We start from the raw sequence: 72,089 nt of genomic DNA, 5'->3' as shown, positions 1-72,089 counted from the left end.
AGGTAATGAACGTGCCAAGGTCACCAGCCAGAGAGAGAACCAGCTCTTCCGCCTTCCAGACGTGGGTTCTGACCCTGGGCCACTGTGTCCCTTACAAGTACATGTCCAGCATGAGGCAGTTTACACAGTGCTTTTGCACCTCAAGATCGTCACCATGCCCCGGGAGGAGGCCGAGTGTGACAGTCACCGCCACGTCCCTGATGAGGAAGCCGAGGCTCCCAGGAGCCCAGCACCAGGCCCAGGTCCACAGCCCGTGTGAGGAAATCGGGCACCCGGCTCCCAGTGCTGTGCCTGCTGTCCCCGTTGGTGCTACACCCTGTGGCCCGGGTTTCAGCCCGAGCCAGGCTTTCCAGAAGCCTGAAGCCTGTAGGAGAGAGTTTACGTTAGGAGACGAGACTCCCATTAAATATACACAACGGAGCACAAATGTATGAGACGGAAAATGGGGGAAAACAACAGCAACCGTTGACGTGGGTCAGGCACGGGGCCAAACGTCTCACATGAATTCTCTCATTAAGTCTGTACAGCTACTCCCATGAGATAGCTACTCTTATTTTGCCGATGAGGAAACTAAGGCACAGAGAGGTGAAGAGGCTCAGCCAAGGTCATACCTAGGGGGTGATAGAGCTGGAATCTGCACCCAAGGGGTCTGGATCCAGAGCCCATGCTGGGGAAATATGGGCCGTAGGTTGGCCCCATCAGAGAAGATACTCCATTAGAATACTCCATTGGGTCTTCCCAGTGGTGGGTCAGCAGGAGAGAATGTTTGGAGGCAGGAATCTGTAAGGCTATTGAAGGGTGGCTCAGCTGGAACAGTGCTCTGAGGCCAGGCTCTTCTATGTCAAGAGGACACTGATGTCCAGAGAGTTTAGGCCCAAAGCCACACAGCACCCTGATGGAAGAACCGGGGCCAGGACCCAAGTATCTGGTCTCCCAGCTGCTTTCCTGCTGTCCCAAGCCTTTCTCACACAGGTCCCTCTGTTTGAATTTCCATTTATGGGACTGCCCCAAGGTGGGCCCCAGAAGTGTTAGAATCCTGCCTGTCTCACCCCTTCATTGCTTCATGACAAACCCTCCTAAACCGTAGTAGCTGAAAGCAACAGTTTAATCATCTCTCTCTCATGTGCCTGTGGATTGACTGGGCTCAGCTGGTGACTCTTCCGCTCCTCAGGATGCTGGCTGGGCTGCTGTCACCCGGGGGCTCACATCACCCGGGGGCTCACGTGCACTGGAATATCCAAGATGGGGTCCCCACCTGGCTGGCAGTTGATGTTGGCAGTGGGCTGGGGCTGAGCTGAGGCTTTGAAATAGAGAGCCTACCTGTCCCTGCAATACACACACACCCCACTCCATGTGAAATGGGCTTCTCACAGTATAGCAGTTGGGTTCTATGATACTGTGATATAAAAGAAATGTATATTTTGATCTTTGCCCCTGGTTCTTGGCCAGAGCTTCTAAAACCCCTGTACTTTCCTAAGAGTAATAGGAACATCTCCTGTTTGATTTTTCACTCCCAGCTCCAGAAACAGTCACTGAAACATCTTTTGTTATTCATAATGAGCCCCTTTCCATAACACCTGAGTTTATGTTACTGAGGTGACTTTTGGAAAGCCCCTAAGGATGGGTGCTGGTTTCCAAGGGAACCAACCATGTGATTAGAAGGTTGGAACTTTAATCACTAATAAGCAATGAATTAATCAAGCCATGTAATGAAGCCTCCATCAAAACCTTGACTGAAGGTGTTTGGAGCGCTTCCAGATTGGTGAATGTGGGGGTGGGGCTGGCAGGGTGGCACACCTGGAGAGGGCATGAGAGCTCCCCATCCCTTCCCCACACCTGGTACCTCTTCCTCTGGCTGTTCATCTGTGTCCTTTGTGATATCCTTTGTGATAAGCCAGCAAATGAAGTAAATGTTTCCCTGAGGCTCTAAGCTGTTGAAGCAAATTATCAAAACTGAGGAGGGAGTTATAGGAACAGGTGACAACCTGGGACTTGAGATTGGAATCTGTAGGGGTGGGGGGGATAGCTTTTAGGGAATGAGTATTTAAAGACCTGTGGGGTCTGTGCCAACTCTGGGAAGTTAGTGCTAGAGTTGAGTGAAACTGTAAGACAACCTAGTTGGGGTCCTCCAAGACTGGAGAATTGGTTGGTGTGGAAAAACACACACATCTGGGGTCAGACATTCTGGGAGCAGAGGAAATAAGAGTTTTTCCTTCAGGCTCCAAGAGAGGGCGTCCCTGGAGTGAGCATTCTGCAACCCAGGTGAAAGCCGCCAGCTTCTGACCCAGCCTCGGATATCACAGGCAGCACTCTGCAGTTCGCTGTTGGTCAAAAACAAGTCACAAGCCAACTCAGGGTCAAGAGGAGGGGACTATACCGGGTGTGAATTTTGGAAGGGCCAATTCACCTTTGGAGATCAGCTGCTGTACAACCATTCCTGACACCCCATCCATTTCTCCCATCCTAGGACTTTCTGGTCCTCAGTTTTCTCTGTTTACCAGTGCCTCGGTCCAGCTCATCCAGGTGCTTTGCAGGATATTAATACCCAGTATAGTGCTGGCATCTAGTAGATGCTTAATAAATATTTGCTGAAGGAAGGAAGGAATGGAGGGAGAAAAGAAGGGAGGGAGAAAAGAAGGGAGGAAGGAAGGAAGGAAGGAAGGAAAGAAGGAAGGAAGGAAGGGAGAAAGGAAGAAAAGAAGGAAAGAAGGGAGGGAGGGAGGGAGAGTTTCTGACAACAGCCAGAGTCGTAATCTAGCCTTCTCTCCCTGAACTTCCAACATACCAAGCCCCTGCCCATTTTAGGTCTTTACACTTGCTGTTCTCTTTGCCTGGAATCTTCTTCTACCTGAGCTTTCCATGACCAGGTTCATCTTGTTGTTCAGGTTGCAGCTCAAAAGTCACCTCCTCAGAGAGGCCCCCTTGGGTTACCCAATGTCACAACCACCACTGGCCACTCTCTTATCACCCTAAATTATTTGCTTCCAAGCACTTATCACCACCTGAGATGATCTTGCTTATTTATGTGTTTATTATCTGTGTCCCTGTCCCCCTCCCTCTAGACCAGGGTTTCTCAACCTTGGCACAATTCACATTTTGGGTTGGATGACTCTTTGTTGGGGATGGATCCTGTGTATCATAGGGGGTTTAGCAGCATCCCTAGTCTCTATCTGCTATGTCCCAACAGCTCCTCCTGCACATTGTGATAACCAAAAATATCTCTAGACATTGCCAAACATCTTGGGCAGGTGCGTGTGTGTGTGTGTACAAAATCATGCCTGGGTGAGAACCATTATTCTAAATGATTGGCTCTCACACTTTATCCTGCATCAGAATCACCTGGAAGACTTGATGCATGGCTGGGTCCCACTCCAGAGTTTCTGCTTCAGCGGGTCTGGGGTGAGGCCAAGAACTCGCTTTTCTCACGAGTTCCAGGTGATCTGACACTGCTGGTCCAGGGACCCCACTTCGAGAACTGCTGCTCTCAAAGGAGGCAGCCCATCTGTCCCGCAGCCTACGTGCCCATAGCAGCGGCTGCCCAGAGTTGGCGCTCATAAATATTTCTTGCATAAACCATCTTAACATCTCAGCAGTAAGGAGACAACTCCTGCGGGTTTACAGTGAAAAATTATCTGGCAGGAGAAGAGGGAAATTTATGTGTTTGGGGAGGCAGTGTGAGAGAGAGTACTTGAAATTGGTCGGCTGGCTTTGACCTGGGTGGGCTTTCTGGCCATTCATCTTGGGTTTCTCCGTATCCTCGGGGGATTATTCGCTGCGGGAGCAGCTGGCAGTGGGTTCCTGGGGCAAATGCTCCCGCCTTCTGGGTCCCTGGCCTCTCTGAGCCCTGGTGGCGTCTCACAGCTGAAGGACTGAAGAGGGAATGGGTCCACCGAGGGCGGGAGGATGCCTCGTGCAGCTATAATAATATTAATAACAACGACCAGCGGTGACATTTATGGGGGCTCACTGTGGGCCAGGCAGAGGGAAGGCACCTGCATGCGGGACTTCATGTGCCCCTCACCAAGGCTCTGTGAAGTAGATGCATGTTATTACCCCGGTTTTACAGATGATGAAATTGAGACTCCGAGTGGCAACAGTCGTCTAAGTCGAAGAGATGAAGCTGGGATAAAAACTTAGGTCTGTCTGACTAAAGCCTTGTGTGCAGCCTCTACAAACTGCCGTGGTAGATGCTAAACTGTGTTCTGTTTGGGGGGGCTGCTCCTAGATCTCACCAGGCATGCTGGGCCCACGGGCTTTGCACATGTGGTTCCCTCTGCCTGGATGCTCTTCCCGCAGCTACCTGCATGGTGCTCTTCCTCGCCTCCTGTAGGTCTCAGATCAAATATCACCTTCGTATGTAATTAAGCCTCCCTCACCTCCATACTTATAATTGCAACTCCCCCCGCCCCACTCCAGCGCTCCCCTTCCTTGCCTGCTTTATTCTCCTGCATAGCACTGACCTCCATCTGACATGCTCTATGTTTTACTTATTACACAGACAGGGTGGTGCAGATGCAGGTTTACAGTGGTTCGTATGAAAAAATAATACACTAATGAATAAATAATACAAGAATAAATTCTGTTTTGCATACTCACAACTGTAAACCTACTTTTGCCAACCCTGTATTGTCTGTCTCCTCCTTCTGGAATGTCAGCCCCAGGGGAGGCAAGGAACCTTGGTTTGTTTTGTTCACTGCTGTGTCCCCAGAACTTGGGATGGTCCCTAGTGTATATTAGGACCTCACTGAGCATTTTTTAGAGGAAGAATGAGAGGGACAAAGGAAGGAAGGTAGGAAGGAAGGAAGGAAGGAAGGAAGGAAGGAAGGAAGGAAGGAAGGAAGGAAGGAAGGAAGGAAGGAAAGAAGGAAGGAAGGAAGGAAATAATCATGGAAATTCTGTTAAAAGTCAACAAATGTTTCTTACTGCAAGACTTCTCAGAGCCTTCATCACACTAATGTATATGCTGTAAGTTTAAAGAAAGATATAATTGGGACTTCTCAAACTTACTTGATGACTGAGCACACTTTCAGTAGAGCTGCAGTTAACCTTGATTGCCCCCAGGTATAGACTTCAGCCCCACCTCCTCCTGAGCTCTCTGTTCTCACCCTGCCCCCCTCCTGCACTAAGGGCACACTCAGATGTCCGGCTCACGGACACCTCCCCGCACACTTGTTTGCCGGCTCTAGCGAGCTCTGCCTGCGCGACAGACAGCATTGGCTTGCCTGTGGACATGCATGCCATCTTTGAATGGGATGATTGTCCAAGGCCAGGAAAGGCCAGCTCACCTTAGAAAAAGATCACTCAGCAGGCAAAAACAAGGAGGCCTGAACTTGGGACAACAAAACAAGGCAGACAATGAATCCATTAGAAGCAGTCGAGAGCTGCAGGGGTTGTGAGAACTTGGCTTTCCTGCGTGAGAAGGACAACCAGGGCCAGGTCACGCTGGGACAGTAGTTTCCATGTCTTTGTATCTGCAATCAGAGCCAGCAGCCCCGGGGGCCGGGGGCCGGGCCGTGGCCGAAGGACTCGCCATCCAATCTCTGAATTCCTGCTACGCAGGGGGACCGTCGCGGCAGCCAGACCTAATCTTGGAGCCCTTGCACTTTTCTGTACCTGCAAAGCCACCTTTCTGTGGGACTTCATCGTTTCAAGAGAAAAGGTGTCAACAGCATACACTTTGGAATCAACAAGTCTTGGCTCAAATCCCAGCTCAGGCAACCACAGTTGAGTGACTTCAGGCAAGTCACTTCATCTCTCAGAGCCTCAATTTCCTGTTCTATGAAATGCAGCAACCTGGATTTACTTTCTCCTTGTCTCCCTTATAGTCAGTGGGATTCCTTCCTTCCTTCCTTCCTTCCTTCCTTCCTTCCTTCCTTCCTTCCTTCCTTCTTTCCTTCCTTCCTCCCCTTGTCCATTCTAGACCCACTATTCTGGGGTCTTCTGACCCCCCAATGATCATCTTGGGCTCTGGCATCCCTCAGCATCCATGCTCCCACATGTGGTCCAGAGGAAGGAGCATGAATCTGGACACATGTGGGGTCGGGTTCCCATGCAGGTGCTTCTGTGTTGCAAGGGACCTGCTGTGTCAGACACTGTGGTGCTCGGGTGACATTTCCTTTTCTGTTCACATAACCTTTGGTTTCCCCTGATTTCCAAAGAAATAAAAAGTTCTCCAGAGAGGCACCTCTAATATTTTGTGTATATCCTGCCAGTATGTGTGTGTGTGTGTGTAAAACATATGTTATATATTACATTTATATTTCTCAACTTACAATGGGGCTATATCCCAATAAACTCATTATAAGTTGAATATATCTTAAGTTGAAAATATCATAAGTCGAAAATGCACTTAATACCCTTAACCAACCGTAGCTTAGCCTGGCCTATCTTTAATGCCCTCAGAACACAATACCCAAAACATGCTGGCAACACTGCACTGCACAGTATTGTTCACTTACCCTCGTGATCACGGGGCCGACGGGCAGCTGTGGCTCCCAGCCACCGCCCGCATCACGAGAGAGTACTGGACCTCCTATCTCTAGCCCAGGAAAAGAAAAATCAAAGTTCAAAATGTGAAATACGGTTTCTACTGAATGTGTATCACTTTTGCACCATCATAAAGTTAAAAAAAAAAAACCATCAGACTGTATATATATATATATATATATATATATGTTATAATTTCCCAAATGCTTGTGATGTGCCAGGCTTTGCACTAAGCAAATTAAATCCATCACACTCTTTAATCCTTCTGATTACCTCATGATGTATGTATATGACCATGCCCCTTTTTCTAGATGGGGAAGCCATGACTCAGAGAGATTAAGAGCTTGCTTGAGGTCACACAGCTGCTAAATGGTAAAGCCCCCCACCCCCACCCCCAGCCAAGCAGGGGCAAGTAGGGCAGAGCTACCTGGGTGGGCAGAGAAGGCAGAAAAGGTTGCATAGACCAGGGCCCGGAGTCTATTTAAAGCATGTAGCAAGGTGGGTGAGTGAGCACTGTCTTATATAAGTGATGCATGCTCACAGTACAAAATGAAGAAAAGCAGAGAAACACCAAGAAGGGACTAAAAACAAACTCCACACCTGCCCATCATCCAGAAATAATCAGTTAAAATCCTGTGGGGTTTTTCCTTTTTACTGCACTTCCATTGAATTCTAAAATCCCCGCCTCTCATCTCCATGCTACTGCACCTGTTCTGGAAGAGCTTTAGTACAGGCTTCTTCGACTTAATAAGACGCCATGGTCATTTCCACATGCAATTAAGTATTCTCTGGGGGAAAATGATTTATCAAAAATTTCATGGTATCCTGACTGTGGGGTAATCTATCCCCAATAGAGAGATTTATCCAAAAATCTGCATATTTAAGTTGTACCTATATTTTACCTATAATAGGTGACACTTAGGATGAATATTCTTGTAGATAAATCTTTTCACTGATCTTTAATGATTTCCCAAAAAATTCTCAAGGGAGGAATTGTTCTTACTAGTTTGCACAAAGGGTGGGCAAAGTACTAATCATCTGACATCCGCTTGCCAGGATAGGACAGTTTTTCGTTCAGGCATCCAAATCTCTCCACTTCCGCCCGCTTTGTTGGGAGTGGCAGCCCACTATTCACGGTAACCACTGAGGTCCAGGAGCATTTGGCTCCTGCCACGGTCCTGAGGTCTTTTGTCTTCCAACTCCAGCAGGATGTAGGTAGTTTGTCAATAGTACAGAATTCATTGTAAGAGCAAAAGGAGAGACGTATGGCATTAATAGAGTAAAGAACCTCAGAGCAGACACCCTCCACCACTTGCTAAGAGCTGTGGTAAATCAGCTGAAATCCTGCCCAGGTCGGAGACCTGAGTTCTGATCTGCGTGGACTCTCTGTGGGAGCTGGTAAAAGTCATTTCTCCTCTGTCTCCTCTCTTTTCTTAGAGAGGAATTTGGACGAGACTATGGAGGAAGCATCCAGATCTAGAATGCTCTGGTTTCCTCCTCCCCTTGACCTGCAGAAGCTTACTTATTCAGTTCATTGGCATGACTACATTTTAAAATTCTAGAACTTGAGGTCCAGCATGGAAAGTATTTGTCCTAAGGTCACGCCACAAATTCACAGCAGCAGCAGGGACGGAACCCACGTGTTATGCCCCCCGGGCCCTTGCAGTTTGCCCTCTGCCTCTTCTGACAAGCATGTGCACACATCTTCCTGGAGGGGTGTGTTTGTGTGTGTGCATATGTCTGTGTGTGTACACTTAGCTGCAGGCATGCACATCTATGTGTCCACAGTTCTATGCATGCACTCATGTCTTTGTGTGCATGTATGTGTTTGGATAAGTGTGTGTCTACATTTTCTGCATGTATACAATCTGTGTGCACACATTTCCTATGTGTACACATGTCTGTGTATACACATATCTCCATGTGTGTGTATGTCTGTGAGTGTGTGTCTCGGTGGACACGTGCCTTTGTGAGAGCTGTGTGCATAGTAGGACCCTGACAGCAAGGCAGAGCTCTGGGTTTGGCTGTCACCTCTGTCTGGGGATCATCTGACTGCCTGGGGTGGCAAGAAGGAGTGGTGGGAAGTGATTCCTTAAAGCACATGGGGTATCAGGCCATCCTTCAGCAGCAGCTGAGTCAGAGGTTTTTGTTTGGACAGGGTGTTGCCCACTCTGGGGATGCTGCTTGGGCAGCCTTCAGTAAAGAATGGGGACTCTCATCTGGGGCTGGCCTGGGAGCCACCCATTCTCTCCTCCTTCAGCTAGGAAGTCACTCTGCAAGGCACTTCTCAGGCACACATGGATGCTTACCATGGGCCAAGCCTTGGGGGTGCTGGAGAGACAGAGCAGGTGAGGCAGGCCTGGGGGAGAGGACGCCTTCGCTGGAGGCCTCAGTGCAATGCCAGAGGGAAAGGCAGTCCTAAGACATCAGGGGGCTGTGACGGAGGAGAGAACGTAGGTTGTGCAGAGCCCACAGGTGGGTGGAGACACGCAGGGCCGAGCTACCTGTGTGGGCAGGGAGAGTAGGAAAGGTTGCCCTAGGTCAGGTGATTAGGGCTTGGAGACTTTTTAAAGCAGGTAGCAAGGTAGGTAGGTAAGAGCCACCTTACATTAGTGGTGCTTGGTCATTGTTCAAAACAAGGAAAAGCAGAGAAACAGAAGGAAGTGAATAAAAATGAACCCCCAAACCCACCCACTATCCAGAAATAAACAGAGAAAAAATGTTGGTGACTTTTGTGTGTGTGCATGTAGATGTGTAGTTTTGATAATCTAATTGGGATCACACCATTTATATTATTTGGCAACCTGCTTTGATGTTCACGTAATACTATGTTCATGGACATTTTCCACATCATAAGCATAGCTTAGTGATTGTGAGCATGAGCAATGAAGACCAAAACCTGGCCTGCCACTCTGGGCCTCACTTTCTGCATCTGTACAAAGAGAAAAAGTAGGGCCTCCCTCACAGGGTAATTTTGAGGATTAAACAGGGTAATATATATAGATACAGCACCAGCATAATGCCTGGGTCATCCTGGGAACTTACTCTATAGGAGTGCTCTTATGGGCTGCATACTATTCCAATATATAGATTTGCTCCCATTTGTTCAATGCATCCTTATTACTGAGCATTGAAGACATTCCCAACTTTTCACTGCTTTGAAAACACAACTGCTTGCTTTGATCACCGAAGGAAGAGTAAATGTCCTTCATGTAGGTGTAGTAGGGCATTCTAGGCTAAAGGGACAGCAGAAAGCAGCCAGGCCTGATAGGGAAATGGCCAGAAATTCCACTGGGTGGGATTGGGCTGAGGCAAGGCTGAGCTGGAGAGACCGACATGGGTCAGGTCCTGCCTTGGTACTTGGACACTGCCCTCTTGGTCTCTTGGTGACAGTCTGACAGGGAATTAATCATGTAAAATGAAACTGTCACTATTTACAGGCCAGGGGACAGACCAAGAAGTGAAAATTTAATAGGGAGGGACATGTGGGAACATTCAGTGATGAAGAGTAGGGATGGAAGGATGCACCACTGGAAGAGTCTATCCCAGTTCCACAACTTAGTAGCTGTGTGACCCTGGGAAAGTTACTTAACCTCTCTGTGCCTTAGTTTCTTCATTTCTAAGATGGGGCTGCTGTGAGGGATAAGTGAATTAATATGTATTACAGTTCCTGAAACCAAGCCTGACAAACAGTAAGTGCTATATAATATATAGTGATTGTTACATTATTGTTCCATCATTGGAAAAGGCAGAGTAAGAGGGACTCATGCCGAATGACCTGCTGTCACCAGGTTGAGCACATACGAGTTCAGGTGAACTGAATGCCCCAGGAGTGGCAGTTTGCGAGCTGCTTCCCCACTAGACTCCTTGTCCCTGGGCTCTGAGCAGAGCCACAGCACCTGGTCCTGGAGAGCAGCCCTCCTGGGTTCTCTCCCTCCTGACTTCTCTCCCCCCTCTTTTCTTTCCCTTAGATTGTGATCCTGAGTGTGTGTGAGTGGAGCCCCTTCAGGGTGGTCTGAGGTTCCGTGGGAATACTGCAGACAGACAGACAGACAGATGTGGTAGAAAAGTAGCCTCCTGCCATTGCACCTCCTGGACTGCCGCACGCTACAAGAGTGTTTGCTTCCTGCCTTGAGTTCTGTTGACAAGGCTCCTATTATTGCCTGAGCCCCAGGAGACACCAGGCTTCTGGAAGGAACTGACAATGACACCTCCTGTGATAGAGGACTTTCTAGCCACTACGCCACTGATCTCTTCCCCATTCCAGAGCAGAACAATGACCCACTCAGGGTGCCCCCCACCTGTGTGTTCCTCACCCTGTGCCCGAGTCAGACAACTCTGGCTGCCTGGGCTGCAGTCACGGGGCCCAGCCCCATGCAGGTCCCACCGGCTGAGGGGAGCTGAGATAGTGGCAGAGGTGTTGCCCAGAGCTCAGCTGATAGGGCCCAGGGTGAGGTCAGCGCAGGGAGGCCCCATGGAAAAAGTGAGTATTCAGGAGGCATTGGCAAGAGGAGAAAGGAGTTCACTGCTGACACTGGAAGCTGGGGTTGCTGGTGAATGTCCTGAACAGGGAGATGCTACCCTGGATGTGGGAGGCAGGAGGGACCTGTGTGTTGGGACTAGATGGCCACTTATGTGCGGTAACAACAGCATCAGTGACAATGACAACTTGCTGAGTGCCTGCTCACACTGGGCACTGTAGAGAGTCCTCATTCAGTTCCTCCCTTTTCATACAGGCAGGAATTCTTGTCTCTATTCTTCAGATGAGAAACAGGCTCAGAGAGATGAAGTGACTTGCTCAAAGCTGAACAGCTAGGGCCTGGGAGAGCCAGGTTCCCTCCCAGGACTGCTGAACTCCAAACAAACTTCTCACTGCTGGATAGATTCAGAAAAAGCCCCTGGCTCCCTCTGAGGGCTCAATTAGGTCTCTCCTGTTTGGGTTCCAGGATTGAGGGCAAGGGCTTTATCTTCCTTCTCTTTGAGTCCTCCACAGTATCACCTGGCATAATTCTTGAACCATTGACTGGTGCTCAGTATAGTTATTGAACAAGTTCCATGTGCACGTTTAAATATAAGCCCATCTTTTATCAGTCATTAACACTTTAGTGTAAATTGGTGTATGGAAGCACTAATCCAGATAGTCAGGAGGAAGCCCAAGCCAAACTGTTTGGGAAGCTGGCCAGGACTGGGGGGGAAGGGGCCCTAAAGGAGAACATGGAGCTGGAGAAAGGTGTCAGAGCTCAAAGAATCCCTCCAATTCCACAGGTAGAGAAACCGAGGCACAGAGGCAGGAAATGAATTGTATGAGTGGCCGTCAGTTGGTGCAAAAGGCTGCATTTTCTCCTGTGACCACCACACACTTACTGTGTTCCATTGTTACCAAAGTTCCTGCCCATCCAAGCTCACCACCCCCTCACCCGCCCCTGCCGTTCTCCTAGTGATACCGCAGGGCCAGGACTTACGTTCAATGGAGGCTTCTCAACTTCCCACTGCAAACAACTTCTTGAAAGGTGTTAGCAAGCCTCTCACACGTAACACATCCCAAAATCAAACTTTATTTTCTACACCCATCTCTTCTACTCTAATCTTCCCCATCTCGATGGCATCACCCTCCACCCAAGAGCTCCGGCTGAAAACAGAGATGCCGTGGTAGCTCGGGTTCTCTGGAAACAGGGCCCTCGCTGGGAGTCCTTGCGCAGGGACCTTTGGGGAAGAGCTCTCAGGAGGAGGCAGGTGAGGGCAGCTAAGCAATGCTGTGGTCTCGGCTGGAGACCAGCTTTAGCCAGATCCCACCGGAGCTCTGGAGGGTGGATAGTGGCACAGAGTTAGTTATCTCTTGGAAAGTCGAGGAGACCTGCCTTTTGTAACCTCTTGTCAGTGGGTCATTGGCAGGGCGCTTCTCCGGAGAAGGGGGTGGCTGACGCTCATGGGAGCTGGGGGATGGGTGCTCCAGGAACACGGAGATCTGGGTGGGGCACCAAGAGCACCCACTACACGAGTCACCCTTCACTCTACCATCCATCACGTCTCACATCCAGTCCCTCAGCTCAGCTCTACTCCACGGGACATCCCACTAGGACCCGCTTTCACTACCTGCACCCCCTCATCTTAGTCCATATGCCTCACTGCCTACTGCCTGCACCAACCTTCTTCCCAGCTGGTTTCCACTTTTGCCTCCATCAGCTATTCTACATCTAATGACTAAAATGATCTTTTAAAAGCATAAACCACTTTAGCTCATGGTCCTTCGCTAAGCCTCTCCGGAAGCTGCCCATCGCACTTCCGATAGCACTCAAAACCCTGTGCTCAGTCCACAAGGCTCAGGGTGATCTGACCTCTCCCTACCACACTAATCTAATTTCTAACTCTCCTCTGACTCCTCTCCTACCCACAAGCCACCTCACCTCAGTTAATTCCATGTTTATAATATTCCATTGTAGCGGTACTAATTTCCAAATACATCAATAGTTGCTTAGTTCTTGCTAATGACTAGAAACACAGTCCCAGTGAGAGTACACAAAATGGGGAAACCATAGGCTCACATAATGGAGAAAACCGAGGATGGGACAGTGTCAGGCATGGCTGGAGCCAGGGACCAAGTGATGGTACCAAGACCCTGGTACTTGTCTTTCCTGTCCTTCTTGCTATAGTTTTTCAGCTCTACTTCCTTCTGTGTGTTGGCTTAAATCTCAAAGAAGCTTTTCTCCACGGGATGGGAAAGACAGCTCTGCCAAACCCATGTCCACAAAGCTTGGGATCTAAGAGGCTGTTTTCTCTCAGTGTCCATAGAACCGACTTCTGTGTAGAAATCTGATTAGCTGTCTTTGAGTCAACTGCCCACCCCTTGGGCCAATTTCTAAGCCCAGAGGGGTAGATTCTATGATCGGCAAGGTGGTGGGCACAGTAGGAGACACTGTAATTGATATTTCCTCAGGAACCACATAGGATGGAAACCTGGGAAAGACATAGCAAGAAATGTCCCCTGTACCTTTGCCCCCAAAGTCATCCTTGGTTCAAATCAAACAGGAAACAGAAATGACTATAGAAAGTCCCAATCCATAAGCACTATAATTGTTTTCCCATAGGTCACGATGGAGCTCAGGCACAGAAAGGCTCTGAGTCATGGGCAATTTCCAGGGCTGATGCTGTAACTCCATGCCTTTCTCTTTCACTCAAGAAACTATCCGAGAACTTGTATGTACGACCCATGGGCATGAATGGGGGTGGGGGTGGGGGGTTGCTGGGGGAGGGGTGGTGCTGGGCAGAGGGGAGCAAAGGGGAAAAAAATTGGAACTATTGTAACAATATAATCAATAAAATATACTTAAAAAAAAGAAACTGTCCAACAGTGAGTGAGTGAGAATCATGATAATTTTGAATCCCCTCCGCATCCCACTGGCTTTGATATTTACAATAGTTAGTTGAGACGCACTTCCCACCAATCCGCCAAGCACAAGAGCAAACACCGGGAAGTTGTTGTTACAATGAATGAACACAGGAGGTGGGGGGCATAACACAATGATTCCCATAGTATTTTTCACAAGATACAGTTATCATGGAAAGGGAAAACAATTATATGTTCAAATAAATTTAGGCAAAAATGAGATTACACAAAATAAATCCAGTTTCTTTCATGTAGGACTTCTCAGAGCCATTAATATGCTAAAGAATTTGTGGCTTTCCAAGAGGGAGAAATAGTTTGCAACATTTCCCAAAATATTTGCCCCAGAAAGATCTTTTTGGCACACCATCTGGCAGCTCTTACGTCCCCTGGGAAATAATTGGGAAGTGGAAAGATTACAGGATTTGGAGTCAGAACACCGGAGTTTGGAGCCCAGCTCTGCTATTTGTTAACTGTGTGAACTCTCTATTTTGAGCCTCATCTGTAAAATGGGATCATTATAGTCACTGCCCTATTTTTGCCTTGTTATAATGGTTATACGAAGTCATTCAATAAAGTGCCTGGTGCAATAACTTATTCTTCTCTGATCTAAATTCAGTCCTTGCAGCAGAATTATCAAAGGGTCTTAATACTGCCCCTGGTGGTAGCAGCCTGAGAAGTGCCACCCACGTCCTGAAACACCCAGGTGCAAAACTGGTAACCTTGGGAACGCAATGGCTCGCTTGCATCAGACATCTTCAGGCAGTCATCCAGAGAGCTGATGTCTCCCACATCCCTGGAGGCTTCGGAACTGGTAAGTGTCAATGTCAGATGGCTCTAGCCAACAGGTTGGGCTGCGTGTACTGGGAGTGGGAGAGATGTCACGTCAGCCAAGAACAGAAAATTTCAGGGAACTTCTTCGTCCAGTAGCCATTGCTGTCTAATTACCCTGGGCACCAACTGACTTTAAACTTTAGAACCTTTTAAATTACTAAAAGTTTAAGTGTTGCCAGATTTGTAAATGCTACTCTATGGGTGTGCAAAACAAATTTTTTTAAGAATGCTGGATTTGGCTGTTCTGAACTTTTGCATTGCAAACAGGGTTGGCTAAGAGGGCAAATGAGATTACAGAGGGGCTGTACCCAGAATCTGTCCTTTTGGGATCAAGTAGAACTGGGGGGAGGTGATTCAGGATTTGTCAGTGGCCACTGTCCCTGCTGAAACCAGGGAGCCAAGCAGAGATGAGAGATGATGAGTACAGGTGACCCTGATCCCCAAAGCTGGTCCTTCAAAGCTGGGAGCTTCACCTACAAATCAACCATTTCCTTTTCCCTTAAACTGAGTTATGTTTCTGTCTCTCAAGCAAAAGAGGCTTGATCAATAAGTAGTTATTCAACAAATATTTATTGAGTACCTACTATGAGCCAGGCCTGCTATGAGCATGGGGAGTGTAACAAGGGACAAAGCAGACATTCCCTGTTCTTCCAGGCTGTCTGAAGTATCAATTCATTGGATGAATTAATGTAAACATATTGTTTTTATGTGTCTATTATATCTTAACATAAGAAAGAAAAAATATTTTTAGTTCATCATTATAAAACTAATACAAAGTCATTGGAGATAAAAGGAAAAAGGACTCATGGATGTGGACAACAGTGTGGTGATTGTTGGGGAGAGGAGGATATAAAGGGACTAAATGGTAATGGAAAAAAATACAATATAGATTTTTTAAAAGAACTTCTGGCCAAGATGGAGGCCTAGACAGACACGCTGCATCTCCCTCCACAACTAAGAAGGAATACAACTACCTCAAAACTAGAGACAACCAGAAGTTCCAGAAAATCAAGCTGCATGGAAGTCCAACAAACAAAGAAAAAAGAAGAAATACTCACTCAGACAGTCAGGAGGGGTGGAGCCAGGGTGGACAGGACATGGTGTGGAGGTGGCAGCAGTGGCGGCAGGAGCGGCAGCAGCAGTGGGCTGGTGGAAAGCACAATAACACGTTTTAAAAAGTAGGGAGGGACACCTGAGGAGTGTTCCCAGCTCCTCACCAGATCGAGCAGTGCATGGTCCCAGCGCCAGGGAAAATCAAGCCTCATTGCTTCTGACTGTGCAGACCAGTGGGGGTTGGGGCAGAGGCAGAAACTGCTGGTCTCTCAGCAGAGTCCACTTGTTTAAAGGGCCCCCACAGTCCTAAAACATGTGCAGACCCATCCACTCTGGGAACGACGGCCAGGGCAGCAGCTAGAGGGGCGTCAGTCCCACATGGAAGTGGGAGAAGTGCCTGGAAAAGGTGCAAGTGCTGGGCAAGCAGCATTGTTCCCTCTCAGATCCCTGCCCCACATATAGAGCCACAACGTGGTGAAACAGTTTGCCCAGTACTGAGAAACACCTAAGGCTCCACCCCTTACAATGTAACAGGTGTGACAGCTCTACCTAAGACACAGAGGCAAACAAAACAGGAGCCTGTCAAGATGAGGAGACAGAGAAGTATGGCCCAAAAGAGGGGATGGATCAAGGTTCCAGTGGGAGAACTAAGTGACAAAGAGATAGCCAACCTAACATATGAGGAGAGAGACAATCTAACAGACACAGAATTCCAAACACTGGTGACAAAGATGCTCACAGGCTTGACAGATATGCTTGAGTATGGCATACACATAAGGGAAGAAGTGAAGTCTATGCTAAGTGAAATGAAGGAAAATCCACACAAAACCAATGGTGAAGGGAAGGAAACCGGGATTCAAATCAATGATTTGGAACATAAAGAAGAAAAAAAACAGTTAACCAGTGCAGAATGAGGAATCAAGAATTGAAAAAAGTGAGGAGAGGCTTGGAAGCCTCTGGGACAACTTTAAACATGCCAACATTCGAATCATGGGGGTGCCAGAAGGAGAAGAGGAAGAGCAAAAAATTGAAAACTTATGTGAAAAAATAATTGAGGAAAACTTCCCAAATTTTGCAAAGGAAATAGACATACAAGTCTAGGAAGCATGGAGAGTCCTGGGCAAACTGGACCCAGAGGGGACCACACCAAGACACATCATGATTAAAATGCCAAAGGTGAAAGATAAAGAGAGAATTCTAAAAGCAGCAAGAGAGAAGCAGAGAATTGCCTTCAAGGGGGTGCCTATAAGACTATCAGCTGATTTCTTAAAAGACACTTTGCAGGCAAGAAGGGACTGGCAAGCAGTATTCAATGTGATGAAAAGCAAGGACCTACAGCCAAGATTACTCTGTCCAGCAAAGCTATTATTTAGTATGGAAAGGCAGATAAAGTGCTACCCAGACAAGGTGAAGCTAAAGGAACTCATCATCACCAAGCAATTATTATATGAAATATCAAAGGGACTTACTTAAGAACAATATCGAACTATGAACACTAAAATGACAACAAATTCACAACTATCAACAACTGAATCTAAAAAATAAAAACAAAATCCAACTAAGCAAACCAGAATAGGAACAGAATCATAGGTATGGGGATCATTTGGAAGGTTATCAGCTGGGAGGGGGAAGGGAGAGAAATGGGGAAATGGTGCAGGGATTAAGAAGCATAATTGGTTGGTACAAAATAGACAGGGTGGAGTTAAGAATAATATAGGAAAGGGTGAAGCCAAGGAACTTATATGCACGACCCATGGACATGAACTAAGGAGGGGTAGGATTGTTGGAGGGAAGGGGGGTACTGGGCGGAGGGAAGTAAAGGGAAAAAAATTGAGACTACTCTAACAACATAAAATATACTTAAAAAACGTTTTAAAAAATTTAAAAAATAAAACCGTAGAAAGAAGACATATACAAAAAAACTAGAGGAAAAAATATCACTCATAATTCCATCACCCAGAGACAAGTATTCTTAACTTTTTAGGTATTTCATTTTTTCCAAAACAAGTATGTTTTTAAAAAATGAAATAACATAGAATATATGGTTCCCATTGTGCATTTTCACCAAAGGCATCTTGAATATTTTCCCATGTCATTAAATATTCTTCAGAAATGTTATTTGGAAAAAACATGATTCAAAACAGCTGCCTTACATTTTATCACATGGATAAACAGAATTTTTAATAACGAGTCTCCTATTCTTGGGCAATCAGGTTATTTCCAACATTATGGTGTTATAAATAACACGGAGATGAACATCCTTGTTTTTAAAACAACAACAACAACAACTTTGTTTGGATCTCTTGATTTCTTTAGATACAGCTCTGGAGGTGGAATTTTTGATAGGCCAACAGGTAGAAACCTTTAAGTGCCTTTTGGTGCACATCACGTTTTGCCAGGCAGAGAAGCTGTATCTCTGTATCTCTACGGGAGGAGGGGAGTGGGCCCCTTTCTCCTCGCCCTTCCTCTTTTGGAAATTAGCAGGGCCAGGATTGTGTGAGCAGGGCTTAAAATTTAAGGTGGCACCAAAAACAAAACAAAACAAAAACAAAAACAAAAACTCAGTACTCAAGATAAATAGTATTTTAATGCAATATTTTTAAAAAATCAAAATTAATGCAAAAAATCTATGATGAACAAAATATCAAAATTCTATATAAAAAACACAGTGCCATGAGCCTGGGGAAACATGTGTTTCCCCGCTTCCATGATTTTATGTATTTTTTAAAAATATCTTTTCCACAAAAGTAGTTGAAAAATATTAAAAAATTAAAAAGTAGATGTGTTAAAACTCACAATATTAAATTTAAGTACTTGGGAAGTATTTGGACATCTTTTGATAAAGCTTAATATTCAGCAAATATTTTCAAAGCTTTTTCATATTTGTTGCAACTTTGAGCCTCAGTGGAAAACAAAACTAGCCAATAAGTAGATTTTGAATTTCAATTTGTATTGATGAGTTGTGTTTCCACTCAAGCCAGGAAAGCAATACTACAGTAAATTCTGGTTTGGGTATAAGTAAAATATCCAAACTTAAAATAACATGAGTTCTAAGAACCTGCTCTTCATTGTTCAATATCCTTTAATGTTCTAGAACAAGTTAACTATTTAAAAACTATTTAAAATGTGTATATAAGGTGCACATTTTCCCCTTTGCTTCTGGCTCCAATATGGCTTGGCACAGCACTGAATTATAGCCCATTTGGTTATTGATTTGAAAATCAAAACAAATGTCATTTTGTCAATGAAATGACAATGGTCTCAGGTTCATTCATTCTGTCATTCAATTTTATGCATGTATACTGGGGCCTGGGGGGTTATCCAGAAGTGAGTGCAATTGTCCCTGCCCTGATAGAGACTATAATTTAGAAGGGACAACTGAGTGTGTAAATAGATCACTGAATGAACTGGGTTCTATTGATTACCAACTCTTTGACCTTAAACAAGCCTTCAGCCTTTCCAGGCTAGATGTTTCCTCATGTACAATAGTGATTATAAAACCTTCCGAGCAGGTTGGTGATAGGTGAGGCTCTTGGCAGCCAGTGAGTATTTGACATTCAGGAACTATGACCGTGATGATTGCAGTCATTTATCTGTCCAATTACCGGTAATTCAGGCCATTCATTCTGCAAACAACTATGGAGCAGCACCTGTGTGCCAGGCATGGTGCTGGCTCTAACAATTATACCAATAAAACTTAACCTTTGCCCTCAAGGAGTTTATAATCCAGTGGGATCAGCGGAGACACAAAGGCTAAAACACAGCATTATGCAATAAGTCCTTGATAGAAGCCGGGTCTTGCAGGGTGAGTAGAAGTTTGCTGGGTGGAGAAGAGGGGAGAGGGCATTATGGCAAGAGGTCAGAAAAAGCAGGAATGGCTTGGGAAAGCGTAGAAAGTTCATGTGGCTCCAAATGGTGGGTGGAGGGAATCCAGCAGGCGTCTTCTCACCCTTGGCAAAGATTCCTCAGTGATCCCAGTGGCCAAGGGTGTGAGCTCATCATTCTTGTCTGCCTGTGGTCAATGGCGCTGGAGGTGCTGAGTGGCTGAGTGATTCGATCCAGGTCACAGAGCAAAGGACTCTGGGGCAATTAGTTCAATGAAGGCCAAACTTTGTATTTGTTCTTTGGGGAAACTAGAGAAACTGGAGAAACCATGACATTTATATTTGCTTTTCCTTTTTAAGAATCCCATCTTTTATTGATTCACCCTTCCTTCTGCCATCGTGCGCATGGACTGTCCCTGACATTTAGCAATACGTGTGCCCAGAAACTGTTGCCTGTAAATCACGTCTAGTCAACTTGGAACTGGGATGAATCTGGTCACTGTTAATCTCCCGCCTCACCCCCACAGTGAACTCAATGGGGGTCCAGGGGGCCCAAGGGATCCTGTCTGGTTTCCTCCCCAATTTGGGGGGCTGTACCTGGTACATAGTAGGTGCCAAGCGAACATTTGTTCAATCAACACCATCCAGATGACTCTGATGACCTTTTAGGGGTGTTTCATCCCCAGGCTGGTTAAGAAGAGGGCCTCTCCCTTTTTCTCTACATTTTCCCAGATGCCCCGGCCCTTGGTGGGGCCTCCCAGCCTCTCAGTCTGGAAGTTACTGAGCTATAAACAGACACTTAAATGAAGGAGTGAAGCCTTTAAAGAATCCTTTGAAGAAAGGTTGCAATGTAACTAATCATCCCCTAATTTATTGGTCTGTAAATTTGCATTTCCCCACAATACATTTTTCTTAATAGAGGGCCCTCCCACACCATGGACAAAGGCAATTTTAGCTGGGGGGGGGGGGGGCGGGGTGTCAGTTTCCTATTTAGAAGTTACAGATTCTTTTCCAACATTAGAGTCATTATTGTTTTGATGTCTATACTAAGATCATACACAGGTAGGGGCCAAGAGAGGGTGGGGTGGGTGGGGGCAGGGAAGGGGGCTGGGTGGGGACTGGGGCAAGAAGGGTGGGCAACGGAGAGTAGGGCAGGGACTAGAGAGAGGCCAGGCGGGCAGCTCAAGGCCCCATCTTTGCCCCACCCCCTCTCTTGTCCTTAGTCAAGAGCCCCCAGTCAGCTACAGTCACTCAGTACCTGGAACTTCTCCCCACTCCTCGCCCCTCCCCCCTCTTGCCTCCCTTCCCCCATCACTTGGCCAGGGGACAGGCTTGGGCAGGATTTATGGGGCTGGCCCCTGCGGAGAGGATCCGGGGATAAATCTCAGCTTATTTAGGAGCGTGATCTACATTTATTGCACTTAATGTGATCTTTAACGTGTCCAAGAGGGGCCCATAAATCCCAGCCTGGCCGGTTCCGCCAGCAGGGCCCCTGGGCGGCCTGCCCCTTGCTGGGGAGAACTAGTGGGAGTTCCTGGGTCTGTTGATTCCCTTTGCTCGAGGCTCCCACCCTGGCTCAGCAACAGCGGGCTGGTGCCCTCCCCGAGCTGCATGCCCCACTGGTGGGCTCTGCTGGTGCACACCCTCCTCTGCTGAGTCAGGGGCCCCTCTCCGGGATAGAAAGCGTTCATGCCTCTTTCACTAGGTAACTTCTAGGATCCTTTCCAGAGCTAAGATTTTGTAATTAACATGATACAGCCACAGAGGAGGGAGGTGAGCAGAGCAGAGTCTGTTGAATAATGAATGTCCCAGGGTAGAGAAGAGGCAGATTCTATGACTACTATGACTTACTATTTTCATAAATATGACCACATATATATGGGGTGGGCAAAAGTAAGTGTGCAGTTGTTTGTATGGAAAATAATGCAATAATTAATCAATAATAATACACGAATACACTGTTTCACATACTCATAACTGTAAACCTCCTTTGGCCCACTCCTGTATATCTGAGCCCTTCAATGTAGATAGCATTGTACAATTTATAAATCAGATTCACACCCGTCCTTCTCACTTCCCAGGAGAAACAAAGGCTTGGAGAGGCCACAACTTGCCCAGATTCTTAAGGTTAATGAACAGTTAAGCTGGCCTTGGGAGCTGGACATCTGTCTCTTTTCATGGTACATGTGTGTACCACCAAGAGAACATGTGCACATGGGTATTGCACACCTCAGGGCAGTGAACTTGGGCACATACCCTGGGTATGAGCACCTGCTGTAGCACTACTCCCCCCGGGACTCTGCAGATATATGAGGCCACCCCATGTATCTTTTAATCCTTTGGTCTCTGGTTTTCTCCCAGCCATGCCTTGCTGTTAAGAGTGTGTATGTGCACCTGCATCTCTTGGGTGGGTGAGTGTGCATTTGATGGAAAAGGGTGGGGAGAGAGGTCTCAATGAGCCCATACTCCTAGCCATGATAAAAGCAGTGTTAAGAACTGACTCTGATAGTCAAAGACCATCCTCTTCTCTGGGTGTGATTGACCGTCCCAGCCCCTATTTTGCCATTCACTGGGAGCATGCCCAGCCCCAAGAAATGCATCTGTGTACATATCTGTCTGCACACACATGTGCATGTACATGTGAAACACAGGGTATGAAGCCCCAGGCCCAGCAGGGCTGATGTGATCATCAGGACTGTCACTTGGGGTGGAAGGTTATATGTTTTCCTTGGGCGAATTTCTAGAAATGGTGTCGTGTCTGTAATAAAGGTTTGCAGCTGAGTGTTGTATAAGAAATACCAGGGGAAGGATTAATAACTGCTGTTCCATCAAATTTAATGGAAAGGTTACACTCTGTGTATTACTTTCTAATTATAATACTAATCCATATTCGTTGCAGAAAAGTTAGAAAATCAGGAGAACGTAATTAAAAGACAACAATTTTAAGTCTTTTGTAATTCTTCCATATATAGAGAAATAATTTTTGACTTTTCTGGGGTATATCCTATCCTATTTTTTTTTTGTATGTGTGTATATATCTCTTAAAAACTAGGATCAATCACCCCATGAATCCAATCTTGGCAACTTTTTTTCTTTGAAGATTGGGAACGGTCCTGCCTGACCGTCCGCCTTCTCCTCCCCCTGTTGTCACTGGACACTTGGCTGTTCCTCCCCGGCAGACGCTCAGGTTGCTCTCTGTTTTTCGCTCTTATAAACAATATTTGGGGCTAAACCTCAGACACATGCCGTGATGGGTTCGCAACCCATGATGGGTTCCTTAGATTACGTTCCTAGAAGTGGACTCGCTGGGTTGGAGGCTGTGCACATTTGGGACAGTTCCAAGAACTCGTCAAGCTGCTCTCCAGGAAGCAGGGTTTCGTCCTGTTGGTAGGGGGCCAGAGGGTCCCCTTGGTAATACGAAGGGTCTGCTTATCAAGGAGGAGTTTGGGAGGAAGGAGCTGGGCCACCCTGTCCTCTCTGCTGCGGCGTGGGTGGCAGAGGCAGGGACAGAGAGGGAGTGAAGAAGAGGTTCTACCAGCCCTCGTCCTTTGCTGAGCACCGGCCTGGCCCTCGTGCTGCCTGGCCCTCTGTCCCTAACCCCATGCCTTCAGTCCCCGCCCAGCAGTAGGCACAGGGCAGGAACTGAGTCAACACTGGCGGCAGAACAAATATTTGTTGAATGGACCAATGTTTGTTGAATGTTCAAAATTCTGCTGATAGAACAAATGTTTGTTAAAAGGACACTATTGTTCTTGGAAAAGCTCCTGCTGATTCACAAGCTACTTTCCCTTCTCTGGGGACCCTGGGCTACAATGTAAGTAAGCTGAGAGCCCACCTTGGCAGAGCCACGCAGGGGACCGGAGCCTCGCCCCGCCTGTGCTTGGCCGGGCAGCTTCTAGAAGGCCGGCTGGTGTTTGTCATCCCTGTGACCAGGACGCAGCTCATCCCCGTCTCCCCGCTGTGTTTGAGAAACGTCGGGTGAATGAATAAATGACTTGGTTTTAGACCCTGCTCAGCTAACCAACCGTTAACTCCCAGTATGGCGTGAAGAGGTCTGCTTGACCTCCCTGTCTGAGGCATCCAGCCTCCAAAGTAAAAGGGAGACTGGCCTCTCCGTGGCTGTTCACCTTTTCCTTTCAAGTGGAATTTATTTTCTTCAAACCAATTCCCCTCCAAAGTGCTGCCCTCCCTCCTTGGGTGGAACCCCTAGGGTTCCGTGGCTCATGATTGGAGAATTCTTAACATGGTTTGTGTCTGAGGTCCAGACAAACCCACAGGAGCCATGACTGGCACTCACATTACTCAGCACCAGGAATTCACCCCAAACACAGCCAATCTGTCTGAGAAACTGTCAGAAACGTGACTTACGTCTCAAGGACGAATCATAGATTAAAGTGTTGTATCAATGTTAAATTTCCTGGATTGTATAACCGCGTTCTGTGGTTATGTTAGAGAAATAATAATGCATATTATTCTTAGAAAATCCACTCAAATATGAAGGCAAAGAGCAGCATCACACAGCCTGCTCACAAGTGGTGCAGGGACAACATGGACACGAATCCTCTATATGAGAGGATGATAAAGCAAATACTGTCAAACGTTACAGATGATGGGTAGGGGTAAAGGGCAGGCAGGGGCTCTCTGTACTATTTTCGCCACTTTTCTGTCAGTTCAAATGATCTCAAAAATTTTTAAAAAATTTTAATTCTCCATCTTTTTCAAAATGCTTAGCAAAAACATTTAAAATACTTCATGGGGGGAAAAAATAGAAATCAAAGACTCCAAGGAAAGGAGAGAGTATGGGCACCGGCAGCTCCACTCAGGTTCATCCTTTCCTAAGGGGTTGGTGGCAGGCAACCTCCAGACCAAGTGCACTCACTGGCCAGAAGCTGGGCCACAGGAAGCTAAGGCGTGGGCTCCTCTATCAGAACCAGAAGTGGCCAAAGTCCACCACAGGCCTGCAGTTCCCATGGAGGAATGTTACTGAGGAATAAGCTACAGGGCTGCTCTGTCCTGAGCCTCTCAAGGAGGAGGGCGAAGTTCTGGAGGGTGTAGGGGATGGGGTGGCAGAGGATAGGGAGGATGGGGTCAGCGTCCCCACTTGTTAGGGACGTTGTCAGAGGGTCCAAAAGATGCCTCTGTGGCCCCTCAAGGATTCAGAGGAGGAAGACATGCAACAAATTTCCATGTCGTGGGGACCGAGCAGCCTACCCATCTGGGACTCCCGAGAGGTCCCTGGTTGCTTACTTGCTGCCTGAAACCCAAGAAGCTCTGAAAGCCAAGTTTTCCCTTAACTCGTGAGTCTGTAAAACGCAACTTGGACTATCGCGAGGCTTTTTACGGTCTTTATTTTCCCCACTTACTGTGAATATTCATATAGCTCACTAAAGAAATATTAATGTGTTTGCATACAGAGTGCTGCTCAGGCTGCACAGGTGTTGTTACAAACGCTGTGGAATGTGGACCAAATAACCCTCCTAAAATCTGAAATGTTCTGAAGTCTGAAATATGTGGCCCCAAGGGGTTCAGATAAGGGACCGTGAACTTGGTCTAGGGTGAAGATGTAGTTTCCAGAAGAGGGATGGGGGCGGGGGGCACCAGTTGCAACGTGCCTCTGTGTGTGCCTGTGTGCATGTGTATGCATGATGACTTGATTTGGGTGCCAGTGACTGGCTCTGAGGAAACCTGATCTCTGCAAGCAGACATCAGGATGTTGGAGATTTCACTCTCACTAGTAAAAGAGGATTCATTCATTTTCTATTGGAGACATCAGTACGGTTAGTTTGAAAACTACAAAGCTCACCCTATACAAAGAACAAATCATAGGGAACGCACAGAGGAGGGTGTGGTTGGGGTTAACCACCAATCCCCACTTACCAGGACAGGGGAGGCCTGAGTGCTGTTGTCTCAGCCCTGATCTGGCCAAGTCTCCTGCGTGGCCTCTCCCGGCTCTGTGTCTCTGACCTGCTCTTCTGCAGGACTATGCTCCGTCACACCCACCCGACACCTTCCAAGCCCCAGAGCTGGTGTGCTGGAGTGGACCACTTTTAGTCTCTCTTTCTGTGTTTTTTTCCCATCTCTGCCCTTTTCCGCTTGCCACCTGTGACACTCAGAACACGCCGGCTGCAATGGAGAGACAGACTGACCGCTCAGCCCTGAGTCAGGACCCATGAGCGGAAGATCTGGCTCCCCTGCTGACACCATGTGACCTCGGGGGAGTCCCTGCTCCTTCTGGCCCCTTTTCTCAGTCACACGGCTTGCCTCCTGGGTTGTTTTTCCGTTGGGAGAAGAGTTCTGAAATGAAATCGTACGTAGAGACAGCTGTTAGCAGGGAGCATCGTTCACGTGTGAGTGGGAGTACCGGTGTTTTAGGTGATCTCCGTACAGCACAAGGTGGTCAGAAACCAGGAGCACCCCAGCATCCTGGTGCCCGTGAGCTTGTCCCTGTTGGAGGACATCCACCTTAGCCATCATCCGTCTCACTCACCCATAGCGCCAGTTCCTCTCGCCTGCGCCAGACCGTCCCCATCAGCATACACACAGGCGTCAAGGTCCCTGTGCTTAAAGGTATAAAAACTAGAAATGATATTCGCTACGAAATGCATCGCGGTATCCTGGATTGGACTGGATCCTAGAGGAAAGCAAAAAAAGTCTGTGGAGAGCCTAGTGACATCGGTATCAAATCTGCAGGTTGGTTGAGAGTATCGTACCAACATCAGTGATGAATGAACTGTAGGGACAGACGTTAGCATCCCAGGGGAAACTACGTGCAGGGCATATGGGAACTCTCTGGAGTACCTTTGCAACTTTTCTGTAAATATAAAGTGATTCCAAAATACATTTTTAAAAGCTGATGTTTAAAAGCTCTCTCTTGATTCCATACCCCTCCTATGTTTTGGTTACTGTTTTATCAAAACTCCCCAAAAAGACTGTCCACACTCACCATCTGCAGTTCCTCTCCTCTCATTGTCTTGTGAGCCCACTCCCACCAACACTGACCCCAGGCCGCTCCACGAAGGTCGCCAGTGACTTCCGTGTGGCCGTCACACAGCGGTTCTCGGTCCTCGCCTTTCTTTTTGTTCTTTTCATTGAATGTACTGGGGTGACACTGGTTAATAAAATTATACAGTTTTCAGGTGTACAGTTCTACAACACAGCTTCTGCACACTGTATTGTGGGTTCCCCATCCCACGTCAAGACTCCATCCATCCGTGCTTGCCTTTCTCGACCTCACGGCATGATTGCCCACCAGCCCTCCCTCTAGAACTGCCCCTGACTTGGCTTCAGATTCTGCTGTTCTTATTTTGCCCCTCACTCACCGGTCCTTCCTTCTCCATCTCCTTTGCTACATTTCCCTTCTCTTTCAAACCTCTAAATGGAGCAGGGGCCCCACACTCAGTTTTGGGCTATCTCCCCTCACCCCCAGGTGACCTCGTCCAGCTCCAGCACCATACGTACCACCCACCTGCTGACAGCTCCCCCGCCTCTGTCCTCAGCTCAGACCCGACTCTCCAGCCTCCTGCCTGTGGCCTCCACTCGGGTGTGTGACAGGCCCCTGCCTCTGAACAGATCAAAATCCAGCCTCGAATACTTGCCCCACGCCCCAACGTGCTCCACACTCATCTTTGCCATCACAGCAAATGCCAACTCCATGCTTCCAGTTGCTCTGGCCCCAAACCTTGAGTTTGTCCTCGACTTCCTTTCTCACATGTCTAGTCTAGCAGCAAAACTTGTCATCACTCCACAATGCAGCCAAAATCTGACCACTCTCCTCACCTCCGCTGCTACCCCCTGGCCAAAGGGCCCTGTCTCATGCCTGGATGAATTCAGTAACCTCCTCATGGGTCTCCCTGCTTCTGCCCCTGAGTCCTTTCAGTCTATTCTCCAAACAGCAGCCAGAGGATACTTTGAAATGATGTCAGATCAGGTTGTCCTCGGTTACCAGCCCTCTCATGGCTTCCCATTTGATTCACATCAAGAGTTAAGGTCCTGGCCAACCTGGTCCCTCATTTCTCTGACCTCAGCTCCCAGCACCTCCCCTGGCCCACTCTGCTCCAGCCACACTGGCTTTCCTCTCTCCCCCAAACATGCTGCCCACGTTCCTGCCTTGGGGCCTTTGCTTGGGTTGTCCTGCACCTGGAATGCTCCACTTTCTCCCTCTCCTCAGTGTTCTGCTCAAAGGTCCCCTTCTCTGACCACCTTTTATGAACTAGCAGGACTCCCATTCTTTTTTCCCAGTTTAGACTTCTCATCAGTATGTGATGCACTGTGTCTGCTTGCTCATTGCTGGGCATCAAGTCCAGAAGACAGAAACTCGATTTTGTTTTCTGCTAGATCCCTTGTGCCTGTGACAGGGCCTGGTGGGTGAGAGTTTTAATAAAAATCAACTTTCAGGGCTTAACTTGGGAAAGGAATTCCTCTCTGGGCTGAATGCTGCCTGCAACATTCTCTGCCGATTCTGGGAGGCCTTTCCCGTGGCTGCCAGGACTAAGGGAGCCTGGCCAGCTGGGCTGGAGAATCAGCATCTCCCTGTCCACCCATGTGAGTCCTTCCACAGGTGAGCACAGGCACAAACTTGTGTGCATGCATGTGCATGTGGCCTGTGTGTGTGTGCACTGGTGGCTGCAAGGCCCAGGTGTCCCCATGGCTGCTGGATGAGTCACTTGTCTGCCCCTAAAGATCGCTGTGAAGTCCCGGGCTGAGAATGGGTCTGGAATGGAGGCCCATGGGTTGGAAGTCTGGGAGGCTGCAGCCTCTTCCCTCCTCTTCTCCCCCACCCTCCTCAGTCCCCACCCCACCCCCACCCTCTGGCCAGCTGCAAAGTCTGCTGGGTGAAGGAGAGTGGGAGAAGGGGCCCGAGTACTGGTAGGGACCCAGTCTGGCCAGGGGCAACTGGGTGACCCTGTTTGGGTCGGAAGGGCAGCTCCCCTGGTGCCCCCACCAGCTAATGGTCTGGACCGGCTGCCCAGGGCTTGGGCTCCTTCCCTGGTTCCCATCTAAGACCCCCTGTCTGGTATGTGCCCCTCTGTCTGTCTCCCCCCTTCTTTCCCTCTTTGTCTCTCTGTGCTCTTCCCTCCCTTTCTTCCCTCCTCTTCTCTCTTCTCTCCCTGCTGTTTCCTTGCTTTTCTTCTAGTCTCTGATTCTGCCTTTCTCTCCGCCTCCACCTCTCTCTTCATCTCTGCGTCTGCCCCTCCTTTTCTCCTTCTCTCCCCTCCGTGAGGCCCTTCTTCACGAATCTCTTTTCTGTTTCTCCTTCCTTTCTTGCCCATCTGTTGGCCACTCCTTCCGCCGCTCTCTCTTCCTCTCTCTCCCTTCTCTTTTCTTCTTTCAGCCATTCTCCCTGGCCTGTCCACCTGTCCCTTTCTGTGTGTCCCTCCTCCGCGCCTACCCTCGCTGCCTCCCTCTCTCCCTGCCTGTCCCCATCACCTCTTCCTCGCCTGGCCTCGTCCGTCTCCCCGTCACCCTGTCTGTCTCTCCCTCTGCTTTCCGGGAAGGCAGCCGTGATTTACGAGCTGCAGACAGGGCCAGCTGCGGGTGCGGGAGGCCCTGATTACAGTTTCCCGGAGGAAGCTGCCTGCTCGCGGATGGCAGGGTGACAGCGTTTATACAGAGCAGCCCCGGACTTGGAGCGGGGCTGTCAGCCCTAGACGGATGGAGTGCTGGAGAAGGCCCATTACTTCATTCACACCTCTTCGGGCAAACAATAAAACACTTACACACGGCCTTGACGCGGGCGGGCCTCCCCCCAGAACATTCCCAGCCTGGCCCAGGGTCTGGGCCTCTCTGATGGGAAGGAATAGGGCAGGGGGCAGGGGGGTCCCTGAGGAGGCCCACCAGGCTCAAACCCCAGAGAAAGCCCCAGACCTGGCTCCCATCCAGGGCTCTGGCACTGCCCTGGCCTGTCTCTTCTCTCTGGGCCTCAGTTTTCATATCTGTGAAATGCAATGTAATACCCACACAGGAGAAGTGAGGTGAAAAGCTTGTATATATTGTAGAGTGCCACACAAAGTAACTGACATCATCAATATTAATTTAAAATAATGTTCATATTACCCTGGGCAGAAGGGTCAGGATGGATAGTTGGTCCTGCAAAAGGTGTTTAAGCAAGACTTGTGCTAGAATCCAAGGCTGATATTTGACGGACAGAAAACTATGTTTGGCAAAGTTACACCTTTCTGACTGTTTCCTGGGCAGTCTCTTCACCAGGCACCCAATTCTGGGATCTTCATTCACACAGAGGTGAAAGGGACTATGAACAGCTATTACTATGTAGCCCCCAGCCCCACACCCTTCCCCACCTGTGGGAAGCTGCATTGTTCCCAGGAGCAAAGCTTTCAGTTAAAAGAATATGCTGGAACTTTGGGCACAGTTCAGGGTGTGCAGGAAGGGTTAGAGACTGAGATGGGATGGTTTCACTGACTTAACCGACCTTGCGTTTCTAGAAAATGAAACTGGAGTGGAAATCCCAGTTGTCGCACTCGCTGTAAGTCGGGCACCTGAACCACAAGTGCCACCACCGCTATTTGTCACACCCCTTCCACGTGCCACATCTTTTGTCCAGTGCTTCACTGAGTGCCCTCAGCAAGGTGGGTATTGTAGTCCAGAACTCACAGCTGAGGAAGTGGAGGCTCAGAGAGACTTAGCAACCAGCCCCAGATCACACAGCTTCCTGCGGGGGAACTGGGATCAGAATCTAGCTCCAAAGCCGGTGTTCATCCCCCAGGCGTGGAAGAGCAGTTGGTGGGTGTGGTCTGCGGGCAGGGTCCTGGGGCCTGGTGCTGGCTTCAGCCCTCTCCAGCTGTGGGACTGGGGGCCAGGGGCTCAACCTCTCCTGGGCTCACTTTCCTCATCCAGCCACCAGAGAGGATGGGAATGAATGAATATCCCCTAAGATTAAATGAGGATTAAATGAGACGATTCGTGGAAGGGTCTGAGAGCAGTGCCTAGTACACACAGGACGTGTGCAACAAACGTGACGCCATGACTGACGCACAAGGGTCTGGCCCCTGTGTCCTGCCCCTCCCTGCTCCTCTGCTCTCATCATTGGTCTCTGGTGTCAGTTTAATACCCATCTTTTTAAGAGGCAGGCAGGAGGCCGAGACTATAACATAAGGGATTGGCCCACAAGTGGACATAACTCAGGGAATAAAATTATTCACCAGGCAGTAGAAGCCAATGGACCACAGTGTTAATCTGTCTCTTTCCTCCTATTGAACAGCCAGTTGCTGCCATCGCGCACCTGGCCAGGCCTGTGGCCCAGAGATGAGAGGCCTGGGCTCGAATCAGGCTCCTCCAGTTGCTGGGTGTGTAAGCTGACCAATTCCCCTTGCTTTTTGGAGCCTCAGCTGCCCCATCTGCAAAATGGGACTGACTACACCTGTAAAGATTGAATGAGATGACACGGTAGTGTGGCCATTAATCCAACAGGTATTTATTGAGCACCTACTATGTGCCAGGCAGTGTTCTAGACATGGTGGATACAGTGATAAATAGACAGAGTGCCCTCCAGGAGCCTACATTCTGGATGGGGGATCTTAGATTGTGGGATGGCACATGGAAAAGATAAAATGAAGGAGCGTAAATGGGGGAGGGAGAGGGCATCTGTGACTGGGGTGTTCCACTTGGTCACTTCTCTTTTCCTACCTGAATTATATCACTGCCTTTCCCCAAGGGTTGTTCCTTCCCCACCAGCCAGGCCTGTGATGGGCACAGATCCCCACCTGGCAGTCCGCTTCAGGGTTTCTCTGTCTCCACGCTCATGAGTGACATGACCAGGCCTCCAGGCAGAGGCTACAGGAGAAGCACCCTCTCAAGGTCGTCTGGAGACCAGCCCTCCTCTGTCCCTAGAGCACTTGCCCAAGCTTCCAGTGGCCCCAGGCTCCTGTCCCAGCCTCATCCAGGACCCTCAACCCACTGTGGCCACCAAGGGAAGGCCCCTGGAGAGGACATCCCCCACTTTGACCTGGGTCACAGGGCAGAGTTTGAACAGAGGGTGCAGCAGATAGAACTGCCTCGGACCTGAGGGCAGCAGGTGCCCTGGCCTCTGTGTGCATAGGGGACTGGGCAAGGCAGCCTGACGTCCTGGGTGTGGGTCAAGGACTCCCGCTGTGGCTCAGCTGGCCACCAGCACATCCCACATCCTGAGGGGCCTTCTGAGAGCACCTGGGGAGAATGTACACAGCATGATCCCCATCCTCTGGGGTCCCCATCTGTATGGAAACCACTGAGGCCCTGGAAGGACCCTCCAACTATTGGAATTAAATGTACAAGCCAGATCTCTCTGGACCCAGGGCAGTTTTCATTTCTCCTGAACTGAGGGGTTAAGGACGATGAGCTGGAGGCTGCTGAGCAGAAGTGGACAAGGAGAAACACTTACCTCCCTTAGGGTCAGTCAGAGGAGGCTTCATGGAGGAAGGGGTGTTTTTAAGACGATAAAGGGTGGTGTGATAAGTTACATTTATTGAAAGGTACTATGTCTAGGCACTGGGCAGAGCCTGATGCACCCTGCGTCTCCTTTGTTCCACATGACAAGTTCATGAGACAAGTGCGTCCAGAGTCCCCCCCATCCCATGGATGGGGACACCGAGCCCATTCACAATGGGGAGCCCCACATCTTAGCAGCAGCGCGGGAAACAGAGGACGCAGGACTCCAAGACCGCCAAGCTGGGAGAACACTCATTACCCACATCACCTGGGAAAGGTGAGGGATTGGTGCCCCCCCCCCACCTCTGTGAGCTCTGGGGGCTGGAGGGGCAGGAGGGGGAGGGAGCATGGCAGCCTGATCCACCACTGTCTGGGTGCCTGCTGTGTTCGACCATTCCGCATTCCTGACCTCCTGTTATCCTCACAGGTACAGAGACACCATCACCCACCAGCTACATCAACAGCAATACTGGCTCTTCACTGAATGTCTGTTACAATGGTACTAAACACAGGGGCCCGAGTTGGGCAGGTGGGGAACAGCAGACATGGGGAAATAGAAGGGATGACTTCTGCCTTCAGGGGGCCTATGATCCTTGGGCTGAGAAGCATGTGATCAGAGTTACACAGGAAAGTGAAAGTTGTGTCTTATGAATGTGTTAGAAGGGGTAGAGAACCCAGTGACCAAGGGGTCTTGGAAGGGGGATGCTCAAGAAAGGCCTTAAGGAATCTTCTAGTCTCTTCCCACATGGACACTCTGGCTGCTCCTGATGCATGTCCTTCCTGGGCACTCACACACATGTGCTCAGTCCACTGGTCTATCTGGGACACCCACCTCTCCTGCAAGGGCTCAGAGATGGGCCCCTTTGCCTCACGGTCCCCATCCCCCTCGCATCCCGACTTCCTTTGATAGAATTAGTGGCTCCACTAGCTGAGGTCTGATGACTACGACTGTGTGAACGTCCCCCCACCTCACTGATCAGGAGAAAATGTAATCACCTCTCTCCTCGTGGATACCATGCAGGTGGGGAGTCCAGAAACAGAAGGTGTGAAGTTCTTACTTAGCCCAGCCCACAGCAAGACTGCAAAACAGTGCTATTGATGCTGTCCATGGGTGCTCAGCGTATTTTTTAATTAAGTGAAATTCAGAGAGGGGGTGAGGATAGCAGGAGGTATATACTCCAGGGCAGGGGAGAGGCCTGGGTAAGCGGGGCAGGGACGGGCTGAGCGGAAGCCTGCCCCAGGGCTGGCCAGGAAGGAGCAGGATATGCAGGGAGGCAGCGTCTAAGGGGCCAGGGGTGGTGAAGATCTTCAGATGTGGGTGCCTGATGGGGGAGCTGAGGGGGAGGGAGAGGGAGGGAGGCTGTGTGATCCTTCACCCAGATGGATGGTTCCAGCAACAGTCCAGACAGGTAAACAGTGGGGCTGAGGCCAGACAGGCCCCCACCCCCTGCTGGATCTGTGCTGGTGACAACTCTTGTCAAGACTTGATGGGAGGCTGCTGGCTGCTTCTGCCCCCTTGGCCCTGCTAGAGGGTGGGATTTTTCCCAAAGTTGGGGGGCCAGGAGCTACTTGAATGACACAGCTGCACAAGAAATCTCAGGGGGAGAGAGCAGAGGGATCTTGGCTTTCTCTCTTCCTCCATGGGAATTTTGGAGGATTTGAATCTGCCAGATCTCTGTGTTGTTCAATGCCCCCCTCCTCCAGGAAGCCCTCCCTCATGAGTCTCCTTTCCTCCCCTTCTAGTAGCCACCCGCACCCCCACAGCAACTGATCCCCCAAGTGAAGGCCCTGACATCCACTGTCTGTCCCATTCACTGACATTAGAAATTTGTACAACTGAAGCCCAGGTCTGCCCTCATTGGCTATGTGGCCTGGGCCGCTCTGAACTGCAGTTGCTTCATCTACTTTATGGGGTTATAAGATATATAATCTTTAAGATGGATGTTGGTCCTGGATCGGCCACTTCCTAGCTTTAAACCTCAGTTTCTACGTCTGAAAAAACAAGGATCTCTGTAACGCTCACCCCACAGTGTTTGTGTGAGAATGAAGTGAGGCACTGGTATGCAGGGGTCAGCCCAGGGAGGGGCTTTGGGAGCATCAGTTTTTAGCTCTTCCTGGACAGGTGAGCCCAGGGACTCAGAGACTGCCCCCGACACAGCCCTGGGCAGGGGCTCAGGAAAAAGGGTCTTGCTCCCATCTCTATGAGCCAGGGTAAGGGATTCATGGGGGGGGGGGGGGGTAGGGTCAGCTACATGCCCCTAAAGTCCTACTGACCCAGTGACCTGTACACCCGTATTTCTATCCCCCCTCGGTGTGTCTTATTTTGTTTGCTCCATTTTCTTTTTTGTGTATAGAAGATTGTTTAGGTAATTAGTCTAAAGACATTCTGGCCAACTTTGGGGGTGATAAGCAAGTATCTCTTAACTCTGTAGTGTTTTATTATAGTTGGGGTGGGTGTCCTTTCAAATTTTACTTAAATAACTCTGGAACTCTTTAAGACGGTGTTTGAGTATGTAAAGTTTAAGATCTAGTCATCAAAATGAAATTTTAGTTTATTAAATTTAACTCGCAGTGTTGTCTGAGATAAATTCTCAGTTTTGGTTTTACTTCCAGAACTTTACTTTCCGAAAGGAGCTGCTGAGGCAGGTGAGGGGCTTGAGCTGCTCAGGCCTTCCCACCCCCCAGTGCCTGACCTGGGGGTCCTGCTGCATTTCTGAAGGGCAGCTGCAGTCGCCTCGATGTTCCCCATTCTCATGGTGGGGGGCCGATTGGGGATGGGTGTGGACACTGTAGGGCCAGGCCATTGAGGTGGCACCAAGGGGCCAAATTTCAGCAGAACTGAAGCAGCACCTGCCCATCTCCTCTTTCCATCCTGTCTGTCCAGCCATACACTCATCTGCCCATCCATCGGATCCATCTACCCACTCCTCCATCCATCCAAACCCATCATCTACCCACACTACCGCTGCCCGCCCACCCTTCCATCCCCTCACTCGATCAGCTGTCCACTCACCCACCCATCTGTTTATACACTCACTTAATCACCTCTCACCCACCTATGTAACCATCCATTAATCTCTCCATCCATCCATCAATCCATCCATCCATCCATCCATACATACACCCATTCATCCATCCATTTATCCATCTATCTAGTGAATACATTCGCTAAAAAGAGGAAAACAGAAGTAACAGTAAGATTCCCAGGGTAGGAAAGAAAAGGAATTCAAGGATAGAAAAGAAGAACCATGGGGCTAAAGGTGATAAATAAAAATTTAAAAGAAAGAAGCGTGAAGAACTAAGGAGGGCCAGGCCAGTCTGGTCCCCATGGGTCACAAGAAGGTGTGAGTCTGGGGCCCAAGGCTGAACTGGCAGTGTGGTGGAGGTGACAAGGAAGGCAGAGGCCGACAGGAAGCCCAGGCCCTGGGGTCCCTCTGTCACAGCCCTGGTGCTGTCACCACCATGGACCAGCAGGCTTGGCAGAGGCAGGAGCTGGCACTGGAGGAGGGGAATTTGGAAGCAGCACCCCTGGGTCTAGGTCGGGGCTCCGCTTCTCACTCTCTGTGTGACCTTCTTGGGCCTCAGTTTCCTCATGGGCAAAATGGACACAATCTCTCTATCTTCTGGATTGCCAGGAGGAGCAAATGAAATTACAGTTGCGGAGGGCTCTGCACAGGTGAGGTTACTGGAAGGTGGAGAAATCCAGGTGGGCCTGAAGCAGCTGGAGCTGGCAGGGAGTGTTGACAGCTTGCCCAAATTGGCACAGCAGGGGCGGGCGGGGTGGGCCAGGCTCCCTAACTGCTGGTTGGGGCAGGCAGGGGCTCCAGCTGTGGGGTGGGAGGCTTCTGACAGCAAGAGGTGAGCAGGCGGTCATGTTCAGAAGGGATCTATTCAACCCACTTGCCCATGAATTAAATGAGAAATTTCATAACAGTATATTTTTTTAATGTTTCCATCTGCCACCACCCTGACACTCTCTTTACTTGTACCCACTGTCGGGGAGGGTGATGGCAGGGGGCCCGGAGGAGGTGAAGCTGCCTCTGGCCATGGGACTTCGAAGGCCAGTTGGGATGGTAGGGTGATTGAAAATGAATGATAAAACATCCCCCTTCTCTCCCGTTCGTTCTGTCCTTGCTTTGTTCCAGAAAAGTATTTAAGTCTGATTTAAAGTAACTGGTGTAAGGTGAGTGCTCATTCATCCAAAATCATAATGGGGGCAGCCCCTCAGTGGCTGGCCCTGTGCCTTCCGCGCCTCTGGTCCAGCCAGAGACTCCATCCAGCCGTCCAGCCTCTCCCCTGGGACCTAGTGGGCCTCGGGGAAAGCAGGAGCTTCAGCTCCAGAGGAGAAGGCTGGGGGCGGGCCCTGGCAGCAGCCTCAGGATAATCTCTCAGAGAAACAAGCTGGTCCAGGAAGCGTGTGCTGGATTAGGGAGCATCCCGGAATCTGAAATGACTGTTTCTTTCCATGCACTCATTCATTTACCAAACTTCTGCTGAGCAAAGGCTCTGGCTTTCCCAGTGTGGGAGGCAGGGGGCTCAGCTGGGGGCCCTCGAGCCTCCAACCGGCCTGGACACACGGTGCACTGAGCTCAGGGCTGGGAGCGAGAGGTGAGGTGGGGGTGGGAGGTGCTATCCCAGACAGACAGAGAGACAGAGCTGAGATGGCCCCCAAGCTTAGTCACGGCTTCAACTTTTCACATTTGAACCTAAGACAGCGGCTGTCAAACTGGGGCCCCTGCCCAGACTCCCACACTCTCCCTCCCGGCTCCGGGCCCCTCTCCCTCTCTCCCACCCCCCACCTCCGCCTGGAGTTTATGGATGGCTCCCAACCTCACCCTGACACTGTGGGATCCTCACTTCCTGTGTTTATCTTGGAGAGGGATGGGGCTCTCTCCTCTCACCCACCCAGTCAGCGGACGGGCCGCCCCACGCAGGTTACAGCGCTGTGTGAGCTCACGGGCACCCCATGTGTTATGTTTGTGCACGTGGGCATGAGGGCCTTGCGTACTGGGGGGTGCATGAGCGGGGCCACGGAGCCTGGCTGTCCTTCTGGGGTCTGCGTGTCCCCTGAACAGGTCTGCAGGTGTCCAAGGGCTTAGTGCCTCCTGGGTGCCTGAGTGTGTTGGCTGGGGACAAGCGCACAGGGACTGGCATCCCTGGGTGCTTCCTCAGGCACCAGCTCCTCTGGCCTCACCAAAGCCTGTATAACTCCCATTTTGCCAGGAGAGAGGAGGCTCAGCGAGGTGATGTGACCGGAGCGGCATCAGAGAACAGCTGAGTGGGTGGAGAGGAGTCTAGAACCCAAGGCATTTCTTTTTTCTTTTCCTTAATAGCTGTGGGTTTTTTCCCCACCAATGAGAAACATAAAAAGTATAAACGAAGAAAAATAAAATGATCCATAATTCCAGCCGAGAACCATTGTTAACATATTGGTGTATGTTCTCATATATAATTTGTTTAATTAAAAAAATGGAATTGTATTTTCCTTCCTTCCTTTTTTCCTCTTCATGATAGAAAAATGCAATATATACAAAAGTAGAGAGGAGAGTATAAAGAATCCCCGACACCAGGGGGCTGCGCCTGGGTTCAGGGAGGTAAATCTGGGTGAAGAGCTTGTCTGGAAGTCAATGTCCTTGACCCTGGTCATTTTCTCAGGAATTGTCTAGGCCAAGTGAGCACAAAGGGCCCAGAGGGTCCTGCTGCTGATGCCTGGCGGCACCGCCCCAGAGCGCCATTGACCTGACCATCAGCGCTCACCACCCTCCTACCCCCTGCAGCACAGAAGAGGGGCTGATCCCCTCCCCTTGGAAACACCTGAGGTCTGCTTTGCAGACCAGGAGGGGGTGAGCAGGGTCTCTGAGGGGTGGAGCCTGTGCAGAGAGAGCCCAGACTTCCCCCCGTCTCCCCTTGAAGCATCCCTTTCCCCGCAGTTGCTCACACTATCGCCAGTTTGATGTCCCCACCCAGTGCTCACACGGGAGACACCCAAGGGTCATGCGGGCCCCGGCAGCAGGAGGGGTGTTGTGTAACAGCACATGTGTTTGGGGTTGTAGCCAAGGCACAGCATTGATCTTGCTCGGCCTCCGTCTCCTTGTCTGTAAATGGGCATAATACTCGCACCTGCATCGTTAGTTTTCTGTGGAGACTGAGTAAGGTCATATATAGAAAGTACTTACACGCGATGAGCACTAAACACTGTTTGCTGCTGTCATCAGAGGAGCTGAAGCCTGAACCCCAAGCAGTGAGCTGGCGTCAGAGCTATTTCTATCTACCCAGAGGAATAACATAAAGGGCACGTGTGCATGGAGCTTACAGATAAATCATTAAAACAAATGATTATACATTGTGCCACATATGATTAGGAAAACAGAGAACTGGACTGGAGGACAGATTGGGATACTAGTTGGAGGCCTCTTGGAGGAGGTGGCATTTAACTGGAGACCTGAAAGACGAGAGGTCTTGTGAATGGTGGGGAGAAGAGTGTTCTAGAGAGCAGGAGCTGCCTGTGCAAAGGTCCTGAGGTAGGGGATGAGTTGGCTGAGTTTTAAGAAACGGGAAGGAGCCCAAAGTGGCTGGAGCAAAGTGAGTGAACAGTAGCAGACAATGCTGAAGGTGGCACCTGGCGGCCATTCATCCTCATCCTGTTTGATTTTAGTTTTTGCCAAATCCTCAGACAGGGCTTTGGTCTCCATTTTCTTTTGCCTCCCCCAGTATCTCATCCGAGGCTTGTACCCAGGGGCCCCCAAAACCCCAGACCCTTGGGTGGGCAGGAGCCTCCTCTGGGCCTCTCTGGACTTTGCAGCCCTGACTTTGCTTTGACCAGAGCGTGCAGTAGGCCAGGCCAGGGCTGTGGGCGGCCGGTTTCCCTCCTTCTTTCATCTGAGGGCAAGATCTCTTTCATCGGATTTGTTGTTTTTAGACATGTGCTGGGCTGTGAATGAAAGTTCAGGAACGCACTCCTATAAATCTGCCCAGAATAAAGGAAGGGTCCAAGTGTCGAGGTGTCTACCACTCCATGGCCCCTCCCTTCCCCTGTTTCATGAGGACTCTTTGGGGCCTGCTGTCAGGGGACAAGCTAAGAAAAGTGAGGAACCCAGCTGGGTGGCAGACAGATTGGAGCTGGAAGAGAACTGGATACGCCAAACCCAGCACCAGAGGGCGGGGACTGCTCGGCATCACACAGCACGTTGGGCCAGAGCTGGACTGGAACCCACACGCTTCTGTGGGGAGCCTGAGCACCCAGTGGGTGCCGGACACGATGAGAAAGATGAACAATTGCTATGAGAAATGCCTGTGTGTGGGATGGCACACCAGGCCAGAGTTGGGAACTCTAGACCAGCTCGGTGACCTTAAGCAAGTCCATACTCCTCTGAGCCTGTTTTTCTCCTCTGTAAAATGTTTCTATGATGTTGGGGGCAGGGGGGGCTCTGAAATCACATGAAACCATGCATGCCGAGAGATTCTGCCAGCTGCAAACAGCTGTATCTGTGCAAGGCTCTTAATCTTTGTTTTTATTTGTTATTTTTAAACCAGTCCTTGCAGGCACATTCTCTTACTGTCCAGCTTGGGTTAAAAGTGAGAGGTGGGAATTGGACTAACTCACATGAGATATTCAACAAAGAGCTCAGTGCTAACTCAGCATCAGGCATAACTTGCATGCCTTCACTGACAGGCAGCTCACTACCGAAGGCGACTGCCACGTGCCGTAGTGGAACAGCTCTGATTAATTATAAAGTGCCTCCCACACTGAGCTGAAGTCTGCTCCTCATGCTAATTCCATTGGGTCTGGAATGATCCCAGTTTCTCGCCCATTTTTGTGGTGATCCTTCTAGCATCCCATGGCCCCGAGTGTGCTCCTGTCAGCTCCAAGAGGCCAGGCTGGTTTCTGGGGCCTTTCTCTTCTCTTTTCTGAGTTTTCTCTAATAAATATATGCTGCTTTTTCTAGTTTTAAAATTAATTTTAATTAATTTTATTTGTGATAACCAAACAATACAGAACATAAGAAGAGGAATAAGAGACTTTCAAACCCTGCTCTACTCAAGGCCCAGAGAAACATCGCAGCCAGCTTTTCTGTATCTTTGGTTATGAATATACATGAACACAGAATAGTGCAGAGAACAAGGAGAGGCTACATGGTGGAGGGGCTGACTTGGCCCGCAGCATGCACTTGAGTCTCACTTCCCAGCCTCAGTTTGCACATCTGTAAAATGGGGCAGTTGTGGTACCACTGCACCCGATCACTAGGAGGACAGAGTAACGCACACAAGAGTGCTTAGACCAGCGTTGAACACAGGTGAACCGTCACAGGTGTTCTGTTGTTTAAGTTAAAAACAGGTGAAATCACATGGACATTTCTTCCTAGAGCTCTTGCGTTTTTCATTAGGGACAGCTGTCTGTGGGGCACAGGTCGATCGAGCCCATCTTGTTAACAGCTGCAGACTGGCATGTGGTGGTACTACATGCATAATTTATTCGTTTTTAATATCAGAAGGAGTCACTTTTTAAGAAAGCCCCACGGTGAAGCTCTTTGGCAGACTGTTGCTGCTGTTGGTATCATTTTCCCCCCCAAGGAAACAGTTGGTTCTCTTCTTGGTGGCTCACAGTGGCCCTGAGCAAGCCATGCCAACTCTGGGGAGCAGGAGCCAGGATCTGACTGAGAAGGCCGCTGGGACCCGGTGGTAGCCATGGTTGAGAGATGGGGGGTACAGATGAGAAGCGACCTGACAATGCTAGGGCCCCTTAGAGAGGGACATCCTGTGGGCAAGGCTAGTCAAGGAAGCTTCCTGGAGGAGGCAGGATCTAAGTGGGGTCTTGAGTAAGAGGGAGGTGGACAAAGACAGGATTGAGGGAGGTACTTACGGCAGAGATGGGCCTGTTTGGGACAGTGAGGAATACATAGTGACTAGAACCAAAGGGCCACACGAGGGAAGAGGAAGACCTCTGCCTGCCAGCAAAGGGGAGCCACTGAAGGTTCTAGAAAAGGGGAGGCTCCACTCTGTGTGACTCTGAAAAAGCTTCAAGCCTCTGTAGGCCTCAGCTGCCTATGGGTTCTGGAACAGACTTGGGGGAGGTTAGGGAACTACTGGGAAGCTGAAGTTTGGGATCAAGCCCTGCTTCCCCCAATCGTGGGGACCCAGAAGAGTGGGAGCAGTCCCAGAGGTCGGTCCCTGACTTCAGATCTCTGCCTCACAGAATTCAAACTGTTTCCTTTCCTTTTAACCTGCCGGCTTTCCAGGGAAATCTGATTTTGCAAACATGTTTTCTTAGGCAGGGGAAATGAGCACTATGCAAACAATGAAGATAGCTGTGTGTGATAAGGACCTCCGGGCTGTTCTGACAGTCTGGCCTGAATGGAAAAAAGGGACGGGGTGGCCTGGCTGGCCTAACTGTCACAAGCACTAGGGAGACACCAGGCCTCAGAATTGGGTACTTGGGGTCAAGGAATGGGGGAGATGAGGGCATTAGGGTAAAGGTGTGTCTTCTGCCCCACCGCTGATTTTTGAGATTTGATGGAGAAATGGATGGGGAAGAAGCTGTCTGAGACATTGTCATGGAGACCATGAACGCCCCCAGGGGCCCAGGTAGGGCTGTTGTATGGCCCAAGCGACCAACCCTGGACTGGCCTAAGCCCACCCCATGCCCACCTCACCACGAGCCTCATGGCACACTGGGAGGTGCTGGAAGTGGCCTGCCAGTTAGAGGTGGGGAGGGGATTTGGGGGGAGTTGAGGGCTAAGAACCTTCTTCATCTGCATATTAATATTAGTGTGACCTCATGGGGGCCTGCAGGCCGTTGAGGCCTGGGGACACTTGGGTTCTGGTGAATGATCACCATCTGTCACTCTACAGCAGGCCCAGGCAGCGGGTCTGCTGGTCGGAGCCTGCTGGGCAGACTCGTAGTCAGAATGAACAGGACTTTTTTGCCCTCTGGAGTGCCTGGCACTGTGCCAGGAGCCCTCACAACCTTCTGGGGTTGGTGCTTCTTCCATTTTCCAGAGAACAAACCAAAGCGCCTGAACTGCCCAGAAAGTGCCCCCGTGAGTGCTACTGCTTCCCTCTTGGCAGCTTGCGCTTTCTCTGGGAGAGGCTGTTAACTGGAATTTCTGGCATGACAGTGACTAAAGGTGGGGGACATTGCTGAGCTGTTTAAACTCATGGGGGCACCCACAACCTCGGCTGAGCACCAGGAAGGAGTAGTAGTTCCTCAGCAGCACCCCCTCCCGCCCCCGCCCCATCAACGCCTCCTGGTCCCACTTTGGGAACCAGGGATGCGGGATGTTTTCCCACATGTTACTTGCCTGAGGACCACTCCATTCAGAACAGCTGCCCCGTAGGGAGGCAGTGTCGCCACCCTCCCACTGTCTGCGGTGGACAGTACGATGCCAAAGTCAGCTCAGCCGGAACCTCACACACGAGACCAGCAAAGGCTCCGTCTTGGCCTGACTTAACCCTGGACAATGAGCCAGGCAGAGGGGCAGAGGGTGCCAAAGCCCCCACATCCCTTTTCCCAGCCATCGTCCTTTCCTGAAACCAATCCCCTTCGTGAGACCTTTATAAGCCTCAGTTTTCCCACCTGCAAAATGGGGGTCATAGAAACGACACCTTGTAGGTCTGTTGTCTAACACGGGCACTCAGCAAACTGAGAGGGCAAGAGTCACCTGCTTCCCCGTCTGTACAGAGCTAGGCTCCCTACTGGCTTCCCATCCAAGCCAGGGCCACCAGTAGCCACCGGAGGCCGTGTTAGGTCCACATCCTGGGACCTGTACTTACATGCTTACTTCCCAGTGACTTTAGACAAGTCCCTGTGCTTCTCTATGCCTCTGTTTCCTCTTGTCTAGAATGGGGACAATAGCAGCACCCCACTCATTATTTTGAGGATCAGATGAAACTGAGTGCAGGCCTAGTATTTAGTTGGTGCTCAATAAATATCAGCTGAGAAGGGCAGTGAATATGGGGAATGAAAAGTGTTTCCTCCCCAGGGAGGCCACATCCATCTCACTTTATTAGATCATAAGTGCTTTTAACAAGGCAAACAGCAGACAGCAGGCAGCCGGCCAGCAAGGGCTAAGAACCCAAGTCCAGTTCTCCAAGTCCCTGGACATCAAACACAACAGAAAAGGCCAAACATCAAAGACTGAACAGCAAGTCCAAACGCTGCGCTGTACTCTTATCTTAATTAAAGCAAGTCTTATGTGGGGTTTTCGATGACATAAGTTGCAAAGCCAGGGTCTGGTTTTATTAGCTTTTGCTGACACCCACAGAGTAGTTTGTGACTAGCCCAAGGTCACCTAGCACCCTGGGGCCAGAGTCAGGGCCCAAACCCAGGCCTCAGATGCTGAAGTCAGGGCTCCTTCCATAACCCTCACCCCAGCCTGAGCAAACAGAATCCAGGGTTGGAGGGTAATCCAGCGGACAGGCCTGAGTTCACTCACTCATCTGCATATTTAATACTATTTATTGAAGGCCTTCTATCTTCCAGGAACTGTTCTAGGTTCTGGGGATACAATAATGAAAAAGGCATTCTAATCGGGGGAGGGGAATGAAGCAGACATCAAAAAGTAATGACATAAATAACGATTTAAACTGCAACTGTGGTGAATGCTATTCCCTATGTCCCTTCACTTTGAATCTGGACTCAGTGACTACTTAGTCACTAGAATACAATGGAAGTGTTACTATAACACTTTCTAGGCCCAAACCACCATCCTGCCTCTTGGAACCCAGCCTCCAAGGTATGAGGAAGCCCAAGCTGCCCCACGGAAAGGTCCGAATGGGGAGAAACTGACCTCCTGTCACGTGAGAGCTTCACCTTGGAAGGGGATCCCCCAGCCCCAGTCAACTAGCTGACACTATGTGGAGACGAGAGCAGCTGTCCCAGCTGAGCCCTGCCCAAATTGCAAGTTCATGAGCAAAACAAAGGATTGTTGTGTTTTAAGCCATTAAGTTTTCAGAGTGGTTTGTTATGTAGCAACAGGCAACAGGAACACTGCATCTCACCTTCATGGGGTAGGGTAGATCCAATTATGACCCCATTTCACAGAGGAAGAAACCAAGGCTCAGAAAGGTGAAATGACTTGCTCCAAGTCACATGGGCAATGAGTGGCAAAGCCAGATTCATTGATTTCAAATCCTGGGTTTTTTTTCCACTGTACCCCATCACTGTCAGCTCAGTAGCGTGGCAGCCAGAATGTTTTTGTGAACACTTTCCTACTCAAAAGCAGCAAGCTCCAAAGGTGAATTTGTAGTCATGATAGAATGTGATAGAGCAGACAATTTTTTAGCAAGGGAACTTCCAGAATTCTGAGAGCCTCGAAGTGTACCACGTGGACAGATGTCTGCTGGCTGTTTGGTAAGGAGAGCCACAGCGATGTCTGAGATGAGCCCACAATGTCCCGGTCTCCTGTTCTGAGCCTCTGTCTTCCTCTCTGCTGAAGGGGAGTGAGAAAACCACCCAGTTCTGCTCAAGCTGGGGCTGGAAATGAGCTAGCAGATAGCACGCACAGTCTTCTCCAGAAGCTCCTTGTCAAATGCTAACATTCCATTTGGAAAGAAATGAATAATAGCTGGGACTCCCACAATGAGAATGTTAATGCAAAGAAGTCCATGGTAGGTAGGCAGGCAGGCAGGGAGAGGGCAAAACCAATCCTGAAAGCTTTGTAAATCAAGCCCCCTCTAAAATGTGTTGCTTCTGTGGCTGGAAGCAGCATGGAAACCTACAGGCAAGAGCCTCTGACCTGCTGTGTGACCTCGGGCAAGTCACTGTTCCTCTCTGGATCCTTATATGTACAATGAGAGGATGGGCCAGCCAACCTGGAAGATCCTGAGAGTGTCCAACATCCAAAACAATGTGGAAGCTTTTCTACCCCACCCCCAACCCCCAGGAGCTCACAGAATTTAGCAGTCCATGAGGAACCCACCACTTGGGCTGTTTCTAGAAGCAGGATGTAGGTGAGCACCACTAGGCAAAGTCTCATCCCCCTCCTCCTCTCCTCCTCCAATGTCACCGTTGTTATTTATTTGGTTTCAAATGGGCCACCCAGAGCTCTTAAAAAAAAAAAAAAGATAAGAATATCATAACTCACAGCCTCCACCGGTAACCCAATCCCATCTGTGTGACGGAGGGTTGCACACCACGGCTTTGCTCCTCCCAGCTCTGACCCTTCTGAAAGCGCACTTCCGACGTTAAACTGGAGATAAGGTGCTGGTGCTGAGGCCGGTGGTGGCGGCTGTCCCATACCAGGACCTACTCTGTGCCCGGCACACTGTGCGCAGTGCTTTATATGCTCGTCTTGTCGGCTTTCTCCTCACCATAACCCTACAAAGTGGTCCACTGTCATTACTGCTTTTGTAGAGATAAAGAAACTGGGGCCTGGGGAGGGAAGAAATTGTCCAGGGCTGCAGGTAGCAGCTGGACTTTCAGATCCAGGCAGCCCGCCTCCGGAGCCTCAATTCTGAATCATTAGGCTGTTGTGCTCCACGGCAGCAACAGCAACAACTGCTGCTACTGTTCCTACCACCCTTCACTGAGCGCTGCTTATGTGCTAGGCATGCGGCCAGGGCTTTACATTTTGTCCTCAAAAGCCCACGCTGCAGAACAAACCAGCCCAAAACTTGGTGGCTAAAAGCAATGACGGTTACTTATTTTGTGCATGAACCTGCAGTTTGGGCGGGGCTCAGCGGGGGAGAGATCACCTCTGTCCCCACTGGGGTGATTCCAACACCGGGGGCTGTCCAGCCATCTCTGGTCCTCCCTCTGTGGAGGCTCACGGCCTGTCCATGCGGTCTGTCCAGCGCGATGTGCTCAGGGTCATCAGACTCTTACAGAGCGGCTGGGCTCCTTGAGACCAAAGGGGAGACAGCTAGTCTCGGGAAGGCCAGCAGCCTGGCTGCTGCCACAGTCTGTCAGTTGCCAGTGAGCACTAAGGCCAGTCCAGATTCCAAGGGAGGAAAATTGAACCCCCACACCTCAATGGGAGGAGTGCCAGAGGATCTGTGGCCATCTTTAATCCACACACTTATATTCTCCCTTAAGAATCTTTACAACAACCTACGAGATTCATTTATTCACTCGAACATATGGAACACCTACCACTGGACACTGTTGCAGCCTCTTGGAGAGAGCAGTGAACAGGATGTAGTTACACCCACTTTACAGATGAGGCGACAGAGATTTGCAAAGGTTTCAGTGCCAGAGAAAGAGCTAGCACTTTCCCCGTAGACTCTGGATGATTCTTGACAAGGGCAGGAGGTAGATACTGTGATTGGCAGTCTTGAAGCAGAGGAGCCAGATCCAAACCCTGATTGCCAGAGTCGAAGGCTAGGCGGTCACTCAGCACCCCATCTCAGCATGATTCTACATCTGAGCTTCACTGTGACACCCATGCGTGGGCCCCACTGACAAGGGACACCCCGAGGGGAGAACCGGGCTACAGGGGAGAGCCCTGTTGGCACTATTAAAAAGCCAGCCCTGATGAGAGCAGGCAGAGGTGCAGGAGCTGGGATAACGGCCCAGCCTGAAACGGTCACCACGGCAACCACAGGGCTGTCTGGAGCCAGCAGCCTGCCAGGCCTTGGCCCCACAAAACCCAGGAGGGAGGCAAAGGGGGCGGCCCAGTGAGGCATAAATCAGGGAGTTCTATGCCCCTGACTCCGGGCAGACGATTTATGGGATTGCTCAGGGCCCACTGGATGCACTGGGGAGAGAGGAGAGGATCTTCCTGTTCCCACTGCCCCTGCGGCCCCTGCTCGGTGCTGTAGGGGCAGGAAGAAGTGCCTGAGCCTGGGAGCCCCTTCAGGCCACCCTCAGTGCCTCTGGAGGCCCCTGCCCCCTCCAGGGCTGCCCGACCCCGCTATGGCCACCAAACCAGCGTGCTATCCCCATGCTGACAGAAAAAGTTTCAAGAAACAAGTCTTATCCTTAACTATGGGAGATGTGTACTGATATTTTCTATGTTCTTCTATTCTATCCTGTTTGTAAAATGCTGGTCACAACCCACTGAATTAATGTCATGGTGCACTAATGGTTTATAACTTGCAGTTTGAAAAATACTGAGCCCAAGGAAGCCAGAAGGCTCCCTCAGCCTTCCCACCCCTCATGCAACTGGAACAGACTTTACATTCATCATCTCTTCTATCCTCCCCACAAGTACCTGGGTCTACCCCCTCAGGCCCAAGCTCATCCCACTAGCCCACCAACCACTGTAGCCATTCAAGACCAGCTTCCTTGTAAGGTCACGAGCTGGCCATCCCTGCAGTCATCTGAGCAAGAGTAGAACAACCACCATCCGTACTTCACGGATCCCAGCATCCGACAGAGAGGAGACAGACCTGATGCTTCTGGGCCCACACAGGACAGCAGGTGGGCAAATGCTGGCCACATGCCCATGTACAACGGCGCCATGGGTGAGATGGCAGGGGAGCTACGTGCCCACCAGCACCAGCTGGGGAGCGCTCAGAGCTCAGGCCGGCTCAGACAGACAGGGAAGCAGGAAGTCATCAGGAAGGCGGGGATGCGGCTGGGAGCCTGGCAGAGACCTCAAGGTGGCTTGTGCCGCCCCTGGCTGAGGCCCTTGTCCCCGAACAAGCCCCACGGTCACCCCCATTGTCCCACCTCCTGCCCCTGGAAAGGTCTGCTCCTCTCAGCTGCCCTCTCAGCTCTCTGCCTCTAGAAGGAAAAGTTCCTCTTACCAGGTCCTACTGAGATGCTAAGACAGACCAATGACAGTGTTTCAGCACAGCAGAGAGGCCTGGGCTCCAGGTTTGGACGGACTTGGGTCCCGGTCCTGGCTCTGCCCCTCACCAGTGCAAGACCTTGACCTAAGTACGCTACCTCTGCAAGCTTGGCAAAGAACCAGTGAAATGGGGCAATCATTTCCACCCCGGTATTTTTGATAAGGGCAGATGTCCACAGTACATTAAGTAAAAAGGGCAAATATGTTCCCATATCTGTTAAAAACACAAAACCAGAACCCGCATTTACGTGTTTGCTATGCATGGAAAAGTTTGAGAGAAAATACCCAAACTGGTAGCAGGAAAGTTACTGGAAGGGGGAGGGGTAGATAGCTTTTGTGTCATCCTCTATAAACTCCTAGATCATTGGAAAATGTTTACACCAATAAGCATGTATTAAATGGGTAACAAAAATTGAAATTAAAAATGTCTGCTGCCCTCCCCTTTTTATTGTGAAGATTACAAGGCAAGCATATACCGCAGCCTTGGCCGGGGCCCAGTTACCCCTCGCTTCCCTTTGGTTCTTCCCTTCCCGGGGTCTTGGACATTTCCAGGGACTTTTTCTTTTAACTGATGAATTAAAGATGTATAAAGATATATACAACTGCTAGTCTGATTAATTGAACAACTGATGACTCTCCTTCACCACGGAGAACTTTTGCTGACAGTTATCTGGCCTCCCAGAGGAATGAATGTGGGATTTCAGGCAGGGGCTTGAGTATAAGAAATCCCCCTTTCTCTGCTTGGGAAAAGGCAGCCTTTAAACTTCACATCAACTCCATGAGGTGGGCACCATTTTTACCGCCATTCTACAGAGAGAGGAAAAGTGAGGTTCAAAGCTGAAGGCCTTGTCCAAGGTCAAAGGGCTGTGAGGGGCGGGTTGGGGGCAGTCAGGTCCACCCACCTGACCCTGTGCCCGAGCCTCTCAAGGGTTTCTCTTGGAACAGGAGCGGATTAAGCATGCTGTGTGACCGGAAGGCAGGAGAGCAAAAGCATGGGATGGGAAGGGTGAACCCCCTCGGCTCCAGGTCTGAGCAGAGCCCTTCAGCTCACTCAGTTGCCACAGCAGCCCTCCCCCTCTCCCCCCATATCCTCAGGGCCTCCACATTTACCCTTCCCTCAGCCTGGAATGCTGTTCCATGAGATGTCTGAAGTTGGGATTTTCTCCGTATTCAGGTCACCTCAGAGAGGCCTGCCCTGAGCAGCCAGGCTCACCCGGGGCCACTCCCTGTGACCCACGCAGACCCTGGACAACCACCTGTCACCATGTGCCGCCTTTGTGCTCTTTGGGGTATAATGCTGCCTCCTGGTTTGCTAGGCTATCGTCTGTCCCCCTCCAGGAGGGTGGGCCCTGGCCCGTCCCCAGGGAGCTGCATTCCCTGGTGCCTTGTGCACACAGTAGGCACCCAATAAAGATCTGGCAAGACACTGTTGGTGCCCCACCTGCACCCCCTCAACACCCCTTTCCTGTGCTCCAATCCCTAATACTTGCAACTGCCAGCACCTGCCATTCTCATCTGGAGCTTTTCTGGGGGCTTGAGCCTGCCCTGTTCACACACCGGTGAATCCAGAGTGTTAGGGGTCGGTGTCCCCAGAAGCATCCTTCAGGCAAAGGCCAACAAATACCCTGCCTCTTCCCCTTGGCTGGGGTAACTCTGAGGCATGTTATCCACTGCCTCCCTGAGCTCCCCAAGGGACCCAGCCTCAGTTTCCCACACGGGCCATGTGCTGAACACCCACACTGCCTTTTCGTGTACTGCTTTCTTCCCTGCAGTATTAGGGCTGCCACAACAAAATGCCAAAAACTGGGTGCCAACAGAATGTATCCTTCACAGTTCCGGGATGATTCCTTGGGGGGCTCAGAGGGACACTCTCTTCCACGCCTCTCTCCTAGAATCCAGTGGTTGCCAGCAGCCCTTGGCTTGTGGCAGCACAACTCCAGTCTGCCTGCATTGTCACATGTGTTCTCCCTGTGTATGTCTCTGCCTTCACATAGTCGTCTTCCCTCTGTGTGTCCATGTGCCCAAATTTCTCTCATAAGAACATGAGTCATTGAATTAGGTTCCACTCTAATCTAATACAACCTCATCTTAACCTGATTACATCTGCAAAGACCTTATTTCCAAATACAGTCACAGTGACAAGTACCAGCAGTTAGGACTTCAATATCTCTTTGCAGGGATACAGTTCAATCCATAACACCTTCCAGTCCCATCTCCCTTCCTCCACGGTTCTTTCTGGGACCACCTCCCAAATACCTGCATTCAGATCCTTATCTTGAGTCTGCTTCTGGGGAAGCCCAGGCTAAGACAAAATATAGTTTGAGTGGATAAATGACATTTGACAGAGGAGGAGACTCACAGGGGTGCGAGCACTTGCTCCAGGGCTGACATTGACATTGGTGACCATCAGAGCTGGGACTTTCACCCTGGCCTGTCTGATTCCACAGCCCCCAAGAAGAGAGATGATGAGGGGCTGTCGAGAGCATAGTTGCTTTAAAGGTAGTGAGCTCCCCATCCCTGGAAGGTTGCAAATGTGCCAGCAGGGACCACTGCACAAGGCTGAGAGTTGGTTAGGGTGACCTCAAAGGCCCGACTAGCCCTGACATCTGAGTCTGTACATTTTAAAAGCATGTGGGAAAAACTCCAGGCCTCAGGGTCAGAGAGCAGAATAACCTTCCCCTGACCTCCCCAGAGCCTCGCAGCAAAGCCAAGTTTCTCCGGCATCTGCTTTAATTTGATGTCTCTTCTTCTCGCTTATTAAAGGGACACAAAAGAGAGAAAACCACTTGAATTGTCCCCCAGACGGACTGGCTATAAATGTCTCCATAAAGGGCCCAGCCTGGGCTCTGCTGCCCAACAATTACAGCTGCCGTGAGACCCGCCCAGACAACCAGCCCCAGGCACCTCTTTGGTCTCCTCCCTGCCCCGGCAGGTCACTGCCAGCGAGGGCCCCTTGTAGGGGACAGGCTATGGACCCCAAGGTTTATCCAGGAATCCAGCTGATTCTTGTCCAAACACAAGCACGGCCTGGCTCAGAGCAGGGAGGCTTGTTCCCCAATTGCCTTCAAGGTTACAGCAAGCTGGGAGTGCGTGGAGGAGGGACAGCCGGCAGAGAGTTCTCTGGCAATAATCCCTTCCTCGCCCCATGGGTTTCCATGTGTGCCTCCAGCCTTAAGAAGAAGGCCAGCAAAGGTCAGATCCTCTTGTTCTTCCTCAAGATCTGTAAGAGCTCCTTCTTGCCCAGGGAACAAAGCCCCAATCCTCAGTCTAGTTAGAGGAAGAGGGAGAGAGACCTAAAAGAACAGTGGTTACAAGTGTGGACTCTGATTCAAATCTCAGCTTCCCCACTTACTAGCTGTGTGACTTCAGGCAAGTTGTTGCACCTCTCTGAGCTTCTGCAGCCTCCTCTGTTAGATGGGTTGAGAATATTGGTGCCTGCTTAAATTTAGAGTTAACCCATGAAAAGCTGTTAGCTCAAGTCCTGCCACCTGTAGTATTCAATAAAAACCAAGTTTATTACCTGTTGAGTACTCTCCATGAGGCCGGCACTTGGCAAGGGTGATTACCTCATTTGGTCCTCATAAGCACCTCGTCAAGTAGATATTATTATTATCTGTATTTGGCTGAGGACAAAACTGAGATTGTGAGCAGTCAAGTGGCCTCCGCATAATCTCACAGAAAGGGGTGAGGCTGGCATCTGAATCCTGGCTTCTCTGACTCCAGGACTTGGCATCTCTGTTTTTTTCAGGACCTGGGTCTCAGGGTCCTGGGCAGGCCCTAGCTCTCCTCCAGATGTGTCACTGTTTCATCCATTCATCTCTCCCTTCAATCATTTATTCCTGTAACAAACATGCATGGGGTTCCTGCCACATGCCAGGGCTGTGTCAGGCCTGGAAATAGAGGCTGACAAGGGCCACAGGATCCATGTTCTCAGGGGAGCCACAGCCTGCTGGGCCCTCTGGCTTGCCCAGAAACACTGGTTTTCAATTGCAGAGTTGGAGAATAATCCTTCCAACCCAGCTCATATGCTTCTCTCCAGGAAGCCAGCCCCAATTTCCTCTCTCACTAGGATAATCACAGTTAATATTTCAATGTCAGCGGTGTGCCAGGCATGGGGCTGGGAGCTATCCAAGTATTAGTACATTGATGCAGTAGAATGGGGCAGGTCCCTGGTCTTCCTGACTTTGGAGGCATGGGGCACATAGTAGGTCCACAAAAAAATGCTAATAGATTTCCTCTCCCTTCTCCGAGGGACAAAATTCATTGCATGTTTCTAAAAGCCAAAGTGCTTCCAGTGGCTGAACTTGACCTGCCCCAATCGTGACCTTATCTCCTCATTCACTCTGCTCCAGACACACTGGAATCCTTGCTATTTCTCAATTTACCAAACACATTCCCACCTCAGGACATTTGCACAGTCTCTTCTTGCAGATACCAACATGCCTTTCTTCATCTCCTTCAGGCTTCTGCTCAAATGTCACATTATCATTTGGACCTTCCTGGACCACTGTTTAAAATTGCAACCCTACCCCCTCCCCACACTCCCTATCTCCTAATCTTGCTTCTTTTTCTTCATAGTACTTATCATCATCTGACACTAAATATTTAAATTATTTGTTAGCATTTGTCTCCCCACTCACTACTCCCCTCACCAAGAACATGAGCTCTAAGAGGTCAGAAATTTGTCTATTTTGTTGACTGAAGTATTCCCAGGCCTTACAAGAGTATATGGCTGCATATGGTATACAAAGAGTATATGACAGTGTAAGAGGCCCTCAAAAAGGCTTGATGAATAAATAAATGAATATATCTCTGTAGTCCCAAAAATGCTTTGTAAATAAATAGTAGGTAATCGTTTGTAAACAGCAGGTAGCTAGTAAGTGTGTGTGGCTTTTAAAGACAGTTATATTGAGTTACACTAAGCTGCACATGTTTAAAGTATACATTGACTAAGCTTTGACATACGCATACATCTAGGAAGTGAACACTATGATAAAGATAGTCCCATTCTAATTCCTCCTTCCCCAGGAACCCAGGCAACCACTCATCTGCTTTCTGTCACTGAAGATTAGTTTGTATTTCCTAGAATTTGATGTTAATAAAATCATGTAGTATGTCCTGCTGGCTTTTTCTCTCCCCATAATTATATTAAGATATATCCATGTTGTCTCATAGATTAGGATTTGTACCTTTTGATGGCTGAGTAGTATTTCATTGTGAGCCTCTACCATAATTTGTTTATCAATTTACCTGTTAGTGGACATTGGGTTGTTTCCAGATTTTGGCTATTAACAAATATGGCTGCAGTGAACATGTATGTACAAGTCTTTGTATGGATAGAGGGACATACGCTTTCTTTTCTTTTGAGTAAATACATGGAGTGGATCGGCTGGATTATATGGTAGGTGTGTGTTAACTTTATGAGGCTGCCAAACTGTTTTTCCAAAGGGTTTCTACCATTTTGCATTCCCACCAGCAGTGTGTGAGAGACCCAGGTGCTCCACATCTGCCTAACGCCTGAGATGGTCAGTCTTTCAGAGTTAAGCCATTCTAACCCGTGGAGCAGTGTCCTTGTGCATTAATTTGCATTTCCCTAATGGCTAATGTTAAGCATCTTTTCACGTGCTTATTTGTCATTCTCGTGTCTTCTTTGGTGAAGTAACTTTTCAGATCTCTTGCTCATTAAAAAAATGAGTTGTGCAATCTCTTAATCACAGTTTTGTATGTTCTTTATATATTCAGGATATAAACGCTTTATCAGATAAATGATCTGAAAACAATCTCTTCCCTCTCTGTGGCTTGTCTTTCCGTTCTCATAACAGTGTTTTGGGGTAGTAGAAGTTGATTTTAATGATGTACAATTTGTCTATTTTTTCTTTTATGGATTGTGCTTTTGGTGTTTCATCTAAGAAATGTTTGCCTAACCCAAGGCCACAAAGACTTTCCCCTATGTTTTCTTCTAGAATTTTTATAGCTTTGGATTTTTACGTTTAAATCTATGATCTCTTTGAAGTAATTTTTAAATATGGTCTGAGGTATAGACCAAAGTCCTTTTTTTCATTCCCTTCTCTTTCTTTGTTTGCAGGACGATATTGAGTTGTTCCAGCACCATCTGATAAAAAAGACTATTCTTTCTCCACTGAATCGCCTTTGCAAAACCAGCTGTCCGTATATGTGTGGGTTTGTTTCTGTACATTCTTTCCTACCCCATTGATCTGCGTGTCTACTTCTATGCTAATGGCACTCGGTGTTGATTACTGTAACTTTATAAGTCTTGGAAGTATAAGTCCTCATATTCTGTTCTTTTTCAAAATGGCTTTGACAACTCTAGGGCCTTTGCATTTCCATGTGAATCTTGGAACCGGCCTGTCAATTTTTACATGAAAGCCTGCTGAGAGCTTGCCTGGGATAGCACAGACTCTGTCAGTCAATTTGAGGAGAACTGGCATCTGAACAATACTGAGTCTTTTAAACCATGAGCATAGCATATTTCTCCATTTACTCAGGGTTTTCTTTTTCTCTCAGCAATGTTGTGTAGTGTTCTGTGCCCAAATCTTGCACATCATTTTTCTGGATTTTATATTTTCTGATGCCAGTGTCAGTGGTTTTGTTCATCTCAATTTCTCATTATTTTTTGTTCATACATAGAAATATAATTAACTTGTATATTGATCTATATCTTGCAGTCTTGCTAATCTTAATTATTAATTCTAGCATGTATTGGATTTTCTATATACAATATCATGCCATCTGCAATAGTTTTACTTCTTCCATTCCATTCTGAACACCTTTTATTTTTTTAAATCTTCCCTTACGACACTGGCTAGAACTTCCAGTAAGTACAGTGTTGAACAGAAGTGGTGAGAGCAGGCATCTCTGTCTTGTTCTTGATCTTAGAGGGCGAGCATGCAGCCTTTAACTATAATGTTAGCTGTAATTTTGTTTTCTTTTGGTAAGTGTCCTTTATCAAGCTGAGGAAGTTTCCTTCTATTCCTACTTTGCTAAGTTTTTATAAGGAATGGATGATGAATATGTCAAATGCTTTTTCTACATGTATTGGGATAATCATAGAGGTCTTTTTTAGTTTGTTGATATGGTGAATTACATTGATTAATATTCAACAATTAAACAAACTTTGCAGTCCTGGGATAAACCCACATGTAATTATGATGTATTATGTTTTTATATATTGTTGAATACAATTTGATAAAATTGCATTAAGGATTTTTGCATCTTTGTCCATGAAGGATATTAGTTGTAGCTTTCTTCTCTTGTAATGTCACTTTCTGATTTTGGCCTCTTAGCATGAGTAGAGGAGTATTCCCTCCTGTTAAATTTTCTGGAAGAGTTTGTATAGAATTGGTATTATTCTCCCTTAAATGTTTGGTAGAATTCATCAGTGAAAGTTTAGGTTTTCTTTGTAGGAAGTTTTCTAACTATACTGCAATTTCTTTAATAAATGTAGGGCTACATTTATTTCTTCTAATCTATTTTTTTGAGTGACCTTTGGTAGACTGTGTCTTTCAAGGAAAGTCTACATTTCATTTAGGTCACTGAATTTATTGGCCAATGTTATTAACAATATTCTCTTATCTTTTAATATTTGTAGATTTTGTGTGATGTCACCTCTCTCATTCTTGATATTGGAAATTTGTGTCTTCTCTCTCTCCTGACCAGAATGACTAGAAGTTTATTAATTTTCTCAATAGCAAACTTTTGGTTCTACAAGTGTTTCTCTTATTTTTCTGTTTTCTATTTCATTCACGTTCTCTCTTATTTTTTACTATGTTTTTCTGCTTGCTTTGGTTTTAATTTGATCTTCATTTTTTAGTTTCCTTTGGCAAAAGCTGAGGTCTTAAATTTCAGACCTTTTTCCTTTTCTAATGCAAATATTTAGTGCTACAAACTTCCACCTATGTACTACTACTTTAGTAGCATTTCACAAATTTTGTAATATTGTGTTTTCTCTTTCATTTAAAAATATTTTCATACATTTTACATTTATATATGCTATAAATTCTACATTACATTGTTATTGCTTTTGTTTAGTCAGTTATTTTATATATTTAAATAATAAGAAAAATATTGTATTTTATCTTAATAATTACCACTTTTAGTGTTCTTTATTCCTTTGTGTAAATTCATATTCCATCTAATTTTTTTCTTCTGCCAAAAGGACTTTTTAAAAATATTTTTCACTGTATGGATTTCCTGGTAATGAATTACTTTGCATTTTAAGAGTCATTATTTCACCTTTGTTTTTTAAAGATTTTTCTTGTAGCAGTCTAGATAAACAGTTTTGATTTCTGGTATTTTCTTCCCCAGTACTTTAAAGATATTGTTCCACTGACTTTTCACTTGCATTGTCTCCGACAAGAAATCTGCTGTCAACCTTATCTTTGTTCGTTTTGTACTTTATATATCTGTTTTCTTTAATTACTTTTAAGATTTTTCTCTGCTAGTTTTGAGCACTTTGATTAGGATTTAATATGGTGTTGCTGTCTTCATGTTTCTTATGCTTGGGGTCCATTGAAATTCGTGGCTCAAATTTGGGAAATGTCAGTCATTATTTATTCTAATATTTTTATTTCTAATATCTTTTTTTCCTCACCCCTTTCTCTCATCTCCTTTGGGGAATCCATTACTCATATATTAGGCTGCCTGAGGTCGTCCTGCAGATCACAGATGCTCTTTTCATTTTTTTTGTTTCTCTCTGGTTTCATTTAAAATAATTTGTTTGATATGTTCAAGTTCACTAATCTTTTTTCTGCAATGTTTACTCTGCTATGAATTCCATCCAGTGTCCTTTTTATTTTATACATTGTAATTTTAATATCTAGATGCTTGAGTCCCTTTTTATCTCTTCTGTCACTCTCCTTAACAAGTTCAATCTTTTCTCTAGTTTTTTAAACATATGCAATACAATTATAATAATTGCTTTAACATCCTTACTTGCTAATTCTGACATCTGTATCAGTTCTAGGTTGGTTTTGATTGATTTTTCTCTTCGTTATGGGTTATATTTGTTTGACTCTTTGAATGATTAGTAATTTTTGATTGTGGATCTTGCTTCATTGCGTACTGGATATTTTCATATTCTATGAAAATTTCAGGGCTTTGGAAGATCCTTCAGATTTCATGAGTAGAGAAGGGCCCCTGCATGTGCAGTTGTCATGTGTGGCCTCCATCCCATTTTCCATGGTTGTTCCACACTCCAAAAATCACAACAACAAAGGCCAAGAGCCCACTCTCTAACTTGACACCTATTCTAAATTTTAAAAGCAAATCCAAAGACAGTGGCATGAATTGGGGCCACTGTGGAAAAGTCATGTGTTGTCTTTGGTCATTCACCTCGTCATATTTCTCTCTTATTATTCTATCAATAATATTATAATTAATACTTAACCTATTATAACATTATATATTGTATTACAATAATAATATTCTATTAAAATTTTTAAATATTCTATTAAAACTTAGCAGTAAATCATTTATTAAGATGAGGAGTCCATGTAGTATAACAAAAATTTGGTTCTGGTCAACCAAAAATGGTGTATGAATCAGCCTTGAAATGTCAGAAGAGAAGCGATTTGCTCCACCATCAATGCTCCAAGCTGAAATTCTTTCTAAACCACACCCTGTACCCCAGAAAAAATATATATCATTTTGTCTTATCCAATTTTATACTCTTTATGTGCTATGCCAGTATTGACAACATTCAGTTCAGTTCTGTTTACAATTTTATGTGCATAGTGCTTTGATGCATTGCCACATTCAAAGAATTTAGTCAAATTCTTGAAGGAGTCAGTGAGCAAAAAGTAAGTTAACAGCAACCATCAAAGGGAAGAATTTTTAACATTCAGAGCTTTCCCCTCCCTCTCTCCTCTCCCTGCTCTCTCTGCTCTCCTTCTTTCCTACTCTCTGCCCCTCTCTCCCCATTGCCCCCACCCCCACCTCAGCTAGAAGTCAGAGACACCTGGGAGTGCATCCCAGCTCCACATCTTCTTGTTGGGTGGCCCTGGTGAACCTCTCTGAGCCTCGGTTTCTTTCACACACAAAAAGAGAAACAGTGTTATTTACCTAAGAGAATGGGCCATGAGGCTCAACTGAGATAACATGTATAAAGCACCCGGCACATCCTACGTGCTTAGGAATGAAAGACATGATTTCTTCATTAGGTAAACATTTATTGAGCATTTATTCAATGCCAGGCCCTGGGCTAAGTGCTGGAGATACAGAAAGAAAGGGGTTCAATAAGGAAAACAGGTGAACAATACATCACACAGAAGCATAGTAAGAGAATTACGTGGATAAAGTTATCAAAGGACAGGGCTGCTCCATGCTGGTGAGCTCTCTGTTGCTGGAGGCGCGTGAGTGGAGAACGTGGGTACCATTTGTTGGGATGACAGCATTTGTATGGTTTTGCTGCCTGGTGTTTGGGGATGAGGATTGGGTGGGAGAGGTACCTCTGAACCTCAGAAAGAGTTGATTCCACCCTCAGGTGAGTGGGTGGGAGAGTGGGAGGTGATACATGTGACTGAGCCTGGGCAAAGGGAACATCCCATCCTAAGATCTTCTGCAGGACTTGAAGATGAGGGTCTGGAGCTTCTGGCACCACCTTGCCACCTTATAAGGCTGAGGATGAGGCCATCATGGAGGGAGCAGAGCTGAGGGATGTTCAGAGACCAGGCCCTGATGATATGGTTGAATTTGCTGGGTCCAGCCATACCTGAAGCTAAATTCTCCTTGGACTTAGAAGTGAACTGAGCCAATAAAATCCCCCTTATTTATTTTTTTGTTTAGATCAACTTGGGTGCTTTTTTCTATTTCTTGTGGCCAAAAGAGGCCTGTAACTGATATATCGAAGATGCTGAGATGATTGGTAAGTGCTTGGAGGAGGGAGGAGAAAGGAGTGAGAGGAACTTTAGGAGCCCTTCCGGCCAGAAAGGCTCTGACTTGGGCATTGAAGGGGCTGAATCGGTGGTTGTTTGAGGGACAGAAGACCAGACCAGCAACACAGTACCCCAGCATTCCTCCGACTCCAGTTTCCATTCCGGGGGCACTTCCTGGTGCATTTAAATGCGCCCCTGTGTGTGAGTGCCTTCAGGGGGTTTCAAAATAGCCTGAAATATAAACAGGCTGGAAACCCACTCCTTCTCTTCCTCTCACTGCCTTTCCTTCCTCCCTGGGGTGGAGGTGGGGGCTGCAGAACCTCTATTTGGAGAATTTAGAAAATATTTCAAATGAGGTCTCCCTCTTTCTGGGTTTGGCAAACTCACACTGCCTGGGGGGCTTTTCCCCCCAGTAGCAGGCCCAGGTATGTGGGCAGGGAAAAGCGGGCTATTGTGTTCCAGCTTCAGGTCCCTGTACCTGGCCCCCACCAGCCTCCAGTTTCCAAGGAAAGGAGCCTGCAGGGGGACAAAGAGCAAACTGGGATGGGGTTGGTCCCTATCACTTTCCTGTTAACGGGGAGCAGACTCCTTCACAATATACTTCAACACAACAGTAATTTACTAAGCAACAACCCCTGTGCCAAACTGTGTGAGCAACCCAGGGTGTACAAAAACAGGAAACAGAAGATGCTTTCTTCTGGGATTTGGGAGGTGTATGAGCTTCCCATGTAACTGGGGTAGCTGGTCTCCAAAAATGGCTCCCAACCTACCTCCTGGTATTCACACCTTTGTGTGGTCCCCTCCCCTGTGACTCACCTTTCACAAATAGAATACAGTAGAAGAGACTCAGAGAGTTGGCCACAGGACGCTTTGCAGCTCCACCTGTCTCTCTCTCTGAGCACTTGCTCTGGATGCTCCCTCTTGAAACTCAGCTACTGTGCAGGGGGAAGCACAGGCCACAGGGAGAGGTCCAAGATAGCGTTATGGGTTGAATTGTGCCCCACCCAAATTCCTCATTTGAAGTCCTAACCTCTTTATTTGGAAGTAGGGTTATTGCTGATGTAATTGGTTAAGATGAAGTCCTGCAGAAGTAGGGTGAGCCCTAATCCAACAAGACGAGTGTCCTTATAAAATGGAAACTTGGACACAGAGACACACATAGGGAGAATGCCATGTGAAGATAAAGACAGAGACCAGGGTGATGCTCTAGAAGCCAAGGAACATCAAAGATGGCCAGCAAACCCCTGGAAGCTAGGGGAGAGACGTGGAACAGATTCTCCCTCACAGCTCTCAAAATGAATCAACCCAGAAAGGTGAGACAATAAACTACTGCCTTTTAAGCTACCCAGTTTGTGATACTTTGTTATGGGAGCTCTAGGGAAATAATACAGAGCTCTTCTTAGACTCGCTAACAACCCACGAGACATGGACCAGAGAGGTTAGGTGGTTTTCCCAAGGCCACACAGCAGAGATGGGTCTCCTGCCTTGTAGCCACTGGCACTTGGCTATCTTTCCCCCACATCCTCACTCTTGAGGAGACTGTGAGCATCTTGGGGCAAACACCATGTCTTGTTTTTCAATGTGTCTCCTGCAGCAGCTAGCACAAGGCCATGCATACAGCAGGTGCTCAGTGCCTGTTTGTGGAAATAAGTGTGGGTTTTTCCATCTCTCCTTGACACCCCACCTTTCTGAATAAGCCTTATACCTGCAGAACCTAGCTGATGTGAACTGTCCTTGACAAAGACTAACCCTGCTGAAGTCATTGGCAGCCATGAGTGTGTCGCCAGTCCTTCCCACCCACTTTATATGTGTTGGGTGATGAGCTAAAGCAGCAGAGCAGGAATGCAGAGCCCCGTCTGGCTGCTGCATCCGACTGCCTTGGCCACACCCTCTGCATGGAGTTCAGGCCCTGGTCTACTGTTAGAGTGGGTATCACAGGGCTTTCTGGGTCAGCCTTGGGCAAGTGGCTGAACTCCTCTGAACTTAGCTTTGCCATCTGTTTAATGGGGCCTAGGACGTGACTATCCCTGCCCCCATCCCGCCATGACCTGCTTTTAGTTAGGAATTTTTATGTTCAGACCATCCTTATGTGGTTACTTCAGGTCTCTGAGGTTGTAAAGCCCATCATGCAGGCCTCCCCTGAGCTTGTCAGGTTTAGTATGTGGCCCCTTTTTTGTCCACACTAGTAAGGGAGAGAGTCTAGCAAGAAAGAAGTTATAATCTTATGTAATGCAACCATGGGAGTGACATTTGATTACCTTTGCTGTATTCTGTTGGTTAGATAAAAGTCACATTTGAGAGCAGGAGATTATACGGGCAGGAAAGTGGGAAGCAAGGGTCACCGGAGTCAGCCAAGCATCTACCCACCCAGAAGTGTTTAATCACAGTTGTGGAACTGGTGGATGTACAGCTTCCTGGGACCACGGTGTTAGAGGAAGCTGAAGCAATGCTGAGATATCGAGACACAGAAAATAATAGCTACCATTTAGTGAGCATTTACTATGTGCCAGGTACAGTTCTAGTGCTTTATAAACATTTGCTCATTTAATCTTCATAATAGCCTTTGAAAAAGAGATTCTGAGTAACTAGAGAAGAGGCCCAGTGAGACACGGACAGATTACATGGCTTGCCCAAGGCCACATGGCAGAGTAGTGGCAGAGCTGGGGTTCAAGTTCAGCCTGCCTCACATCAAAGTCCTGGCTCTAAAGCCTTGTGGTGCCTTGACTGTGTCCACCAGATCAAAAAAAGATTTGAATCAATGACTGCCAAATCTGGACATTGCTCTAAAAATAAAAATAAAGGTCAGTCCGTGTCACGTGAGGAAAAGATGGAAGAGGTATGTTTGATTAGAGGAGAAAAGGAAAGAGCCACAGTCACTGACTTCAGATCTCAGAGGGCTTGTCTCGGGGAGGAAAGAAGAGCAAACCCAGGAGAGCTGAGGGAGGTCCAGGCTAGACCCCCACCCCCCGGGCCAGTGTGGAAGGAAAGACTCATGAGCTTGTCTTTGCAGCTGAGCAAATATTTCTGCTTCCCCTCTCCAGGCTGGAGTCAGCCTCCTCTCCAGCCAGCTCTTCAGGCCTTCAGAGCCATGACCTTGAGCTACGGGCTGGAGTTCAGCTTGGCCACCCTCACCAGATGGTACCAGCACAAAGACTGCTGGGCCCAGGTCAGAGGGCACTGATGACAGTCTATCTCCTTCCTTCCTCTGGGCCTCGTCACCTGGTTGACTGCAGTGGGCTCCAGGGTCTCTCCTTCCGCCCACTCTCCATGTGGCTGCTGAGCTGTCTTCCTACAACTTAAAGTGACGGGGTCACTCCCTTGCTCAAACCGATACATGGCTCCCTGCTGCCCTCGGGATACATTTAACTTGGCCACAAGGCCCTACACGATGAGGCTCTGCTCTCCTCCCAGCCCTCACCTCTGGCTGCTTTTCCACCAGCTCCCACCTCACCTTTCAGGCTCCTGAACAACACTCTGCTCCCGGCCCGCCGTGCAATCCCAGGCCCCTGTCCTCACCCTGCCTGAGCTGCCCTTCCACCTGGAGCAACTCCTGTACATCCTTAAAGAAACAGTTCAAGCATCACCTCCTCTGAGAAGCCCTCCCTCAGATGGGGTTGCTTCCCCTCCTCTGTGCCTCTCTGAACCCAGGCCTAATAAGAGCTGACAGTCTCTTTCTCTCCTCTAAGCTCCGGTGGGGTCCCGGATAGGAAGGGAGAGAGCAGAGCCCAGGGCTCAACAAAGCCCCAAGCTGCCCAAACACCTACACTAAAGGGCCATTGTATAGGAGAGACCAGAGCACCTGAAGTATCATCATTTCTACTTTACAGATGGGGAAACTGAGGCATGGAGTAATTAAATGATTTGTTCAAGGTCATACAGCTCACAAGTGGTAGAGTAGAACTAAACCCAGGGAGCTCAGCCCCAGAGCCAGGCAGCTGGCACCTGCTTCTGTGCACTGGCCACATGGCCAGACACCCTGACACGGCACAAGGAGAGAACACCAGTCACTCCTCACACAACTCAGAGCGGATTGTGAGAGCTGGGAAGTTCCACGGAGGAGACCTGTGCTGGAGAAAGGCCCCAGAGCCAGGCAAGTCTAGGGGTTCATGCCCAAGTAAGCATGTGGAGCAGATGTTTTCAACCATTTCTTAAGCAACAAAAAGCTCCCCTTTTCCACTCTATGGAATATTCCATTGAAACTCAATATATAAAGTGATAAGTAACAGTAGCTCATATGTAGTGAAGCCTCACCAGAGGCCAGTGCGTCTTCCGAACACTTTGTACCATACATCCCTTTACAACAAACTTAAGTACCATTACTCCCACTTTACAGATAGGGAAACCAAGGCACAGCATGATTAAATGACTTGTTCAAGGTCATACAGCTCACAAGTGGTAGAGACAGGACTCAAACCCAGGCAGCGTTGTTCCAGAACCCATGCCTCCTAAATGTCCCACTAAAGGAAACCACTCTGGTTAAATTAGGCACGGTAGTAGCGAGGGGAGGTGAACTCTTGCAGTCAGTGCCCCCCAACCACTTCCAAATCCCAACCACCCGTGAGGTACCTCTGTAGGCGTTCACAGCTCTAAGGCACGTGGCTGGAATCTCAAAGTCCAGGTCATACCTGGCCCTTCTCAGAGGAGCCCTGTGACCGGGTTGGTCTGAACCAGGCCAACCTGAGGGCCAGGGCTTGCATAGCGAGGTAACTATGCGCACCAGAGAGCAGGGTGATGCCAGGAACAAGCCCAGGCTCAGAAGACAGGGAAGCCTGAGGTGCAATCCCACCACTGCCCAGGGGGAGCCAGGCTCTGGCTAATCGGCCGACATAAGCAGAGGGCAAAACTAGAAAGAAGTGGGTAACCTGAACCAAGAGGTGGCTGGAGAAGCGAGCTCAGGGGCGGCAGGTCCCAGGGGGCGCTCAGGAAAGCTGGGAATGAGGAAGCAGGGACTCTGCCCGTTGTGTGTGTCACTACATCCCAGGTCCCCAGACCCCCATGCCCCCAGACCAGTGCCTGGCCCAGAATAGTACTCCCAGGATAACCACTGAATGAATCAATATATGAGCATTTGGGCGGCGGGGGGGGGGGGGGGGTGCTATCAGCAAATCCCTACAACTGTGATTTTAAAAAAATAAAAATCAACCCAACTGATACTGAGTAGAGTTGAATCACCACTCAAGACTCAAAGATTCGGCGGAGTATAGTCAAGTGGTCACTCTGGAGTTGTGGGTTGTATTAGGGGTGGGAGATGATGGTGGTGGCTCCTGCTATTCTAGTGGAGGGGGGAAGGGAGCACCAAGAATTATCCCCCACTGTCACCATCACCATTGAGATGACACAAAGGGCAGGGGCCATTTGCCCCAAGAAGTCCAGAGGCTGGACTCCGTCAGCCAACCAAAGGTCCGCTGTAGATGACTAATGATATTGATAATGACAATCATACTGACATTGACACTAATTACTGAACATGAATATATCCAAGACTCTTCTAAGCATTTCGTATGTGGTACCCTACCTAATATTCCTAACAGACTTATGGTTATTACTGTCACTTTACTGATGAGGAAACTGAGGCTCAGAGAGACAAAGGAACTTAGCTAAGGTCACACATCCAGTGGGTGATGGTAACAGAACCCAAGCCTGTTAGACTCCAGAGAGCACGCTCCCCATCACTATGACATAGTGCTTTCGCCCTCACCACAGTGCAGTGTGACCTCTGGCAAATGATTCAGGCTCTCTCGCCCTCGGTCTTCCCACCTGTAAATTCTGGATAGTAATGCTGCCTTCATGGGAAGGTTATGAAGGGTTGAGGGAACAGCCTGGCACACAGTGGGCTGGTGGTTCATGGAGCCAAGCTGAGCAGCCACGCTGTCCAGTACCCCATCCCTGAGCTGATGCCCAGAAGCACTTAGCATGCACTCAGGGCCTTCAGGGGCAGTGCCTGGGATGTCTTCCCTCGGCTGAGCGGGCTTAGGCGAGTCACTTTCTGTTATGGGCCTCAGTTTCCTCATCTGTCAAAGCAGAGGGTGGTGAAGGCAATCTCCAAGGGCACCAACGTGTTGACGTCTGATTTTAAGCAGTAAAACACCAAAAGCGCTCACCTCCGGAAGGCATTCCCCACCGGCTTCACGATGTCCTCAGAACTGGCCAAATGAATGCTGTAAATTTCCCCTCCTCGGAGAACCTCACCCCTTCCACACCCTCCTTCTCGAAGGCTCACACTTTCTCTGCTTTCAGAGAGATGTTTTTCAAGCATCCTGTGTGGGAGCCCCAGCGACAGCAGTGTGCAGAAGCCCAACCCCGGCGGTAATCCCGGGCGGAAAGTGAGCGGGAAGAAACGTGCAGGATGGAGGCGCCAAGGAGGAGGCCTCACCCCAGCTTCTCCAGCAGTGAGCTCGGGGTGGAGGCCAAGGACGGGGCTTTGGGGCTGTCCAGCAGGTCCTCTGAGAAGGCCTCACTGGGACTATTCATAGCCCAAGATCCTCACCGGAACCTGGCAGGCAGGGGAAGGCACCAGAAGCGATCTCTCTTGTTTGTGGCACAAACACAGGCTGAGCTGTTAACATTGCTCTTTCTCCAACCCTGTCACGGAGCCTCAGCCCAAATACCATCCGTCCTGGAGCCTCGATCGGGTGTCCAAGACCCAGAATGTGGTCTGTGAGCTGTGTGTGGTGAAATGAGCCCTGGATTTGAAGTGGGGGAATATAATCATGGGATTTGGCAAGACCTTGAGCAGGGCTGTTGTGGAAGGTTGTTCAGCGTGTGCTCTGAGGTGATGAGGTGAATCCAATGTGTTCTCAGCCACTATCACCCAGAGGGGCACATTTTCCCCATACACACAGAGGTGCTCTATAGGCTAACAGAGGTCCTGAGCCTGACCCTGAGTTTCTGCCTCTGTAATGACCCACCCACTTTCTCCTACAGGGATATGATGAGGACATAGTCACATAGCCTATGTAAATGCACCTAATAATTATTTGTAATGAATTATCATTATTTATTTTTATAAAATCTTACTCCACAAAGTTTTAAAAATAGATCACAAAATTACATATGCTTTAAAAATATATCAATACATACAATTTTATACATTGAATGAATGAGGGAAGGCAAATATGAAGTATCTGAACTAGTACTTCCCTTCCTGTGCCTAGGGCAGACATCACTAATCGAGGCAATCTATGATACACATTGTCCCCATTCTGAAAGTCAGGTTCCACCTTGGTACAAAGGAAATGAGAAAATTGGCACAGGGTTGTACCTACTGCACAGTAGGTGCTCAATAAAAGGCAGTTATTACATTTGGAGCTGGTGGAGTGGGGAGGGCAGAAAAAATAAGCTGAATTAGAAAGTCCTGCCGCTACTGTGTCATGGTTTGAGCCCTGAGCTTCACAGGCGCAAAATAACGAAGGAAACACCAGACATGCATGTGCATGCACATGTGTGTGCGTGCACACACCAGTGTCCATGATATAATTTTATACCATTTTTCTCAGATGTTATGCAAATTGCCTGCACTAAGGTCTGAGTGAGTTTTTCTTGTGGTTTCTCAGGGCAGAGCCATGTGATGACTCAGGCAGCATCCTCAGTGGTGGCCTAGAATAAGCACATTGGCAGGCTGTGATTGGTGACTGTGCAGAGAAAACCCAGGGTATAATATCCAAGCAGAGCATGTGTGAGCCCCGTCCCCACCCACACCCAGCTCATGGGAAGGGCGCTGGGAGTAACAGGACCTTCCTCCTCACTTTCTGGTAATGGGGAGTAGACCTTCAAATAGCCCCCGAGCCCTTCTCCAGATAAGGAAACCAAGACTCTGAGAGGCAGGAAGGAGTCCCAGGTCCCCGCCTCTGAGCCCAGCAGTATTTCTGCTCCCCCTACCCACTGACTCCCCAGAAGTTGCTGGCCACTCAGCAGGTCTTCCTGGCCCACCTTGACCCATCAGCCAGCTGGACGGTCACCTCCAAGTCCTAAGGCCCAGCCCCCCAAGTAGCACCCACCAAAAATTCCATCACTGGGAGGCAAGACTTTGGGCTAGGCTGCCCCAAGGAACCCCTTTGCAAGTGCAAGTACCCACAGGAACATGGATGCAGAATGTGGTCCTAAGGCTTGGGGGTGGGGGACATTTGAGCAAACCTTCAAGGATGGTCACTCCTGCCCTGTAGCTTGTTGGGAAGAACAAAGTATGAGCTTTGGGATCAGGCAAACCTCAGTTCGAACCTGACATTGCTTCTTACTAGCTATGTCCTTGGGAAAATTACTCAGCCCTCTCTGAGCCTTACTTTTCTATCTGTAAAGTCAGATTAACAACCGATCCCCGCAGAGAGTTGTGAGGACTGAGTGAGTTCAGTGCTTCCCCAAATTGGCGGTTTATTATTCACACCACTGTCGTTATCAAAGATAAATGACTGACTCATAGGTGGTGGGCAGAGCGCTGGCCTGGAGTCAGACAGATCTGAGTTTGAATCCCAGCTTTGATATGACTGGCCGAGTTACTTTCTGAGCCTCGGTTTCCCCATCTGTTAGACGGGAGGCAGGACTATTCCAAAGGCCAGTGGCCTGTGAGTGTGCATTCATTCCCAGTTGGGCCCTGCTGAACCTGGGAAGCCCAGGAGAGCCTGCACCTCGTCTGGAGGGAGGCAGGGCCTGAGAGGGCCTAAGACCGCAGAGCTCACCAGCAGCTCCCCTCCCAGGCCTGGGCCAGGGGAATGTGGAGGAGGCAGGTCCGAGGAGGGGGCCCCGGAGCTGGGAGGAGCAGCCCTGGCGGCCGGGTAGCGGGGGCGACCCAGGAGGGAGAGAGCGCTTGGCTCCAAGCTCATCACTCAGCGAGCTGTCTTACTCAGGCCTGGAACCCCGGCGGCCTGTCCTCCCCACTTCCTGCGTGCTGGGTCAATATTGTGATTTCGCCGTGCTGCCTGCCTGGGACGGCCTGGCCCTGTGCCGCCCAAGGTCACAGGGCTGGGGGGAGACAGGGGTATGGAGAGGTCACCCGCTGCCTGGAAGATGACTCAGGACTTGAAGGCTGCAGGCGGTGCGGCCGAGAGCCAGGAGCCCCAAAGCAATCTCACCTCCACTGTCCCTAACCAGTCCACAAAGAAAGGGCCACCGGCCCAGGAACCCCAACATGTCAGAACTGGCCTGGTGCCTTATCAAGGCCTATGTGCTCCTCTCATCTAAGTGGAGGACTCCCCTGAGGCCACGAGAGGGCCGGGGCTTACCCAAGGCCACAGATGACTTTGTGGCTGAAGGAGGACTGGAATCCCATCTCCTGACTTCGAATCCAGACCCAACTCCCATCTCCTACCCTCCCCGCCCAAGTTGGTCTACTTATCGTCCTTTTTATCAACATTTATGACTTATTTCCTCTACGCTTCTCATGGGCATAGGAGAGAGGACAAGACCGACTCTGGCCAAGGAACATTGGTGTGAGTCTCCTTCAGGAGTGAGAGGACCTCAAGGGGACACTGTTTGGGACACCCACACATTGGTACTTATGAAGACAACGTTTAGAGGAACCAGCTCGGAGAACAGGGACCTGTGGTTTTACTTCCTCCTAGTAAGTTCATCATGTCAAGGTTCAGCACAGACTGAACCTACTCCTGGAGCCCCTCACTGTCCTCCCTGGCACTCAGTTGGCACTAGCTGAGTGAAAGAAGGAACAGACGAATGAGTGGCTTTATGTCATGTCTTCCCACATCACATAAACTCTACGGAGGCAGAAAGTCTACTCCTCTCAGCACTACCTCTCCTGGAACCTCTTCTTATTCTTCACCTGGCTATCTCCTACTCGTTCTTTTGGTCTCTACTCTGCTGTCCCCTCCTCCTTGGAGCCCTCCCTGACCACCCTGCTGAAACTACATTAGCTGGCTCTGCTCTGAGTGCCTTGTACTCCTATATCAGTGCTTTTATCCCAGGGAAATGTAATGGCTTGTTTAATGCTCTTTCCCTCTAGGCTGACCGTGGACTTGAGTCCCCTTCTGTGAGTGAGACAAGAGGCATTTGTCTCATCACTGTGTCTCTAGCTCAGGGTCTGGTGCAAAGCTGGCACATGATGAGTGAATAAATTAATGAATGAATGAATTCCTCAAGGAATCTGGCCCATATTAGGGATTCAGTAAATGTTAACAGGTTGCAACGGTGATGATAATAGTGGTGGCTAAGGTGAATATTTCTTGGCTTTTCTATCTAGCATCCCCCATATCCCATCCTTTGTCCAATATTAGCCACCCTCTCTCCTTTGGAAAATTGCCCTTCCTCCCCATGTGACTTCATCAATCACTAAACCTCAGTGCCCTACCCACACACCCCAGACTTGATCAATGATTGTACCTCCTTCCCTGGCAGCAGTGAGTGGTCCAAAAGTGGACATGTGACCCAAACATGGCCAAGGTCCTTTCTTGGGATGGACATGGATCCCAGGAGAAGACAGCCTAGTTCTGGACTGGGGTTGCTAAACTGGTCTGATGATGGCCAAGTTCCTTACCCCACAGAAAAGAGAGAATGAGGCTGACCCCAAAAGGAAGCAGGGACAAAGAGAGGTGAGTGATGGAGAGAGAATCCTGGTGGCTCTGAGCCCTGGCTCCAGCCCCAAGGCCTTTCTTAGGCCACTTCCTGGACCATCAAGTTCATTGTTTTGCTCATGCTGATGTGATGCGGGCTTCTCTTGGCTTGTAGCAGAAAGAGTTCTGAATAACTTTAAGCCAAGGGGGAAAACAGTGGGAGGAAGAGGGTGAATCCAAGAGGAGACACAGATGGTGAACAGTGGTTGACCAGCAGACTCTGGGAACAAAGAAGTCTCCTGCTGAGGGCACAGCCCAGCCCCTCCGGCCCACTGTGGGCGGGGCCAAAGGACAAGGCTCTGCAGCGAGAGGAAGGCCCTAGGGTGGGCTCGGTGCACTCTGCTGAAAATGACAGAAACGTAACTTAAACTGGCTTATTAAGCAGATGTCCATGGGGCTCTAGCTTCAGACATGGCTGAATCCAGACTCAACTGCTGTTGTCAGGAAGCAAGAAACCTCAATGGCCTTGTTTCAGTCTCATGCTCATCCCCAAACCAACCCTGAGATGAGGGGAACACGGAGCTCTCATTGGCCAGGTCTGCAGCAAGCCCCACCCAAACCGATGACCTAAAAGTGGGGGCGGGAGGTTCTCAAGGGCGCTGCTATCAGAAGGGGGTGTATTTGCTGGGGAGGCAGAATTAAAGATGCCTACAGTCCTCAGGAAGAGGTCTTTGGCTGGAAGCTGCTCCCCACAGGAATGAAGACCCAAGGGAGAGGAGAGGAGAGGAGCTCTTTGGGGAAAAGCTATCATTCCCCGCGACTGGGCTGGTCCTTGGAGGAAGGGAGGATATATCCCCCACACACAAGGCTAGAGGATGGATGGGAGGACCTCTCTGTTACTCCCAGCCCTGGAAGACTTAGATTTTGCAGCCGTGACGCCAGAATTGTCTGCAGCCAGACACATTCTTGGACTTGCCTGAAAGGGCCGAGATTCAAGCCTCTAGAAGCACCTCTGATTCCCACATCTTTTGGCTCCAAATGCATGAGTGGGCCAATCCTGTGGTCACTCAGCCTTCTCTTCCCAGGCCACCTGAGTTTAGCAGTTTGTGGGAGAAAAAGCTGGTGGCTTCTGAGGTGTCGGTCGGCAAAAAGCAACATCCCGGGCTATGGCTCTGGGTGGTCTCCACGCCCCTCTCAAGATGAGGCTGCAGGGGACGCGGGGCCTCAGAAACTCCTGCCCTGTGCTTGGAGATGAACAAGGAAATGCTCTCCTGGCACTTCAAGGCTGCCAGGTCCCCTGTGCTTTACAGTGACAACCCTGCTTCACCCCCACATCACAAAGGACCTCCCTCCAGGCTGGCTTTCCTCAGCTGGGCCCCTCCTCATAACTTCCTGCTTCCAGTCCTCGTTGCATCTTTAAAGCCCACAACAGATACACCATCAAGGGGGTCACACACCTCATCATGAGTGGCACAGTGCTTCTCTGAGACTCACTCTCCTCAGCAGCAGGACAGAGGGGAGCCTGCCTGGCCAACCACCGGGATGCTGAGACGACCAGATGGACTGGGGCTCTGGCCAGGCTTTGGAGCTGATAAAGCCTCTGCCCAGGATGCAGCACACTGATCCCCCCATAGACACCTGGTGGGGAGGGGGACGGTTGGAATCCCCACTGTGCGCTCTCTTGGAGATAAGAGTCTGGGGAGAGGGGTGAGTCCTATCTGGTCTAGAGGCAGGAGGATGGACAAGATGATGTCTTGAAGTCTTTTCAAGCCTTGAGCTGACTGGCCCAACCTGGAGATGATGTGGTCAGACTTTAAACCCCTACTGGACGGGAGGAGCCAAAGGTCACGAGTAACACTTCTCTTGCTTTCCCGTCCAATACTGGTTCTATTGACGCTCCTCCACTCTCCCTCTTGGATCCATCCACTTCTCACCACGTCTGCAGCTACCCGCCTAGTCCGAGCGACCCTCTAGCTCCTGAATAACTAGCCGCCCTCCTCACCAGCCTGCCTGCATCCACTCCTGCTGCCCTAGCATTCTTTGTCCGTACAGCAGCCAAAGGGATTCAACCAACAAACTATATGGGTGTAATCAGATCGATAGAGCACTCAATCACTTCCAATGGCTTCCCATTACTCTCAGAAAGATATCCAAACTATTGACCAAGGAGAAAACATAAACTAATGGTTTTTTTCAAAAATTGTGGTAACGTACACATAACATAAAATTTACCACCTTAACCATTTTTAAGTGTACAGCTCAGGTGTGTAAAGTACATTCAGACTGCTGTGCATCTAATCTCTCCCCGCCACACACGCCTTTTGATATGAAAGGAGTATAGTTGATTTAGGCCCATGGACCGCACAACGCACTTTCCGTTTCTTAAGAAGGACCTCAGCTGTGCGCACATGGTCTCCCCCAGACCGACTCCAACTCCAACCCATTTTCTAACACTTCGTTCTCCTCGGTGGGTGACGCTCTCAGCCAGCGTTAACCCACCATGGCTGGACGGTGTTTCGCCATTGAGGCAGTATAGCGCAGCACCAGGCTGGCCTCGGGAGTCAGACCAAGGGGGGGGCGGTTCCTGAGTGGGGGTCTCCTCTTGTGCAGGGTGGGGCTACTGCGGAAGGCCGTAAGGGACAACCATGCATGCAAGAGACTCAACACCATCCCGGCACAGAACCGAGGGCTTGGTTAGTCACCATTCTCGTCCCGCAGCTGGAGAGACTGCTGCACACTGTCCTCACTCTGCCTGAGTGTTGCCCAAGCCTCCCTGGGGAGTTTCCTCCCAGTTCCCTTTCCAGAGGACTGGACGAGACCCAACGACCAGCGCATCTCGAGGGACAGAGAAACAGAAGTGGGATGAATGCTATAGAGCTGATAACGAATACATTCCTGGAACACTGATGCTGCCCTAGCCCTCTGTGAATGATAACAGATGGAACACCCACAGACACCTTGGAAGCAAG

The sequence above is a fragment of the Furipterus horrens genome, unplaced genomic scaffold (genome assembly GCF_987537825.1).
Source record: "Furipterus horrens unplaced genomic scaffold, mFurHor1.1.pri manual_scaffold_3, whole genome shotgun sequence".
Lineage (NCBI taxonomy): Eukaryota > Metazoa > Chordata > Mammalia > Chiroptera > Furipteridae > Furipterus > Furipterus horrens.
This window is presented reverse-complemented; position numbering follows the sequence as displayed.